Source organism: Anolis carolinensis, chromosome 5 (genome assembly GCF_035594765.1).
Source record: "Anolis carolinensis isolate JA03-04 chromosome 5, rAnoCar3.1.pri, whole genome shotgun sequence".
Lineage (NCBI taxonomy): Eukaryota > Metazoa > Chordata > Lepidosauria > Squamata > Dactyloidae > Anolis > Anolis carolinensis.
Window position 1 is genome coordinate 76,700,919 of NC_085845.1, and position 57,574 is coordinate 76,758,492.

The 57,574-nt window shown below is 37.8% G+C and overlaps 1 protein-coding gene and 1 pseudogene across 3 annotated transcripts; one reads left to right on the forward strand and one right to left on the reverse strand.

Moving 5' to 3' along the window:
* Positions 1-450: 450 nt before the first annotated feature.
* On the reverse strand, positions 451-41,941 carry slain2 (SLAIN motif family member 2). Of its 3 annotated transcripts, XM_008117611.3 has the most exons (9): positions 41,268-41,941; positions 31,113-31,261; positions 29,317-29,481; positions 27,262-27,423; positions 24,742-25,101; positions 19,172-19,309; positions 13,555-13,632; positions 8,131-8,446; positions 451-3,415 (listed from the first exon to the last, which is right to left on the reverse strand). In XM_008117611.3, the coding sequence occupies exons 1-9, from the start codon at positions 41,924-41,926 to the stop codon at positions 3,349-3,351; spliced, it is 2,094 nt and encodes a 697-aa protein (XP_008115818.2). In that variant the 5' UTR covers positions 41,927-41,941; the 3' UTR covers positions 451-3,348. The 3 variants fall into 3 exon arrangements, with proteins under 3 accessions (XP_008115818.2, XP_008115819.2, XP_008115820.2); XM_008117612.3 differs by lacking the exon at positions 13,555-13,632; XM_008117613.3 differs by lacking the exons at positions 13,555-13,632; positions 19,172-19,309.
* A 4,147-nt stretch (positions 41,942-46,088) lies between these two features.
* LOC134299822 (U6 spliceosomal RNA) lies at positions 46,089-46,186 on the forward strand (annotated as a pseudogene).
* The last annotated feature ends 11,388 nt before the right edge of the window (positions 46,187-57,574 follow it).

The following is a 57,574-nucleotide window of genomic DNA, read 5'->3' on the forward strand; positions in this document are numbered from 1 at the left end:
AAACATCTGATATTGCTTTTCGTAGAGCTTCAAAGTACGGTAGATGTGAAGGCGGTAATATTTTTAAATGAAGTAGTACCCCAATCCTGCCCTGGACTAGGCCTTCCTGCAACTGTATTTATGGGATTGGATACTGGGGTGTACTTGTAAAAGCAATAAGCCTGTATTTTAAAATATATGTTAAAAGGGCAATATGGGTGAAGATGCTCAACACTCCCAGTTTCCACAGTTTATCTCCAGCATTTACTATCCACAGCTGGGGTCATCTCTGGTATTAGTTCTGAATTAAATAAGCATCTTCTCAGTCATGTATTTCTTTTTCAAATTAGATCATCCATCTCCATATGTCTAAAGCAGAACCACATTTTAGAAAATTACTCATACTCTGTCCATTTTGAAGGAAGAGAAGTGACAAAAACAATCTGGTTTTACCTCAAGAAACTTAAAATATTAAATTTTAGATAATATTTAATTTTATTTTTTTAAAAAGGAGTCAAAGAATGTTGCAGTAAGAATATTTATATCTTTGCTGTTTTTACACTTTTTTATTAACACTTACAAAAACATTCAAACACTGAGGAAAAATTAAATAACTTTGGAAGCAGAACTCCTTTCTCTTCTGCCTACATACATACAACAATTCTGAGCTGTTGGCACGAAAAATAATCCACATTCATAAAACCCTTACAACTAGTATCAAACATAAATTAAGTAAATCATAGGCACTAGTTTATCAAATTCGCTTCCACACTTTCCCCCCCCAATATATCCAAACCTCTAAACACAGAAAGTCCTAGGATGTCCTTGTAATCAAACTGGTAATGCACAGAGTCTTCTCTAGTAAACTGGCAGTTTTTCTTCTTTGAGGAATCCATATTCGTTGGATGTTTATTTTGATGTAGCAGCAGAATGTTTCCACAACTTAATACATCTTCGAAATGATTAAATATCCGAGCTTTATAAAAACAGTAGTACTTTACAAAATATGGTAATGCATTTGGTTAAAAAGGCAACATCTGTATTTTTTAATGAAATAAAACCAAGTGAAGTATTTTTCCAATAAAAGCACAAATGAGAATGCCTTGAAAACTGAAACATCAACTTTGTTAGAGCTAAGCTTTGAAAGTGAGGCAGGTAGATTCATGTCAAAATGTTGGGGAACCTCATGGTTTGTGCTCTAGAAAACGTGGCTGTCAATCCTGACCTTTGTTTTCCTATAGGTTAATTTTGGAAGACACACCAGATACATTTTGATCTAACTGGATGTGAGAACTGGGGAAATGTTATGTAGCTGCGTCTACAATCAGAAGGGACACTGCTTCTCATACTGAGCTTGTGTTTCATACAGCAAAACATTATTCCACTATGAAGTGGATTTATACTACTTCTAAAATCTACTTATGCTGAATCAAACACACTGCATCTGCATGATAAATCCTATGCATAGCAAATCCTGTATTCTGTCATTATAAATTGGCAACCTAATGATGATCACAGTTGGGTTATACTTGGACATAGGAAAGGCCCTGCTTTAATCAGGAAAATGTTACCTGCAGCCAACATCTGGTTCTTCTCTTCTCTTGTTCACTTTTCCAATTCAAGTAAAAGTTGCATGGCTTTTAATTCACTAATCTACAAAGACTAGCTAAGAATTTGAGGAGTGAGATTCTAAAAATCAGTCGCTCTTTGTTGAAAGGTTTCAAAGCACATTTCAAGAGGCAGGCACAAATGAAGTTAAAAGGCTACCTACCCTGTACTCCCACACAGGGCATGTTGGATTCTGCGGTCCTATCCTGACTAGCTTCTTGTTTCATTTGCAAGTGCTACATATTCACAGCCAAATGCCATAAAAGAGAAACTGCCCACTCCTCCCATATAACAAAAGGCATATTATTCTCTGGTGATCGGGCCTCCCTTTTTGTTACCTTCACACAACACATTTTCAGTCTTCCAATGCTATACAAAAACAACTAAAGAAGTGGGAGGGGGCTTGGGGTTTTAATAGTAGCAGGTTTTTCCCCTGCTGGGTACAATAAGCCTGCCCACAAGGAAAGGCAAAAACATCATTAAGTATTGGTTAGTATACAGCCACTAGAGGAACTAAATACCTTGTAAACGTATGTGGCAGGTTTCTTAAAAAGAAAACTTTTACCAACAATGTAAAAATACAGGTGTAAGGCAAAGTTACATCATTAAAACATTGACATGGGCAATAACTTCAGCAGAAGTATTTACAAGTAAAAACAAATTATTATGAAGTTAATTGTTGGTTTGTTTTTTTTGGAAAAAATAAAGACTCAGTCATACCATGAAACATTACCCACATGAATATATATCATTTGGTATCAACAGTACAACTCATTTCCTTAAATCTCTAGGTTGCAAGTGCATAGTTGGCTTCATGATGTCTAGAGGTGTGTTCGCTAGAGCTCCAGGCGATAAGCACTGAGGTGTAATTTCTGAACGGAGGCTTCCTCCCTCCATTTCAAGGAAATGTGCTCTAAAAAAGGACATCTCAAAAAAGTGTATTGTGTTAAAAATGTGGCGGTGATAGCAAAGGCCATCTCTTCCTGAGCCAGGAACTGCTAGGTTTTTAGAAAGATTGTACAACTGATACTGAGCCCTTTTGGCAATCAAAATAGCATAACATAAATCAGATATGTTTACGTCAACATAAAAAAGATGAGGTTTATCCCACTCACATTTGGGATGTCTACTGAATCAAGTGTTTGAAAAATAATGGTGATGTGGCCTCCCTGCCACTTTTTGTGAGACTCCAGAAACAACTGTTCTGTTTTATCTCAACAACTCCTCCATTCAAATCTTCCACAATTGTTTTAAATAATCTCAAAAAGTACGCTAGTACTTTGCAATCCAAGGTTTGCTTTGATTAACATGTTAACCTTTATCTATATCTCAAAATTGCTCATTTTTCTTGAAAGCGAATCAAGTATTGTGTATGAAGATTTAGCAAAATTGCTTACTATTTGACATGCTGCTTTTTCAAAATGGATATTTCTTTGGCATTTTCAAGGTGTTTGCCCAGATGTTGGCTACTGTATCCATATGAGCAGTTCTAATAATATTTATAACAATTTAGGAAGCAGGGGCTGGGGGAAAGCTCCAGAGGTGAAAAGTGATTCATGTAAAAGTGATTTGAGTGATCACCAAGTATCTGATGTTAATGTCATTAAAGTGCTGTTTTATCATCTCTGCCAGTTTGTGCTAATTAAGGACAGAGAGGTTTGGGGATTACCAACCCCCCAAAGTCTTAGCTGATCAGTCTGCATATTGATCTGTCATTTAGCCTGGTGAAGAAGTACCTGCTGAATAGTCCAGCTCTGCAGCTTAGTAGCAGCCGTCCTTCCAACTCTCGTCTTTCACGCTGCTATAGGTTTTGGGAGCTGGCAATGATCTGGAATGAAACATAGCAACATGGAAGTCTTTAACCACAACAGAATATACAGGTATGAATGTTCCTTTGAAATCACAATTATTTCATTGAATACATTAGCCTCTATTATAACTCAACTATAGAAAAAGGTTTTAACCAATTTTCATTACACCCAGATTTAGCCCTAGTTAGAAAGACTACTGAAATCAATAGGAGTCAAACAGCTTTATTTTTAAATAGGATTAAAACTGGATCTAGGTATTTAAATCATTAATAAACAATAGTAACATTTAAGTCATTTTTAATATTTTAGATACATTTGTTGAAAACAGCTTAATTAGAGTGGGTCTTCATTCATGCAGATGATAGTTTCTATGAATATCACTTGGCCTTCTTGACATTCTCCACCTCCATTCATTCATCCATCATCCATTCATTCACTCAGCTCCTTACTAAAAGTACTGCCTCCACTCTTCTCCAAAAATCAATCCTAACAATGTAATGCACTCTCCCACAAAAGACACATGCTACTGGCTCATCTGTGGTATGCAAGCTAAATGAACAAGAACTGCATAAACTATGGGCTTTGCTTCTGGTGAATTGTACTTCATTAAAATGATGGAAGTTTTTTAAATAGTTTGTTGTACCTTTAATCTATTAAGAATTAATCATGATAACAGCAGTGCTTTTTACTCCAAAGTCACTTGTAGTCAACCAAATAGAAAATACAAACTTTAATCCAATCTTCTCCCCGTGACCTATCCATCATGCTGACAGAGACACCCAAATAGGTAGGAAAGGTAAGAGGTTTAATGACAGATAGCCAATACTGTGCCAGACACTAGATGTTCTTAGAAGCAATTTGTGCCCTATGAGGAAGAATAATTTTAAAACGATAATTGAGGCAGATTATCTTTGAGATATTTCTCACTTTAATTATCACATTAGTTATTTCACCAAAAGTAATGTTGCATCTACAAAAATGTTACACAGTTCTTCAGTAGTCTGGAAAAAACAATGTGTCTTTTTTCATAGATGACCAACAGATATCAGGTAACATTAAATACTGACTATGGCTTAGATGGGCAAAGGCAGTGGATATCATTCTGGATACAAAGTCCACATTCAGGATCTCTTGGGGCGATTCTATCATTGTAAGGAGGGGTTGCCTTAGAACAATATTACAGATAGTGTTGCCCTTTGGTGAGCCATTATGCAGAGTAAACTACCACATAGACATTTCCCAGTACACATATAGGCACGGTCAAATGTAAATATCTCAGAGGTGACATGGTGACAAAGCATTTTTCCTGACAACTGTCAAATGATAAATCTCTTGCTCCGATGAGGCAACCATCCCGGAAAGCTATTTGTGCACTGCTGCTCCAAATCTCTTTCTGTTCTCTGCTGTCCTGCAATATCCAGGACATCTGTACACTCAAGTCCAAGCCAAAACGCCAATTAGATTCCTATTTGTATAATTGGGAGGGGGGGATAAACTCTTGGTAGCTAGCTACTTATGGCATTTATACATTACATCTGATAGGAGGATGTCACTCATGGTATCAGATGTAAAGGACTGGCAATAGTCTATTGTTATGTAGTACTACTATATTGTTAGAGCAATTGCGGCATATTAATAACTTCCCTAAACTGTGTGATCCAAAAAATATCTTGGTATTTGTCACATCTGTCACTCAAATGTTTATCCGAACTATGAAGCCCATGAAGTAACTGTGTTTATTCAGAGTGACTTCAATCTACACTGAACTTTTAGTTTGCTTCAATTGTTAATTGTGCCGTGTGCATTGATGGTGCTATATAAATAAACTATTACTATGGGGTTATTTGGTCAGTTTCCCCTTCAACATTCCATCCCTCCACAGTGAAGAAAAGTGCATGCAAAATAGGGAGCAGCTTTCTTTTCTATAGTTCAAGCAAATTTTAAATTTAGATAATTTTTAACAGGGAGTCTGAGGCAATTTATCACACAGAGTTTTGCATTTCCAAATTGAAGCTATTAGGACTTGTTTTACGCCAAAAATCAATACGCCAGCCCACACAGAAATGACAAAAGGCAGCATTGTGCAGTGCTTCTTTTTACTATTTCAATCAGTCATCGATGTTCTCCTTAAAAGTATATTCATTCAATTTCCTCTCCCACTTAAGTTATCTTCTCCCACTCTCACCAATCAATATGAAAAGATTATTGTGTACACGCAGGACAAGGTATACACCACTTGGAGTAATAGAAATTATTTTGAGCCACCTGTATGTATGGACACATGAGGCCGTAGTGATGTTTTGGCTCCATAAGGACTAATTCAGGATGCCTCGACATTACAAAGAGAGAGAAGAAACAGGGCCATGAAACTGCAGAATATGTAATTCCTGTGTTTATCTGCACTTGTAGCAGAGAGGGGCTGGGAAAAGAAAATAATACTAGGAATGTTTCTTTTGTTCCCAACTTTGATGTTAACAATGCGCCAATAGGATTTATTTATTGCGTTTCAAGAAGTGAACCTCATCAGCATACAAATCAATGGAACACAAGCCTCCGGATGTGCTTCCTTTGCCCTAGGAGATTTCTTTGGCCCAGTCCATGTTTGCCTTGTTCCAAATACCTAAACTCACATCCAATCACCCTGAAAGAAATCAAATCTTGAACTTTATTCTACAACTTAGGCACTCTTTTAAAACTGAGATCAATACTTAATGGACAAAGAAGGAAATGACAGGTAGGAGGAGGTAGAAGGGAGATGAGAAGCTCAGTTCCCTATCTCAATCTCAGACTGAAAGATTTGCCAGATTTGAAAAACAAACCAAGCTTCATCAGCTGCTAACGTATTTGCACAAAGAATGCCAAAAAGTTGTAATTGCAAACTTCTAACTAATACACAAATGGAGCAGAACAAGGATGCCAGAAAGTCATTTTAAGTTGACTGCCTTTTTTTACAGCCTGAGACATTTGGGGGATTTCTGAGAATATAAACTAGATTTGACCCCCACCTCTAACCTGCCATGTCATAATATTTTATGTTGCATATGTCTTTGGAAGACCCCTGCCTTGATAGATGACCAATATACATACATAGTAATAAATACATTGATGGATTGTTTTAAACACCTTAATCCTGACTTGAAACAAATGTGAATTATAGGACATCAGCCACTCTCCCAACTGACATCATGCCCTTCCAACTATAGATTGAGTATTCCTTATCTGGAATTCCAAAATCCCAAATAATCTAAATTTCAAAACTGTCAACAGCTGATGAGATTGTGACACCTTGGTCTCTGATGGTCCACACACAAATTATTAAACATATTATGTATAAAATAATCTTCTGGTTATATGAGTAAGGCCATCAGTGAATTTCATGTTTAGACTCCCTTCTACAAGATACCTCATTAAGGTAAAGGTAAAGGTTTTCCCTGACGTTAAGCCCAGTTGTGTCCGACTCTGGGGGTTGGTGCTCATCTCCATCTCTAGGCCCAAGAGCTGGCGTTGTCCATAGACATCTCCAAGGTCATGTGGCCGGCATGACTGCATGGAGCACCGTTACCTTCCCGCCAGAGCAGTACTTATTGATCTACTCACATTTTGCATGTTTTCGAACTGCTAGGTCGGCAGGAGAGATACCTCATTATGGGGCCGGGCTGTGGCGCAGCTGCTGAGCAGCTGCCTTAAATCACTCTGACCATGAGGTCATGAGTTCGAGGCCAGCCCGTGGCGGGGTGAGCACCCGTCAATTAAAAATAAAAAATAGCCCCTGCTCGTTGCTGACCTAGCAACCCGAAAGATAGTTGCATCTATCAAGTAGGAGATAAGGTACCACTTATAAAGTGGGGAGGCAAGATTAACTAATTTACGACTTGGAATGAGGAAGTGCCGTCAGTGTGGATGATGAAGCAGCTGCTCCCCCCTGTGGCCAGAATCGAACATCCCCTCAGAAGAACGTTAACTTGCCTCTGCGTGTGTCTCTCAGTCTCTGTTTGATGTGTTTATGGGCATTGAATGTTTGCCCTATGTGTGTTATAATGTGATCCGCCCTGAGTCCCCTTCGGGGTGAGAAGGGCGGAATATAAATACTGCAAATAAATAAATAAATAAATATATTTAAATAGTAAAAAATTTCCCAGTGGCGCAGTGGGTTAAACCTGAGTTGCTGAACTTGCTGACCGAAAGGTCAATGGTTCAAATCCAGGAAGCAGGGTGAACTCCTGCTGTTAGCTTCAGCTTCTGCCAATCTAGCATGCAAATGTGAATAGACTGGTACAGCTCTGGCGGGAAGGTAATGGCGCTTCATGCATTCATGCCGGCAACATGACCTTGGAGAGGGCTCTTCAGCTTAGAAATGAAGATGAGCACCAATCCCCAGAATTGGAAACGACTAGACTTAATGTCAAGGGGAAACATTTACCTTTTAAAAAATCCAAACAAAGGAACACTGCCAGTCCCGTATCAACAGGGATACTAAACTACACTTGCTTTAGAATTAACATAAGCAGATTTTTAAAAACAATAATTCACAGTAAAATCCTCTTTATATGACTTGCTCAATATAAATTCATACTCTTACAGGTCTTCCCAATTATACCAGTATTCACTCTGCTCTTACGTTTGCAAATAGAAAAGAAATATCATGCTAATGTTCATGGTATGCAAACCATTTTTTTCCTGTAAGGGAATGCTTCTGCAATAGTAAAGCATTAAATCAAAGCCACAGACTCACCTACGAACAGGCTGTGCAAGTTTGCTGCGAGGCACTGGTATGCTCCCAGCAGAGGGGGCACTAGGTCTTGGCAAGCCACTCCTCAACCCTGTTGTCCCTGCAGGCCTTGTAAGTGTAGCACTGTTGATGTTGCTGGCTGGGCTTGGAGAGGCTGAGTTGGGAGCCGCTAACTGCACCGGTGAAGAGTTGCTGTGTGGAAGCTGGCTGGCTTCTGGAACAGCAGAGCTAGGTCCATGATTACTAAATGCTTTAACAGGCTGCCTTAGAGCCAGTGGAGATGGTGCTGCTGGGGATCGGAATTTACTGGGAGAAGGAACTGGAAAACGAAAGTAGAACAGTCAAATTCAACAGCAGAGGAACAAAATATTTACAACTCAAAAATAGTTAGAGGTACAGTATGTGCAAAATACTGCAGATTTACACAGAACACAGGATATGCTGATCTTTGGAGAGAAGCTGTATCTTCTGAGAAAGAAGATGATTAACGTATTACCCAATTACAACATTTTACTCAAAATGATTAGCAATTTGGTGTGCGATAGTACATTTTTTATCATCACATTAAATAGTTTTGCTGTGCTTTTTCTGGCTTCATCATTCCAACAGGTTGCCTGTTCCCATTCCTTGCTTTCATAACAAACCATGATGAACATGTGCTCCCCTGTCCCATTTAGATAAGCTAATTACTGCATAGATCTATATCTGGACCTAGTTGATTTGCCTAACAACCTCTACTGCAGGTAAGCACAGTGCTCATTTTAAGTCATTTGATTCTTACATACCATAGCCTAAAACTACAACACAGTGTTTCATGTCAGAAAATCTTGAGTGGTGTTTTCAATAGAAATTAAAGAGCCTAGTCCCTTGACTCAGACCTACAAAAATGTTATTCTGCCATTTATTAAGATATTATGTGGGACCAACCCACAGTCTGACACGACTAGACTTAATGTCAGGGGAAACCTTTACCTTGACTGGAAGAAACAAATATTAAGGAACTAACACTTTTTACATTTCTTCATATGATAAAGTAGTGCCAAGACTGTTTATAGTATAATATGGTACTTCTTTAATATGCACCTTAACTGGAGGTGACAATCAACCCTGAATTCAAAATGGAAACTATACAAACATGCATGTTAGGACACGGCAGAAGGTAGACTAGGGTCTACTGGTAGATCTCTGAGTTGTTTGCAGTACATTAACAACTGCTTTTGATTTCCAACTACTTAACAGAGATGTCAACAAAATTATTATTCCACTAAATGAGGCAAGGATGTGGTAATTATGACTAGGCTCTTGTGGGAAGAAAATAATGAACTCAATTCAGTTTTAGTATTAAAAACAAATCCTAGGTATCAGAATATAAATGGTTCCGGCCCAGCTTACCTGTCCAAACGTATCTCCCCCTATGAACCACCTTGAAGACTATGATCATCTGGGGAGGTCCTGCTGTCAGTCCCACCTGTTTCACAAGCTCGACAGGTGGGGACAAGAGATAGGGCTTTCTCAGTGGTGGCCCCTTGGCTGTGGAACTCCCTCACTAGTGACATTAGATCAGCCCCCTCCCTCCTAGCCTTCAGAAAGATAGTAAAAACCTGGCTCTGGGTTCAGGCTTTGGAGAATAATGCAGTGCAACAATAGATTTGAACATGTGCAATGCCTACAGAATGGCCTTAGACTATGATTTCTAGACGGTATGATTTTAATATTCAATGTAAAGTTTTTAAAATGTTTAATATGTATTAATTTTAATTCAATTTGTTTTAAGTTTAATATTTTGTATGTGTTTAAGGCATTGAATAATTGCCATATGTAAGCCGCTTTGAGTCCCCTTTGGGGCAAATAAATAAATAAAATACTTAGAAGCATCACACTTTAAAAATTATAAAGCTCTTTAGATAATAGCTCTTATTTGTGGATTTCTGAATTCTTGTGAGTCTACTGAACGAATTATATACTAAAATATAAGTTCTCTAACTGTAAGGCAATATTTCACAATCAAAATCACTCAATGGAAAAAAATTATAGAAAGGGTACAAGACATCAACTCTTTAAAACACTCAAAAATACAGATACAGTGAAAAGAGAATGGCTGGGCTCAATGTTTCACAGAAATGAGTGACACACTAAGACTCTTTTACTGGAAATTCCTGAAATATAATGTAACTGAATATATCACAAGAAAGTATGAACTGAATGTTCAAGGTTTTTGACCTTCAAGGCAAAAATGACAACGAGAAAACAGAACAGAGTTGCAAGACATCTCGTAGGTGGTAATTCTTGGAATATTTATTGAAATATTCCATGGTATGGGATAAAACTAGCGGACGAGGCGGCAATGGATACATGGAAAAGCAAACACTGAACTGATTTTAGAAAATGTCAATACCATGAAATGAAAGAAGGGCTAAATAAAGGAAATATAAGCTCTCTGATATTTCTATAAATTCATGCAAGCTCCTAAAACAGAGCTATTGCATTCCCTTGTCCTTTCCTTTCAAATGGTCCAAAATAGAAAAAAACAAGGGTTCATAACAAAAATGACTTAGCACAATACTTCGGTTTTAACCACCACACACTGCCCACTTATTGCACACAGCTGTGAATTTCTCTGTAACAAAAAAGTCTTTACAAGAGGATCCATGTGACTGAAAAAAGGAATTCTTTGTTTAAGCTACAAACTATGCCCAGCCTGATGTAATTATTAAGACTGCCCAGTTAATTCAAATCCACACAGAAGCCTTTTGCTCAGGGAGTATCTCCAAAATATCAATAGCTTCCAGAGAGAACATCTGCATATTTGCACATCCTCTTTGCAGCTCCAACAACATTCCAACAGATGGTGCCCCTTACTGGGAGCATTGTAGCCCTTTTTCCCGAAGGAAGCATTATCTAAAGGACATAAAGTAAAGAAGTAACACATTTGCAAAAAATCCTGGGCACTGCTAAAACAACAGGCAAAATTTGTGACTACATGTATGGAGTGAAGACATCAGGAAGCAATGTATGGTAGACAGGAGATTAGAAAACCTTGTAGAGAAATGCAAAGTGAGCAGAACAAGGAATCCAAACATAGAATTTCCATTTGACAGAATATTAATATTCAGATGCTGGGATACTGCATTTTTTTCTGGCAAAATACAAGTAATATGTTAACTGTCCATTAAAGATACTAATTTCTAAGGATTCAACAGATTCAAATAAAGATTCTGGGACTAATGTAGGACCAAGAGTTTAGGGCAAAGCTAGACTCATTTAGTGACCAACTGACTGCTTAATTCTCATGGGCAGAGAACTATTTAAAATGACCACAAAGTTTAAATATATAAAATGATACTGGTACTGCCTTTCTGTCTAAATGGTTTCACTGGAGAGGTTTTGATTGCTGACATCAAATTTCTAAAGCGTACAATTACTTTAATAATTTGAAACAAATGTTTTCATTGTTGTTTGGACTGTTTTAATGAGTTTTACATTTTTTTCTTGATAAACTGATTTTTAATGTAAAAAATTAAACATTTGCAAACAAAATAAAAGGATTAAGGAGAATGCACAAATGTGAAAAAGAAAAGAAAAGCTAGAATCTAGAGGAATAGCCCTCAAGAAATCCTGTAACATTTTAATCCAATGCTATATAATCTGAAGAAGGCAACAGCTACTGAAATTTGAGAAACAATATTAGTGGGCCAGGAGTCTTGCACATTCTGGTTAATTTCCTTTTTCTAAAGCCAGATACACCGTTGAAACTTGCAAGATATCCTGCTAATAATCTGGAAAAATATCTAAGCTATCTTCAGCTATACTTTCATGATGGAATTGTCATAGATTATCATAGTGTTTATAAAGGATAAACACATCCCACATTGGAAATGTTCCCTCATGTAGTGAAAAGTAAATAAAATACCCTCATGAAACTAAAAGCCTAGCGAAGAATGAGTCACTTTTTAATGCTGAATACGTTCTACAGGAATAGAAGCCCGAAAACTACTTTAGCTGGGTTGTATCTTCCATAACTGAACCCGCTTAACCAACAAACATGATGAATGCATGCTTGATAATTTCTACTTGTAATGCTGATAATTTCATTGCATTATTGTTCATATTGTATGTAGATAATACCATCTGGTAAATCTTTTCAGTGCTTATTCTGTGCCTTTTAATAAAGGAGATAGCCTCTCTCCTATCAAATATTCCTTCATGCAAAAACAATGCAACATGTAGTTATGGGGTGATAGATATTACACTCTGGAACCTAGATTTTTAATCCTTAAAATATGCCTCATAGCTCTGCCTTTGAAGATTAAAGATTATGAGATAACATGGCATGTAAGCACACACCAGTGAGAAAAAGAAACTTAGTTGAAGGAAAAAAATAAGACTATTCCTGAAGCATGAATCTGCAGATAATGTCATATTTTACTTAAGCCTGTACTAGTACTCTGAAAAGATGTTACAGTGATAATGTATACCGCAATGCTAAATGAGGTATTTTGAAAAAAACTTTGTTTTTGCAAGTAAGTATCTGAAAGATATATAATTACATGATGACTTGGCTATTATAAAAGTGAGTCCAAAATAAGTTTTATATCCATATTTTATTCAACAATCCCCCTAAATTAGCAGCTCTATTCTCAAGGTAGAGGAAATGTTTGTTTTTAGTAAATGTGTGAGATCTCTAGATGTCCTAAAATTGAGCAGACTGAATGGAAATGCTAAGTAAGGAAACAAGGAAAGATTCTATCTTGAAATTGATGGGTATTAAGAAATCTTAGAACTGTACCAAATATGCATAATTGGTTACATTCAAATAGAGGGAAGATCATTATCTTCACCGAATTCTTCAGAATGGAACAGATGTATTTGGCTCAGTACTATACTAACGGTTTTATTTCAAGGAGAAGGAACTGATCATTTTTGATGTCTTCAAATCATATCCAAATATTCAAGACAAGTGACTACTGTATTGTTCTGAAGTGAAAATGTAAGTAGCATTCACTAAGCAAACCTAGAAACATGAAACTTTGGAATAGAGGCAGCTAAAGAATTGTGATTATTAGTTCAAAGCATAACCTAGATCTGTTCATAAAGCAGAATAAAAAAATGCTAAAATTATAATGTGATTTCTAAATTAACACATTAAAAAGGAACTTTTATTTGATCCCACAGTAATGTTTTCAATGGATGTCAAGATCAGAACTGGTTAATCTCCCAAAGAAATGTAACATACGAAGGAAGACCTTAGTAGCCATTATCTTTAAAATGTAGCAATGTTTGGCACAGAAGAACTTCTGACATGACATCTACCAATAAATCCAGTTCTTCATAGTCCATAGATTCATCATTTCAACTGTGGATGTTCAAGCACAAGGGAACAATTTTCTAGGTTAACTAGAGCTTGGTAAGAGGCTATAAGCGAATTACCTCCTTTGGCAGCAGGAGTAGGAAGGAGCTGTTTGGTTTTGAAGGCAACACGAGGCAAATTTTTCTGCCTTTGCAGAGCTGTTGAAACAAAGACATGTTATATCCGTCTAAAGAGAGAAGATAATAGATTTCTAACTACAATGCTAAATTCACATAAGATTTTAGGATATGCCTAAGAAGCACCAGGAAGCAAAAAAGGCTAATGAAAAGCAGGAAGTTTTCAAAAGCTGTTATGGCTCCAGCCATAGAAGCAGTAGCAGTGATGTGTTTCCTTTTAAAGAGGGTGATGTTCATTGGGCTAAGAAGGATTGCAAAGGGAAGTGTCAAGAGATTTGTAGTACAAACATGTTTAGTGTTTTAGCAGGCAAACAGCTTCTGCAGGCCAAAGCCTAGGAAGGCAAAAGTATACGCACCCTGAAGTGAAAACAAACCACTAGCCAAACATGCTACAGCCATATCCGTGCAAGGGTTCAACTCAAGCGCAGCGGTCACATTTAATTCTCAAGACACAATGTTTCACTACGTAAGGTCAAAAGCTAAAGCAAACCGTGTTGCTAAACAGTTTATAAAACCCACACCACAGTGCTAACTTTTCACTTTCCTACTTTACCCCAAATTGTTGTAGAAACTAATCCAGCATTGTCATACACCAAGCTATAAAATTCAATACTACCTCTTCTTACACTGAATAGGCAGGCTCAAACTTCAAGGACAAAATTAATCTCAAGCAAACTATAGTGCCTTGAGGGGCGCTGAAATCTAATTTGTTTGAGAATCAATGAATTAGGCTCATACTAATATTTCAAAACTTAAATAGTATTAATGTTTAGCTGATAATTCAACACAGTTTAATCTACAGCAATTATGAATCTCAGATGCCGTTCAAGTATCAATGAGTCCTAAATAAGTACCATAGCCCTGAAACTGAGAAAAACATTTCTTACGGTACTCTCTAACTGGCATAGCATACGATCACTGTTAACTAAGTAAAATCAGACACACTCCAAAAATGACTTTAAGAATTCTGATTAAAAATAATGTTTTCAGTTGCATTTAGCAGTATAATATGTTTATTTTAATCTACATTGCCAAGAATAACACAATTTCTAAAACTCAAGCAAAAGGCAGCAAGGTGGATATATTCAAAAGTGGATATATCTATCTAGGGAGCCTACGCCTTAAACTTGGATTTAGTTTTTAGAGTCTGAACCATGTTTCAAAGAAAGAATCTGTCCCTCACTTCTCTAGATATATGGCTTTGCCTAGGAATACTTTATTGAAAGTACTGTTGGAATGAGAATACCTAGATAAAACTGTAACTTCTGCAACTGTGACATTTTAGAAACAGCAAAACTATTAATATACACAAAGTAGCTATTATTTGCCCTTGATCCTTCTACATTTCCCTTCAACAAAGGGAGATAGATACACATTTATTTGAAAAAAAAAAACAATTATTTTTGGTTAAATGGGAATGAACACTATTCCTGAAAAAGCAATCCTAATCATATATTTGAAAGCAAATCCCACTGAATTTGGGGTGCAATATTATACATATTTACATCAGATTAATTATTGACTTAGATATGATTTCCTTCTGAGTAACGTGTACCATACTTTTATCCCTGAATGTTTTATTAGTTTGCTTGTTTTAAAGTTCCCAGATTTATGTTTGAATGTTTCAGAAAATTTGGCAGAAGGATTTTTTGAGATAGCCAAAACAGTTATGTCAGAGAGAGGATTCTGGGGGATATGCCCCAAAATCAATTGCAATGATTACAGTAATGTATGTCATTTCCAAATATTTTTTCCAAAGGGTATGATAGGGAAAGGGGAACGGAGAGGGTACTCATATTCTACTGATTGTCAAAAAATCAAGAGAACATGCATATCTACACCAAAATTGATTAAAAACAAGACAGCAAATTGAATGTAACACATGAAATTAACTGTCGATAAATGGCTACAGGAGAGTAAGGAAAGCGTAGCTCATGAGCTACAGGAAGATCCTTTGGAAAAAACCCTGGATTTCCTACAAATTGCTCTTTAGAAAGGATGGCGATTATTTTCACCAGGATTCCTGTTTTAAGACCCCTAAACATGATACAATTGCCCTCCCATCCTGTAGAAACATTTTGGTGTAATTTAAGAATCCATTTCCATAAGGTTTGGAAGGGGAGGGAGGCTTCAAGGTCCAATGCAGCCCCTTAATCTCAACGACTGCCCATCTAAGATTCAATGAACAGGCAGTCCCCTAGTTCCAAACATTTGACTTACAAACGGCTCATAATTAAGAACGGGAGTAAGACAACAGGAAATGAGAGAAATCTACCCCTCACAAGGGAAATTCACTCTTGGAAGAGTTATCACGGGGGAAAAGTATCTCCACTGAAGCTTTATTACCAATCCTTGTTTCCATAACCAGCCAAAAATTTCAAAATCCAATAATCACGGTGACAGAAAGTGAAGTGAAATCTCCTGAAAAGGGCACAGACACCATAACAAACACTACAGGGGTATCAATTATTCCCTATGCTTTCCAAAGCTTATATATATCTGTATATGTGTGTATGTGACACACATATATTTGTGGTTGGAGTTACACTTAAAAATGTACCTGTTCTGACTTAGAACAAACCTACAGAACCCTTTTCGTTTGTAATTTGGAGACTGCCTGTACATACAAAGTACATCAACTAATGCCCTATTGCAAACATTATGCTATGAATGATCACAATCCAACATTCAGCCAAATTAAGAATTACCTTGTTTTGGTAGACCAAACATTTATTGGGTGCTTGGCTCCAATAATGAGTTTGGTTAATTCACTTTGAAAATCAGCATGGTTTAAATAACCGCATCTTTTTCATCCCCATGCATTAGTTGTATATAGGTTCATTGCCTATACATAAGCTCTGTTTTCAGCCACTATAAATAACAAATCAATATGTCTGCTAGCCACTGGTAATAATAATAATAATAATAATAATAATAATAATAATAATAATAATAAAACTTTATTTATATCCCACCACCATCTCCCCAACGGGGACTCGGGGCGCCTTACATGGGGCCATGCCCAGGACAATACAATATAGCAAAATATAAAAACAACAGTACAGTACAGTATTTTGTGTAATTCTAAAGTGCAGTAATGTACATTTTTCTCTTTTTTTTGCTCTTATCAAATAATTTTCATTGGATAATTCATCTCTGAGATACAATGTTTTCCTTTTCATATGCTCCTCAGTTTTTGCTGTGGACCTTCATCACTACTCCCTTTCTCAATAGATACACCTGTCTGGAAACTCAGTGAGCAGAACACAGTGCCTTTATTTGGGTTATCAAATCCAGCTTTAATAAGCCATTATATTTTATGTACCTATAGGCAACAACTATGCAGTTATGTTCCATCTTCTTACTTGAATGAGAAGCAAAACAAATCAGGAAACCACCACGGACAACAACTTCTTGATATTTCTAAGTTGAGAACTACTTAGAACTACAAGCCAAGATTAAACATCAAATTTAAGCTATACTTGGCTTTTAAATTCTGGCTTGTTTAAAATCTATCTACCAGAGTATTTCCATGTTTGGATATAATAAAAATGTATGGTTTTGACCACAGGAACTGCTTGTTTTGTTTTTGCTGATTGTGGAATGGGAAGAACTAATGACCTACCAAAGCAACTGCATGTGCAAGTGCATGATGTTTATTCACGTTTTTAATGCCATAGTGTAAATTCATGAAACTGGGCCAGTCTTACAAATATGATTGCACAACAGAGTTATTGGAATTGCATTGCTTGCATTTTATTTTTAATCCCCTTATAATTCCTAACACTGACTTTGCCATTTAATTTCAACAAGTCACTGAGCTTTCTATTTGAAATTCAAAATATGCTTCAGCGGTAATGCAGCTGATTGAGATCCCATGAAAGCATATGTCAAGTTAATCCTGTCTCTTACATTATCTCAAATGGTCAGGCATAATCTGTAAAATTGGCTATGTCATTGCATCTAGATAGTTTATAATTAAGTGAAATACCACTGGCTCCAGAATACAAGCCTTTCATGTTGACTACTTTCCAATCCTTTGACTGAACATTATTTTAGTACCATGTTATATATTACACCCGCTCCATTTTTGCAGGAGGCTAATGTTAAGTCAATGAACAACTGATAGATTACTGGTTTAGGAGTGCCAGAAATAAACCACAACTTTGCTGGCAAAGAAGTTGGAGATATATCAAACCAAAAATGGACAAAGCTAACCTACAATGTCTTTACTCTTCTGACTAGCTTGACAAACAATGGTTGAAATGTATCACAATTCAACATTTTGTGTTAAAATAGCCACTGAATTTAAGCAATTATACATAAAATTGAAGCACAAAATGATATAAGTATATGTACCAGTACATTAATTTAAACTATGTACCGCGGAAGAGTCCCCATTCCTTTTTATTACTAGTAGCGTATGTTAGGTTATTGCAGCCTCCTAAACTTCACTGAGTGAACAAAACACAAAAGTGACTTAGGCAGAAATCAAAGCAACCTTGCCAAGTTGAACTCATGCAAAGCAGTGGTCTGAGGAAAGGATAAGAACATCACTACACAAGAACAGTAGGATTTTACAAAAGACAAACAAGCAAAACCCCAAAAGCTTGAAACACATATATAGGGAAAGTTGAAAAGGCTGGATTTCTATACATCAGTCCTTATGGACACTAACAGCCAATTTGTCAATGACATTAAATATGCTATTTAGCACTACATGACCAAACAGTGGCTGATGGGGTCCGAGTCAGGAATGGGACAATGATAAGGAATTTTCCTATTCTTCAATCCTGACTAAAATCTTACCTCTAATTCAGATGACAAGCATATAGTTATAAACAGTATGGCTTTCTGACTATATGTCTACCCCTTTCCTGCTTTCTGTCTCTCAGGACTCAATAAATTCCAGTTGTAATTACTAAAAAGTGGTATCAAATACATGAACTTCCCATTTCTTTTGTTTTGACTTTTTAGTCCATTTTTAAGTTTGACAGATCTTTTAAAAAACTAAAGTTGATAATTCAATTTTCTTATGAATTGTCTGGGGATTTTGAAAAATTCTGTCTCTCTTAATATTCTTTTCAGCAGTTAATGTAAACAATGAAATAACTGACATGCTTGCAAAATATGGAAATGCAACATTAGCAGATTTTTGCATTATATTAAGTAAACCAAAGATGTGCAGCTGCACATTGCAGGGATGAGGAATACTATATGACAATCGTATATGATGTTGATATTAAAAATGGCTTATACTTATTTAGCAAATTGGGTGTTTAAAGAATGATTAAAAACACAGAGATATATAAATAACATCTCACTTAAGTCTACGTCACGATATTCAGACAGTAAGAATATTTCTGAAACATAAACTACATCATTAAGCACTGTTTTCAAAAGCGAGTTCAATCACTTAATATATATGAGGTCTGGCCAAGTTCATATTATCCACGTGAAATGGGTAATCCCTTTACTATGAAACTGTAAACACACCGCTTCCATCTTTGCAGCCAACTTTCAAAAGCAGTGTTTACAGAATCACCGTAAAGATACTTACTGGATGAAGGCTGAGGTTGAATACGAGATATTCCTCCATTTGGCACTTGAAAGTTTGAGTCACTTCTACTGTTTTTCACAGACTCAACTTGGATGTTAGATGTCCTGGACAGGTTTGGAAGACTACGCCTTAGTTTTTCTGCATTAAAGAAAGATAAGAACACCACAACATACCAGCTGATGCAGGAGACTGAACTGCAGTACCAACCATGATAACCTGAAGCCCAAAAGACCTGGGGGAAAAAGAGTTTCCTACAAATTTGTACAATTTTTTCTAACAAAAATTCCATTTAAAAATATGTAATATGGAGAGCGACATGTACTGGCTCTTATCCAGATATAAACTAAATTTACAATTTTCTATCTAGTACGACAAATTAGACGATTTAGGAAACAGAAATAAAAAGAAAAGTCTATTCTCTCAATATAACCATGGTTGTGTATGGTGCAAGGAGTATCTTTATTTGCTGACCTACTACCTGCATAGACTAGCAGGACTTACAGCTGGAAAGCAATGGCCTCCAACAAGCCAAATGAGTATTACATACATACAACAGTATGCTTATCAGCATACAAACTGAGTATGTAGAAACAAGAGCCTACCCTTATAATTCTTTCTCCCACAATCCCATATTACACACAACAGAGTTATGTCAGAAAAATATGAGTCATAATATGAAGGACAGACAGGAATTTGTCCACTATCTTTCAGGACAGCCCATCTTCTCAAGGTGACTTTCCACAAATGAATAAGTTTCAAAAAACATGGCCTTAAAATGAACAATATTAAATGTTGAAGAGACTAAAATCCAATGCACATCACAAAAATTATAGCTAGTAACTCAACAAAATCCTTTCTGAAAAACAAATGAGTCATCAGCACTCTTTTAGAGGCTTGCAGTAATGAGGCCAGATATAGCATCATCTTTTAATATATTTTGTGGTTGTATTTTTCCTTTTTAAAAAAACGAAAGGCTCAATATATCATACAATTAAATATGCAACAGTTGCAATCAATATGTAGTATAAAACATTCCCCCTCTGCATGAATAAGACTGAGATAATCAATTAACCTAAGGCCAATCTCATTCACAGAGAAATAATAAACTCAACTAGTTTACAATTTCATAAGGGTGCAGTCACTGCTGAAAATGCCCTCTTGCTCATGACTGCACAGCACACAGTTCTTAGTTGTATAAATAGTTTTTAAAAAATGCAGATCTGACCTGTGGGTAAACTGATATCTATTTAAATATAAAATCCTTTTATTTGGAAATTACGTGATATGGTATTTCACTGCAGGATGTTGGTGATAGCCATAGGAGATAGTTATTTATTCAATGCAATGAAATACCACAAGAGAAGTTATTGAATACTGCCCCTTACTGAATGCAGAGACAAGATTTTAGAAGAATTCAATGGAATAAAATGCAGTCTGATTTAATATTTGTTTGACAAAAATATGTTATTGGGGCTGACTGTGGCCTGGACTTGTATCATTGCTTGTACTTGATAAGAACAAGCAGTTATGCTATCGTCTAACTGACTAGGAAACACTTTCAGTTTATTTGTACTCCAGTGCCTTCTGAAAGAACATATGTTAGTTGCCAAAAGGTCTCCCTGATCATTTTTTTACACTGAACTCAGCCACTGCTAATGTTCAGTGGATTTCCATAAGATTAATACTTCTGTGAATAGCTTAGGAATAATTGTTAGGGCATTTGAATTATTTTTGGAAATTAGGTTGAGCTTCAAAGTAAGATGTAGAGTAACAGTTTTGGAATGTTTTAAATCATTCATCAACCCTGAAGGATTCTAATTCCACAGAACGTTTTAAAGTCAAGTACTTGAACACAGGTGCCTATGGGTAAAAACAGAATTCAGCAACTTCCTTCTGTAAAACATGGCAAAGTAAACCAAATTCCATCCCCAATATCACATTAAAATGATCAGGACTTGTCACCAGTAGCATCAATTCCACCTTCACTGGTTCTAGTCCAGTTGAGACTAAAATTGAATGGGGCCTCATAGCATGAGTTCCAATCAGCTTAAATAGGACATAACATAGCAACAGATCAATTTTGTTTCTTCAAGATGAATAGCTGCTGTGAGATCAGCTAATCCAGATCCATATTTTCTTAAATTTAACAGACTTGCAAATAAAGGAGCCACGTTTCCTTGACTGCTTGTAATGTAGCTCTAACAATTAAAGATGATTCACATTTTTCTTGCATTTAACACTGTTTTACATATCACAATGCACCAATTTTATATCTACGGCATTTCTGTGAGATTTGGGAGATTTCTTGTGGTTGTTGGCATGTCCCTGCCTTTTAGGGCAGCAAAGAAGGTAGCAAAAAAGAAAAAGTTTAAAAGTAAGAAAAATAATGCAAGCAAGGTGCAGGAGCTGAGCAGGAATGTCCAAAGAAGCATGTTTCATTCTATTCAAGGAAAGATTTCAAGGTTTTATTTCAGAACCTAAAAACGTTCATGCACATATAAAATTTACTCCTGTCATGACCCTTTTGCTCCATGCGATTGTACTACAACTGTAGGAAAGAACTGTGATAGGAAATATACCCACATAAAAGCTCTGGTTCTTCATACTACTTGTGTAATATGAGAGGGATGTGTAGACACATAATTATAGAAGTCCTACAACCTCTACAGCCTGATACTAGAACCAGCAGCTGCCAGCCTTTCTTTAATTCCACTTTGTGTAGAAGGAAGGTATAGTCGTGTTGGTCCTTGGCCTGAGCCTCTCATGTCTTAATATTTTTTTTAAAAAAACAACAACATTATCCAGTATTCAGCATACTAGACACTTCTTGAATCAATGTTTTCAAATTCGGCTGCTACATTTTTTTTTTCATTTGTGCCATGCACACAACTATCTACTCAACTTGGGAAAGAGAAACAATGCAATCCACAGCTAAGTTTAAAGAATTTCAAGCAATTTCCAAAGCAGTATTTTTCCTCTATTCTCTTAAGTGCCTGCTTATCCCTGGTGCATGGCTATAGGTGCATGCAAGAAAAAATACTAGCATAACTTTATATGAGTTTTCTCTTTTGGCAGGACTGTAAGGAACCATAAAGTGAACAAGCAAAAGTGCTAACAATCACATGCTCTGATACCCTTTTTGTAGAAAATGAGTAACATGATGCCCCTTGGTCTGGTAGTCCAGTACTTTTTGATTTTTTTTCCTAAGGGCTCATAGCAATTTCCTTTCTTGCTCCCTTTTCCACCCATCCCAGCAACTTTTTTCTACCAGCATTGTATTACGTGGCAGGCAAGATATCTGAGAAGGATGACAGAAAGCAGAGTGCAGGTGGATGGGGAAGCAAGACAGTGCAGAAACCTAACCAATAGACCCTGGACAGATTAACGTTTTTCACACACTATCAGTGGATGGATTGAAAACAATAGGCACAATTTGAGCAGAAAAAGGTTACTATGGTGCCAGCATCAAACTTTCAGACTTCTTCACACTTGCTTACTCTGGAAAGTGTACATTTCCAGAGTAGTAAGGGGAGGGTCTGTTACCTATGAAATTTTCCCATTCTAGACGTAGATCATGCACAAGAGTTGTTAGAGACATAACCCTTGCTTAATGTTTTGTAAATATATAAAGAAATGGCAATATCTGTTACAGAGATACAGAAGAAACAGGAAATATAATATGAATAATATTCTACATAATGTTATTTTCAAGTCTCTCAAGAAAGCATCCTCTGAATATAGCCCATGTTTTGTAACCAGTATATCAAAGAATATTTTACTGTTATATATAAAGAGGAAGCAAAAGGAAGGTACGGATAAGTGGTACAGTGGAGGACTACTATTGTATTCTACTCACTTTCATCAGGTTTTAGTTCCTAAAACAATATTATACATAAGCGGAGCCTCATATGCATGCAAATCAAGTATGTCAACATTGGGTATCTCTTATCGAACTAAAAGGTTTTGAACAAGGAATTTAAAGGAGCAAACAGGAACACGAGAACTTTATGGACTTAAGTAAACGTTGCCAATTGTAGCCACCCTTACTGTGCAGCACAACTGAGCCCAACCCATTCTGCAAACCAGGATTAGCAACGCAAGATGTTTGAAAACATGCCTCAGATTTAAGCTGGTGAAGTACTGAGAAGGAACAGGAACATCCAACAACAACAGAAGAACAGTGCCAAACAATGTTTGTGAAATTTCCTAACAGTTGATTTCCATATGTTCTCCATAACATGTGAGGCATCACATTTTTAGTGGTTACCATGCAAATGTTGTTTTTACATACCTCATTAAGCTCCATACAAGATGATAACATCCTTCAAATGAAAAGGTTTGAGGAACATATATACAGGTTATTTTTATATTCTGCAATGACCTTGTGGTTTGGAAAATGCAAAGATAGTTCTAACTTGAACACTTACTACAAACCCAAGAGAAACCATTTAGCAAAATCTAGTATTTTGCATCATTCGATTTTTGTGTCGATGTTTGATCTTATACTGTTCTTTACAAATCAATACCATGTCCCCCCACAATGACTGAGGTTTACTGACTTAATATCAAGTGAAATGTCTTTATTAGTCATAATACCGAATCTGTGGAATCCCTTCCTCAGGCAAAGCTGCCTGGCCTAAAACCGTGCCTTATTATTTTCAGTTAAAAAACCAGTATTTTAGACAAGCATTTGAGTTACCCAGTTTGGTTTTGCTGAGATCCCTGAACTAGTATCAGTACCTATCTGCTACATTTTTGCTTGCTATTTTCCTATGTCATTTAGCACTGTATGAGCAGCAATTTTTTTGCATATTTTTTGAAAATAGTGTTGCATTTTATTCCCATTTATTTTTCTTCTGATTTTGTTACAGCACATTAGTTTTCCCCCCCTCAAAACGTATGTCTGTCTGTGTGTGGATAGATAGATTATAAATGTGTAACACCGAAAAATAATGTATTCAGTCAATCTCTACCTACCTACCTACCTAGACTGAAGGGATGTTCAATCCAATGAAACATTGTAATAGTGTACCAATTAATAGGTATCACTTTTAAACAATAACAATTTTCATTGCCAACTATGTTCCCAACAATTCACAAGCAAAAATTACAAAAGGAATATATATTGTTTCTCAGGTAAGTTATTTGACATTGTTGTTGTTATGACTATTTGTACCCCGTTTTTATCTCTAAAAAGAGATACACAAAGCAGCTCACAGTAAAACCAATAGAATCCTTATTCTGACCAAACTGGCCTTGACCCTCTTCAAGTTAATATTTTGCTAATAGTAATTGAGTAGTTTGAAAATGATGCAGCTACAGAATGGGAATAAAATATATTTTCCTAGATCAAATCAGCACAACTGTATTCTCAGCATATTTATTTCAAGTCGTCCTAATGATTAGCAAAGATGCTTATTCTACTTTTTCTTTTATGTTTTTCAGGAAATCAGCAGTAACATACTATGAAGCTGGTTTTAAATACAAGCACGTAAGCAATATACTTACTTAGGAGTCCACTACGGCTACTTTAATGCTCATTGCACAAAATGTGAGATGAAGTTTTTTACCTTCATTTTTGACACTGCTAGTCTGTATATCAGTGGGATGGCCCTGAAGCGAAAGACGAGGCTGCTGTAAGCGGCTGATCATAGGCTGGGGCGATACTCTACTATACTCTATTCCTCTGGCAGGAGATCGAGATCTAGGAGAATTGCGCGGGGACTGCTTTGGTGAAGGCCGTGGTGAATTGCGTGGGGATGGAGAGAACCGGTTAACTGCTGGGTGCATCGCATGATGGCAGCTGTCATCTTCATCCTCTAAGCTCTGTGCATCAAGTTCCTGGTCACTAAAGGTACCTCGCCTCATAGAACTGCATGAAGAACCAGAGCTACGTCGAGAAGCAGTAGCGGCATATTCCTGCCGGAGACCTAATGGTAGTAAGAATACTACTGAAACTTCAATTCTGTTTGCAAGCTTACGTGCAACTGATTGACACTAAATTAGAACAAACAAGAATTTCTGCCTTACCTTTTAATCTAATCTCCTAAGTAAGGAGGGGATCTAGTTGACATTTTTTTAAAAAAAAATTCTTAATTCTTTTTGTAAAATAAACTCAAAGCAACTTACAAAAATCATAAACACAATAAACAGTTCAAATTATACTTTTTTTAAAAAATCACAAAAATAAATTTTATTAGTATACTAAAACCCATACTCTGTATTTTGGCTGGAACCCGGCACACATGAGTCTCTTAAATGTGTAGGTGTGGTTTTGGGTTTTTTTTGACATTTCAGGGGTTGGCATTCCCTCTTCTCCAAAGGCCTCCTACCACTTTGCTTTAAAGCCCAAAGCTGCCTCACACTGAAATTTGATGATTTGACATGACTAGACAGGATCAAAGAAACAACTCTCCTCCCATCCCACACTGGATGTACAATGATCTCAACACTGATATCATTACTCTGCACCTGGTATTGGTAATGGTGTGTGTGTGTAATCAAACCTACTCTTATTCTGCTTGCTTTCCTTGAAGCATGGAATGCCTGTGTAATGCAGTTTCAGAGCTTTAAAGTCAGTCGGGGGTGATATACCGATTAGTGTAGTGTAAGGTCCATATGTGGCTTTTTATGCTGCGCTCAGGGGATGCTGTATTGATAACACACAAAAGAGGGGAGTACAAAGAATATGTACCTGGCAGCCATGCCCCACAAAGCCCCCCCCCCCCCCCCCCAAGTTTGTTGCCTCAATATGCACATTCACAATGGTCCTATTCTTTGGAAGGATGAACAGGTGCAGTTACCAGCCACCTCCTGAAGCCTGGGCCACTGTGTGAATACTGTATGCATATTCACACAGAAGCCCCACATTCCAGGAGGAAGCTTCCCAAAGCCAGCTGCTGTGTGGGCTTTGGGCAAGGGTTGGAAAGGGCGATCACTCATGCTTTGTGTTCCTGATGCCAAACACATTGCTGCTGCTCTGTCTTCACCAACCACCTCCAGAGGCCCACACATCAGCCGGCTTTGGGAGGTGGTTGACAAGGGAGATAGTTGGCACTCCACTTTCCTGAAACCCAATACATTTGTATGAGGCATTGGGAAGGCAAATGCCATTGAGAAGCAATCCCCCCCCCCCCCATATGAATGCCTCCAGAAACCTATGCAGGAACTGGATTTGGGAAGAGGTTGATGAGTGAGATCTTTGATGTTTTGCCTTTCTAAAGCCCAACACTGAGTGGGACGGGGAGAGCAGTGACAGTCCTGGCCAACTGCTTCTCCAAGCCACATAATTGTCATATTTGGGAAGGAAGACTCCTGGTACTCCACCCACTCCAAACCTCAGGCTGCTCTGTGAACAACCACACATCAGCCTTCAGCTTCAGGAGGGGAGTTGGTGGCCATTGTGGTGATCGCTAGCATTCCCCTCTCCCAAAGCAGTTGTGTGAATGGTGCCGTCATTGCACTTCAAGTGCAGGGGGGCAGCTTCTGAGAGCAGGTGGCAAACTCACATATCAAATCAATAGCTGCTGCACTCATGAATGTGCTGAACTTATATGTATTTTCATATACAAATCTGGGAAGATGGTTTGTTGCAAGACTTCCTAAGAGGGAATATTGAAGACTGGCCCTAAGAGAAGCATCACCTGTTATGTAATGAATTCATCCCATAAATGAAGTATGCAGGGTAGGGAAATATAATACCTGCACCTAGGAACTGAAGCTCTAGTTTCTGTTTCCAGTATTCAGTTTATAGGAGAAAATTGCAGGAAAGCATTCTATTTCAATATGTGAATTTTCACTTTCTTTCTAAAAATCTGCAGCACTTGGCCATCTATACCTCTCCTTTCTTGCTTTGTTCTATATTTCCGCTTCCCTGCCCAACTCACTTGGTTTATTGTCTTAACAGGCCACTGCATCCTCCTGTGCTAGGCCTTTTGAGTCTTCCATTCATCTTCCCATTAGAAAAATCAAGCCAATCTGCATTACTACGTAATTTTTTTGATATTTCATCTCCAAAATGTAATAAGAATTAGTTTTCCAAAGACAACTGTGATGAAATAGGGCTTACTTTTACTATGAAAAACACTTACTTTCCTCTTGCATCCGAGCTAAAATTTGAACATCTGTTAAATCATTTAGTTTGTAATTTGATCCAATTGAGTCTTCATCCATTTCTGAAGCACTTAATTCACTGTCAATTGATGACTGTGGACTTAGTGGAGGATTTCTTTCTGCTGAACTTTTAAAATGACCTATAACAAGGGGAAACAGGAAGAGGGGAGAGCCAGGTCAGACATCTATTACTTTGTATGTGCAAATAATTTAATATGGGGAAGAGAAAGCGGATGTCAAGAAAGCTGACACAAAAACTTACTTTCCTTTAGTTTAGGTACAGATCAATTTACTGCCAGATAACAATAACCTTGATTAGCATAGATTAAGAAGATTTAAGGGTCACCAAAAAAACAAAGTAACTGAGATGTAATCCTGGAACATTTAATTTGTTGTTGAGAATGAACATTTCAAAATCATAAACTCTCTTCAGAATAATTCTGTTTTTATTTCCAAACTTCTATGCCACTACCCTCACAGTAAGTTTAAGTGTTATTAATTCACATTACGTTTTTGATATTCTACAAAAAGAAAACTAGAACACAAAATTGTGCCTTCACAAACTACAAAAAGCTGAAAATAGCAGGCAACCTTTATTTCAATATAAAACAAACATTAGCAACTATTTTATATATGACTTTTAACAAGTTGGTGGAGAAGAAAAGAAGTTTGATTATGCTGAAATTCACAGGGCTTACTTCAGCAAATCACTAGAGTTATTTATTTCTAAAGAACATTGAAAGACAAGAATTATACAGTACTTTGGATTCCAAAAGGGCTACAGAAATTAACAAAACATTGTTCATAGTCTTATTTGTACAGAACAGTATCCATAAAGTTAGTGATACTAATTCTCAAATTATGAAACTATGAAATTACTTGGAAAAGTATTTTTTTAAGATGAGAACACAACTCTAATCCGCAACAACAGATATAGTGAGAACGCATTACAAATTGCCTTAAAGTTCATCTGCAGCATAAAATACATAGCCACGGACGTTTTGTCCATTTTGGTTACATCATACAAAACATTGGGGGCAACTGAAGCTTGCAAGAACTTGTAAGCAATCCCAGGAATATTGGAGATGGGCTCTGCCAACAGGTTCACCTACTGCATAAATGGGCAAAGTGGTATTCAAGGGCAATATGCAACACTAAGCTGTTTTTGTTGCCCCAAGTGTCTTCATGTCCCACAAATGATGTATATGATTTAATTATTATCCTCCCCCCCAAAAAAATGGTTGATAGCACCGGGCCTCTAGGAACTACTAAACATTTTGAAACATTTTCCTATACTGGATGGTGTTCCTTTTTTTTAGGCCACTAGAGACCTCCTGAATTTCTTCAATCTAGGAAAATATCAGACTTCCTTTTATGGGCACTTTCTGTTTTGAAGAAAGGCTTGTATATTGTGAAGGCTGGCTTCCAGAAGGTGAGGGGTTCCAAAATATGATGAAATGGCCTAGTACAGGAGTCTACTATAGGAGCTTCATCCTTTACATCTTTTGTTACATGCCCTAAGTTTTACCTTCAACTTATCCATAGGTCATATCAAAATCCTTATTTTTTCCTTCCAAACCTGCCCTTGATATACATTCGGTTGAATTACACATGAGTACATTCAATAGACACTTCCCCCATAAAATGTAGGGAAAGTGTATAGGTACATTGCAGACAGTGTTGAATTGGCCAATGCCTCAACATTTAGAGTGTAGCACTAATTTGCTTTTACAGAAGTCATTTCTTCTATGTTATTAATGCTACCCCTAAGCAATATTAGCCCAATTATAATCTTTAGACTCTGCTATATTAATTATAACCAAACACAATCAGGCTGACTATAATAGGAAAATTACATTGGGATTATTAAAAGGAAACACTTTATTATATGTAACTATATAAAAATGCTCATTTTTCTTTCTAAAAAGCCATGCAACATACAACTCTCTTAAGGAATGAACCCATTCAGAATGTACAGTACATGTTTTTCTTCATGATTATCACTTTGCAACCTTTACTTTTACAGTCCTTACCTGAGTTGCCAGGAAGAATGAGCTGTTTTACTAAAGGAGGTTTCACTGGTGTGGAAGAAGGAGAATTGAAGCTACTGTTGTAGGGACTGCCTGTATTTGGACTACAGGAGTTTGCATAATTGACAGTGCTGAAAGGATTACTATAGAGGCTGTGTCTCTTGAGGGCTGCATTTAACAAGGAGAAAAATGAATTCAAGCAAAGTTTACTTTAGAATCAGACCCAGTTTTATAGCATTTAATCACATATATTCCTTTATTGAAGAATTCTGGACTGTTGGCCCAAAATAACGTAAGGATTGTTTCTTTCTTTTTTTAAGGTCTACTACTTCCAGACTAATAGTATAATTTGGAGTACATGTGAAAATTGTGTGCATGGAAGATGCAATGAAAGTGGACAAACTGAGCCAAAGGCAAAAGAATCCTTCACTGCCTCAAGACTGGAAGCATTACTACCAGCTTAACTAGAATTTTGTAGTCTAGGGATCATGAACAACCTATTCAGAGCGACCAAATGTATTCTGAGCTCCCAAATCCCATTTCACTGCATTAGCTCATTAGTTCTTGAGTGACTCAAGAACACATTGCAACATGATAAATTTATTTTACTACAACGTCTTATGCTAAGACTTATGCTTTCTATTTTTTCATCATCTTACTGCAACTTAATACTGCCATATATTTAAACCTCTTGCACTAAATCATGATGTATCATACAGAAATGCTGCTGTTCTAGTTGAAAAGTTGTGAGCTAGAGTGATTACGTCATGAAATGGACTTTACACATTCCATGAAGGGGCTTAATGCAACCGCCTGCCTCAAATAGTAAGTTTACGAGCTGTTTTTCAATTGTCTTCATGCTCACAATTTGCTGAAGGGACTCTTATCTATCTGGAGATACATTTGTACATAAACCCTCAGCTAGTGAAGGGAATTCTGTGGTGCTCTGCTGTCAACTAGCTTGTTGAAAAAGACTTCAAAAGCAACAAAATCAAAAGCAAGAACCTATGTTAGGACCATCATCAGTGCAGCAGCTATGTCAAGACAAAGCAAAATGATGAATGTCAGATTCTATCCACTATACACACACACACACACACACACACACACACACATATATATATATATATATATACACACACACATAGCACCCATAGATGAACACTGGAGGACATACACTGCCACTGTATCCGGAAACATCAGTGTTTGAATCCCTGCCTGACAAGACCACCACTATGCCAAATTAGTCATGCTCTGAGTTCAACCTGTCCTGAGTTCAGCAGACCAATGCAGTGAAAGAAATAAAATGTAGTAAGCTCAATGCTTCAAATATAAATAGTTGTGGCATTAAAGAAAGACAGTTAAATTTCACAACGTGCCAACATGATTACATACGTGGACAGAAATAATTAGCTCACTTTCACTAATGTATTCTATTTTGACACTTTGTCTTCGTTGAACAGGAAGAACTTTTTATTAAAAACTTATGACTTATTTCACAGAATGTGAACAAAGACTAATCTAAGAAGGCAGCTGCCTCATCTGTGTACTTCTGACTGAATAAAAGGATCACTGACATCACTGTTGTTTTACTATGAAATGATGGTTCCATAGGGCTATCCTATAAATCGGACAACTCAAAATCCTTCTTACAGTTTAGAGATGTAGTATGTATAATACAGACATAGTTAAGCACGTATATTCCTCAATGTAAAACTAGGGTCGATTTAAAATCATCAAGTATTCTATGCATTGCTTTTGTGTAATATATGGATGTAAACACTGATTCACATACTCACCTGACATAGTCTGTTCAAGCCTGTGAATCAATGACTTTTTAGCACATTCAATATCTGGTGTTGGGTAATCCAGTATTTGCCTGCACCAAACTAGAGGATTGATAGATTTTTGCACTGGAGTCGCTTTCTTCTTTGGCGATGTATACAACCTAATGGAAATCAGAATATGGCAATATCAAAGGCAGATAGATAATTAAGATAAAGATGATTAAGATTCCTGGAGTTAATAGTGATATTTTCTTTAAAAACACAACCCAGGTCAAGATTTGCTATTCCTAAAGTGTGCTCTCTTTGACATTGTTGTAAATAAGTTTACAGTTGAATATTATAATGAGAGCAAGTAGTTTATCATGTTATGGCAGATTGTTCCTGCTCCCCTGAAACAATTGGCTTCAGGTGGCTATATAGTAAGGAAAAAACTCATTCCAAAACCCTGATCTGGAAGGATGAAAAAGTTAGAACCCATTTTGAATCTCAAGTGGCTTTCATTAGCTACACAATACTTTCACACAATTCAGAATCATGAGATTTTATAAATCCTTAACATAAAAGCCTGGCACATGTCTCTGTTGTGGAGATAGACATACGCACTTTCCAAAATTGAACTATTACAAGCCTGAAAGTTTTTGCATCCCTTCTCTAAACTTCAATCAAAACAATTATCATGAGTATTGAGTAACCTTCATAGTTTCTGCCCAATTTTAAGATTCTCCTTTTCTTGAAGTCCCAACTCACATCCCCTGGCTTTCCTGAGGATCTCCTGGGCCACAGAAGCTTTTAGGGTATGCAGAAATCAGATGTTAGATGAAAGGGTTGGAAACATTCTATTAATAAGACACCCTAGTTGTACAAATTTGAAAACAGGCCTATGTACAGGAACCCAAATAAGTCCATCTGCGAGTTTGTAACCACAACAAACAAAAAACAAAAAACAAGCTGTGAAACTAAACACGACTTGCAATAAATCTGTATAATAACTTTAAAATAAATCCCACTGATTCATTGTATCTATTTTAACTGGAAGTACCAAGAGGATTCAGGCCAAAGTTTTTAATACAGTGCTTAAAGAAAAGTTAAGCAGAATAACTTTGAATTACTGTTAGCAGGAAACACTAATACCTACTTTCAATCTTTATAGTTTAGACTCAAACTAGGTGTTATACCAGTTGCCTGAAATATTGTTTTGATAACTTTTCCTTTATATTGCATACCTTGAAAAGGAGCATGAAAATGCTGTTGTAAAGAAATGATTGCTAAATTCTTCCTTTGGACGCTATTTTTTTCCTGAAATCTATGCCTTACAAGCCACAGTTTCCCTGTCTTGCTTCCAGATCCCTCTTTTTAAGATAAACACAGGGCTGGATCCAACAGTCAGAAAGGCATGTAAGGAAGAACAAGTTTTTGGTGGAACGTACTTGTGTGAGAGAAAATACAACTCAGCACCAGTTCTTGTGTATAGCTCTTCTATGCTCAAAATCACCTCTGAATGTGAAGATTTCTTCATGACAAGGAGTGAAAAATATAGTCTGATTAGTGTTACTTAGAGCTGCTGTAACATTTATTTTTTATACATAATAGTGCAAAGTATGTTAATTTAAAGGTCATTCTCACCTCAACGTATTTCAGTACCACCAAAAGAAAAAAGGCTTTATTCATATGTATAAAAAGTACCTGCGATTCTAAGATGCATCCTATTTTTATGGGGAAAAGTGCATCTCAGAATCGAAAAAATACAGTACTATCATCTGTAAAAGGTCCTTCCAAAAATGAATATTAAAGATTTCAAACGGTTTTTTTCTTTTACTAGAAATATTTTTAGCCCATTGTTTTGTTAGCATGATTCCTGAAAGTCAGTGAAAATACCTTCATGAGTGAAAATAGCCTTGAACAAAAGCTATTATATGCAGTATTTGAATATTAATGCTAGGTACAAGCACCTTAGAAGTATTTACACACACCCAACTGTTGTGTTAAAACCTGGGATTGAAATGGATTTCATAGAAACTGTTGCTACCTGAAGCATACAACATAATCAACTCTGAAGCTGCAAACTAGTTTTATTGCAGAACCAAAATTAAATAAAAGCAACATATATAAGTTGCAAAAGAATTCACTGCCTTTGTTGTGGCATGTCTAAACAAGTTCTGGTGCAACCCACTGCTTCCAGAAGTCACACAACCAGTCGATTGGAGACTGTTGTGTGTAAATCCAATGCTACGTGAACTCAAAACTAAATGCTCAAGTTTCTAGAAGGCCACAAAGAACAGCATCAAATTTAAGAAGCTATCAAAATAACTCCAGGATAAAGCTGAACAAAACATTAATCGGGATTGGGTTATTTAAAGAAATTTCAAAAGATGAACATTTTCCAGAAAACTGTTAAACCCATTCAACTGAAACACAACCTTGATAAAGTTGACTGCTAATACATAACTGGGTGGGGAGTATAGAGAAATATCCACAAGGTTTATGGTAAATTTAAAAGACTGGGTGTAAGCAGCTGAGATGGGAGAACCCATTCATATGACAGCTCTCACCTATATGCTCCATCAAGCTAGATATCATGGAAGAACAGTTAGAAGAAAACCATTGCTTAAATAAACCCATTGCTGAATTAAACTCATGTCAAATCCTCTTTGGAATTTGCTAATAAGAATGAAGGACACAGTAGACATGTAAAACACAACCTTTTGCCATTACTGCAAATGCTATATGTGGAACAAAATCAACAATGCTTGTTGTCCTAAGAACACCATCACCTTGGTGAAACACTGCAATGATAACATCTTGTTGTGGGAATCCTTGTGGGAATGGGAGGACTGGTTAGGATTGAGGGCAAATTGGATGGGTTCAAATACAGAGCAATTATATTGAAAAATCTGTTTTATTTCTGCAAGATGACTGTGGTAGAGGTTTACCTTCCAACATGGCAATGACCCTATGCACACAGCCTAAGTAACACTGGAGAGATTTAAGAAGAAGCAATTTCTTAGAATCACCCTGTCAAAAGACAGACCACAGTGGAATTGAAAATGCAAAGACTTAAATGTTGCTATTCACCAGTGGTTTCTATCCAACCTATAATGCTGACAAAACTTTAACAGGGAAAATGGACAAAATATACAGGAATCAGATGTGTAAAGCTGATAAAAACTCATTCTTTTATGCAGTAACAATGCCAATTAAATCCATTTCAGTTTCTAGTTGTACCACAACAAAATGTGGGAAAACCTAAAGATGGCTAATACTTCTTTAAGGAACTGTAGGAAACAAAGGAGGCCCATGCCAAGAGCAGAATAGAGCCTACTCCAGAAAGTATCTTAAAATAATGATTGTAAAGCCTCATGATACAATCAAAAATTGTTTTAAGATATAAGTATATGAATTCCAGTTTCTAATGTGATTCTTCCAAAGGCTCAGGGGAGAGTGAACATTCTTAGCAAAAAACAAAAAACAAAAACTGAAACATAAAATGGTATGACTCAATGATATCTCTCAATATGCTTAATTTGCAGTCAATGAAAATCTAATGTTGCTTGTAAGAACATCTAACTAATATCACCAATGTATCAAAGTCACTACAATTCCATATTAACATTATGCCATAATATCTGGAGTGTTTCACTGTTTAGATAGAAGGATAGTATTCTGGTGATGTAAAATCCAAGCCATTAACAAGTGGATGTGCATGGGCCCATATACATTTTGTGCTACATACTGAAGGTATTTATCTACAGTGGTAAGCTATTAACGGAAGATTTTACGTACCATTTGCAAAATGTCACTTCTCTACCATGATTTATCTAGAAAACATTAATACAGAATTCCAAAAAATACAAACAGAAATTTCAAACAGCATTCAAACTGTCAAATACAGTAGTCTCACTTATCCAACATAAACGGGCCGGCAAAACGTTGGATAGCCGAATATGTTGGATAATAAGGAGAGATTAAGAAAAAGCCTATTAAACATCAAAATAGGTTATGATTTTACAAATTAAGCACCAAAACATCATGTTATACAACAAATTTGACAGAAAAAGTAGTTCAATACGCAGTAATATCATGTTGTAATTACTGTATTTACAAATTTAGCACCAAAATATCATGATATATTAAAAACATTGACTACAAAAATGCGTTGGATAATCCAGAATGTTGGATAAGCGAGTGTTGGATAAGTGAGACTCTACTGTATATGCAAAGCCTGGAGGCTAAAAATGTTAGTGTAGACACAAAATGATCCCCCCTTATAAGAGAATTCCAAATGTAAACATTCCAAGAGCTTTCCAACCATCTCAGGTTGGTGGTACACCTTTTAGACATGGAGCATTTCACAACACAGTAATTCAGTTTTACTAGCAAAATGGAGTTTAAACCAACCCCTTATAAGAGATACATGCACATACATATATTACAATAACAAAATGTATGAAGACACAACATATCTTATGAAAACCTTTCTATTATAAATTTTTAAAACATGATTGCTTATTTTACATAGACTCAGAGGTTTCTCATTACATTTGTATACCACACCTACACACCGTAGCTGACACACAAATGTATCACAACACACAGTTTGGAAACTTCTGCTCTAGACACAAAACATTGATGCACAACAGAAAACTAATCTAGACGTAACAGGCCCAACAGCAACCATGTTGACAAATGGCACCTAAGGCCCTTGGTATTTGCTGTGGTTTGGTTCCAGAGTGCAGTGGGAATAAAAATTCATTGATGCTAAAATCCTATTATAAACAATAGTGATGTAAAATGGTGTCCCTTTGCTTGGTTGGAATTTTTTTAAGGGGGGATTTTCAAGCACTGTATAGTTGAATCCATGAATATGAAGGGCCGAATGTACATTAAAAGAATTAATTAACAACACTGCATCAGTTTACTCAATATATCTCACTGCACAGGTCAGCCTCTCTACTTGAGAACCAGCTTCCAAAATTTCATTAGATATGTTCTACTGACTTTCAGGTTTATTGCTATGGTCTCTATGAATCATCTTTTCACAAAGAAGCTATATTCAAAACCAGTCTATTTCTATGCTGAATCACTGATATGCAAGGGTTGTAAAATGAGTAGTAACACATCACCACGTGCATTTTTCTCTCAAATCATTACCTAGCCCTGACAGCTTATCTATCCAAATTTACCTAATCCAAATCATAGAATCATAGACTTGGAAGAGACCCCCCAATGGCCATCTAGTTCAACTGCCTTTTGCCAAGCAAACACACTCGACACATTCTCGACAGATGGCCATCCAGACTCTGTTTAAAACTAATCTAGAAACATAAACTGTTTCACAGGAGAATTCCAGACAGGAAACAATCAGGACCAGACAACACTTCCCCACAAAGGATTTCCCAGGCAGTGAGCAGTCAGACCTTAAAGCTGCAAGGCTATTCAATGCTAATCAAGGTGACCAATTGCAACATTCACAGTTGCCTCAAACAGACAAAGAGTTCTTTCTCCCACATTCCACAGATATATAACTCTCACTTGCCTAATTTCCAAGAGACCTCACAACCCCTGAGGATGCCTTCTATAGATGTGGGCGAAACATCAGGAAAAACTACTCCTGGAACATGGCCATACAGCCCGGAAAACTCACAGCAATCCAGTGATTCTGGCCATGAAAGCCTTCAACACCACATTCAACAACAGGCTGTGATATAGTTTGCCTTCTGAATGTAGGTTCCAAAACTTCTGTTGGATAATGTGCATTAAAATGTGTACATTTTTAAAACCTTTTAAAAACCTACACCCAGGTGATTTTAAAAAAATGAGCACAGCAGTATTTTATTCATTAAAAATACTTCAAAAGCATGCAACAGTGATTGCATTAATTCTTAAATAAACAGAAAGTGTGCATTTAAAAATGTGCACAAACTATATGCAGACTAAAAAAGTTTGCAACTGTGACAGGATAGCACTGGAGAAATAAAGACGAATGCAGAATTGACCCTGACCAACTAATCCACTTCCACCTGGGAATTTAACATGGTGAGATATACCTCTAAATGGATAACAATTTTCTGTGCTGGCAGATAATCAGAAAATGAAGTTTAAGTGTATTCACATTTCATAACAGTTACATCGCTTAGCAAATGACATTGCAGGTGAGTAAAAAGCAGTCGTTGCTTCCATATGGCAACTATATGTACTGTATAAACAACTGGGAGGATGTTTCAATTTTACAATAAATGTGAGTTACACAGCATGCCACAATAAATACAAAGCATTTTCACAAGTGAGGTTGGGAACTGTTAGACATGCCGATTTAAAAGATCAATACTTATAATTCACATGAGACCTATGCCAAATAAATTACTATCACTAAAGATTATTCAGCAACCATATCACACTTTGGAGGGGATATCTTACTTTTACACTGTCACAATCACTCATGGAAGATTACATTTTTTGAGGCTCTAAAAATATATCTAAGAGCAGGAACAACAAGCCAGTCTACATAAAATAGTTATATGAAGGTTCTTTTGATCAGGCGCCTATATAATTTTAATCAAAAGAAAGGTGAAAACTCAGAATCACTCATGCCAAACAAAAGACATTCAGGAGAGAGGATTACTGTCAACTAAAAGGAATCTCACTGGCTTGTTGAATTTGAGGAAAGGTAGCATTTCTAGAGTCAATATTTAAGTGGGAAGGGCTAGGAAAGGACCTCATATTGAATGTCCAAAAATCCTGCTAAATTTCCATGGGGAAAAACTGCAGCCCTGTGGGAGATGACATGTTTTGTATGCTGATAATCTAAGGTTCAACCTGCTAATCCCTCCAAGGAGCTCTAGAAACACAACTGTTGGACACTCTGGAGAATCGCTACAGTCTATTAGCTAAATAGACCAATGATCTCATTTGGTACAAGGAATTTCCTTTGCTTCATTTCTAGGCACTATAGAGAAATTATTCATGCTCTCTCGGCTGCTCATAAGTAGACATTACTGAACACACACTAACCACATTACTTCAGTTATAATTTTGCTTCATTTCCACAACTGCAATCCTACTTATCTTTCCCAGTTGTCCTACTTTTGGGGTCACACAGTATATAATTCCACATAATTATGTATGGGGCAGAATATGTTTTTGTTTTACAAAAGCAAGGAACCAAACTTGTGCCAGCAGCAGCGCACATCCTCTTGAACTGCATCTATCACCCACACAGACTACTTTATATGGTACTTCCTACTTCAAAATACAAGCATACCATATGAGTTATGAAGGATTCAAAAGTGTGTGTGTGTACACACACACACACACACATATTACAGCTTCTCTCTTAAAATTTGGACAAGCAATAAATGAGAAAGGTGTGTTTTGTCTCTTACATCTGTTTTAAAGTAAAAAGCCAAGGTTTTGGGTGTTGCCTACTTTTCACATGACAGTATTTTGGAATCAGGTATGAGTGCCACAGCAGAAAGCATAAGATAAACACTGCTTTGATTATCTTTCAATAAGGTTAATTTCAAATATTTTCCAGTCCTGAACTGCCATTTGAGAAGAGTTTTATTATTATTACTGGAGCTTTGGGTGGGTTTGGCCAGGGTTCAGGAATTCTTTTAAAATACTGATCCATTTGCTATGGTATCGTGCAGATTCTTTACAGACACATTTGCAGTTTCTTTTAGGAACTCTTCACGCTAAAATCTAAAATTGTGCTTAACATGTTCTGATGGAGAATTCAGATTCAAAATAAGTTCAAATGATTAGAGGCTTGTGAAGAGAAGAAACTGAGGATCAAGGAAAGAAACACAAAAATTCACTATGCATCGAGAATATATAATCACAGTAAAGCATTTCAGGACACAAAATTAAACATTTTCTTCTAGAATATATTTTAAAAAATAAGTTAGAGATTACGGAATTCATATTACCCTAACAACCATGAATGAACTTTAAATGAGCCATGTGCATTATTTTAGACTACAAAAATAGGTTCCAATGCACTTTTTTTTAAAAAAAATCTAAGATCTCAAGATGTAGTATCCCGAACAGCAACAAAGCTCCGCCCTGCAAAAAACAACAAAATAGCTTAACTGCTATGACTCTGGGTTGCTATAACAAAAAAAAAAAAAAAGGGGGGGGGGTATATGGAAGCTACCACTTAGTAGAGAAAGGACAAAGGGAGTCTCCATTGGTAGAACCCTTTCCCTAAGGATGACATAATTTGTTCAACAACAACGAAAAAGGCTTCCCCACCCAAAGAAAGGGAAGGGCTAGAACAGAGATTTGCAAATAAGACTGAAAGACTGAAAAAGCCCTAAACGAAAGCTTGGTTAGTTGGCCTGGGAAGAATTGATCCTATAGGAAAATGCAGCCAATGTCTTGAGCTCATATCTGGGCAAAAAATAGGGGCAGGATTAACCCTAACCCTTCAGGATTACTTACACACAGAGAACACCTTTGTGGTACAGATACATAGAGCTCTATACATGTGTGTGTATAACACAGGGAGAGAAAGAGGCTATACAGATCTCTATAGGCATAATTAGAGTTTTAACTACTTGGCCTAGGAGCAACTGATTTTATACGAACGTGCAACCAAGATCTTCAGCTCATTGATTCCTGGGAAATCATATGAGGGGCAGGGTTGATCCTAACCCTTCAGGATTATTTACACACACATACAAATATGTATACCGAGAAAGCAGAGAGAGAGCCTTTTGTGGTATAGCTACATGGATGTCTATGGGCATTACATGTAAATAATGTGGTTTTTAATCACTTGGTCTAGAAACAATTGATCCTACATGTAGCCAATGTCTTGAGTTCATTAATTCCTGGGCAACTAATGAGAGGCAGGGTTAACCGTAATCCTTCAGGATTAATTACACACACAGCGCCTTCATGGTATAGCTACATGGATCTCCCTGGGTATTGCATGTAAATAGTTCAGGTTTTACCTATGTGGACTAGGAATAATTGGTTCTTATAGGAAGATGAAGCCAATGTCTTGAATTCTCCCCTCCCTGGAGACCCAAATGAGGGGTAGGTTGATCCTAACCATTCCGGATTATGTGTGTGTGTGTGTTAGGGCCCTTCCAGACAGGCCCTATATCCCAGAAGCTGATCCCAGGTTTTCTGATTATCCCAGATTATCTGGCAGTGTGGACTCATATAATTAAGGCCCCTTTCACACAGCTGTATAAAATCCACATTGAACTGAATTATATGGCAGTGCAGACGCAGGACCCTTCCACACAGCCATATAACCCAGAATATCAAGGCAGATAATCCACACATTTGCTTTGAACTGGGCTATCAGAAGCGCCTTCAGCCCCTTTCACACAGCAAATGATCTGCCTTGGTATTTAGATAATCCACAACATTTACTTTGAACTGGGTTATATGGTCTCTGATAATCCAGTTCAAAGCAAATATTGTGAATTATCTGCCTTGATATTCTGAGTTATGAGTTCAAGACAGGCCCTGAGTCCACACTGCCATATAACCCAATTCAAAGCAGGTAATGTCGGATATTATACAGCGGTGTGGAAAGGGCCTCAGATAATTTGGTTTATCAGTTGGGCCCTCAGTTTAAAGCAGAAAACCTGGAATCAGATCCTGGGATACAGGACCTATCTGGGGGCCTTTCCACACAACCATATAATCCAGAGTATCAAGGCAGAAAATCCCACAAGATCTGCTTTGAACTGGGCTATCAGAGGCACCTTCAGCCCCTTTCACACAGCAAATTAACTGCCTTGATATTCTGGGTTATATGAGTGTGTGGAAGGGTCCTTCCAGATAATCCCAAATTATCTGGTTTGAACTGGAACATATGGCAGTGTGGTCTCAGATAACCCAGTTCAAAGCAGACATTGTGGGATTTTCTGCCTTGATATTCTGGTTTATATGGCTGTGTGGAAGGGCCCTTACACATACAAATAAATACAGACACACACACACACACACACAGGGCCCTTCCAAACAGCCATATAACCCTAACTCTTCAGGATTACTAACACATACAATGGCTTGAACCCCTCTCTCCCTCCCTGGACACCCAAATGAGGGGCAGAGTTGAACCTATATATATATACACACACAGCGGGAGAGAGAGACTTTGTGGCACAGTCAGCCTGTCACCCCTTCCCGCTCCCTCGGCCTGCTCACCATCCCGTCTCATCCTCCTCACTGCCGGCCAGGCGCTCCAGTTCGTCGGGCCTCAGCGGCTCCACCTCGTCGAAGAGGCTGGCGTTTTCCCCGGCGCCCCCGAAGCCCGCCAGGCCGCCGCTTCCCTCGTGGGCCCTCCTGGGCCCGGCCTTGGGGCTGAGGCAGCGGCTCTCTAATCCGAGAAGCAAGGCGCCGCTCCTGGGCGAGGCGGAGGAGGGCGGCGACGGCGGGGCGGCGAGGGGCACCGAGGGCGGCGTGCAGGCCCCCGACCCCCCGCCTCCGCTTCCTCCGAGGAGCCGTTTGGGGCTGCCTCCTCCTCCTCCTCCTCCGGGCGCCCCGGAGGCGCTGCGAATGCGGAGCTGCTCGTTCTGCTTCTCCAGCTTCTTGACCAGTTCCTGCAGCTTCCTCACTTCGGCGTCGGCGTTCACGTTGGAGTTGATGTCCTCCATGGCGGCGGCGGCGGCAGCTGCTGCCTCTGAGGCCTCCGCCGCCTCCTTCCCGCTTCTGTCAGGCGGCGCTTTCTTCTTCTTCTTCTTCCTTCCCTTCCTCTTTTCCTCAGGCGCCTTGACACGACGAGCGCCCTCTGCATGGCCGGGCGGGGAACCGCAGCCCCGCCTCTTCTTCCAATCACTATTACTACTTCTAATGAGGCCTCCCATTGCTACTATGGGCCCTTCCTCACAGCCCCATATCCAGAATATCAAGTAAGAAAATCCCACAATACATGCTTTGAACTGGTTTAACTCAGATAATGTGGGATTTTCTGCCTTGCTATTCTGGGATATAGGGCTGTTTGGAAGGGCCCACAGTCATATAACCCAGAATATCAAGGCAGATAATTCCCAATATCTGCGTTGCTCTGGATTATGTGAGGGCCCTTCCACACAGCCATATCACCCAGAATATCAAGGCAGATAATCCACAATATCTGCTTTGAACTAGGTTATCCGAGGGACCTTTCACACAGCCATCTAACCCAGAATATCAAGGCAGAAAATCCCACAAAATCTGCTTTGAACTGTGTTATCTGAGGCCCCTTTGACATAGCTGAATAAAATCCCACATTATCTGCTTTGAACTGGGATATATGGCAGTGTGGACTCAGATAATCCAGTGCAGAGCAGATATTGTGGATTACTCTGATATTCTTGTTATATGGCTGTGTGGAAGGGCCCACAGACCTGTTGGTCTCGGGATTTCTGCCTCCGTCATTCAGGGCCCTTCCACACAGCCCTATATCCCAGAATATCAAGGTAGGAACTCCCACAATATCTGCTTTTAACTGGGTTATCTGAGTTCACACTCAGATAATGTGGGATTTTCTGCCATGATATTCTGGGACATAGGGCTGTGTGGAAGGGATTTAGAGGCTCCCAAGATGGCCACTGCAGGATGTCTGCAGGAAACTTTGGCGGTTTTTTAAAAATCAAAATGCAGATATGCTAATTGCTGCAAAAGTTCCGTTCTTAGTCTTGGCCAGAGAAACTTTGCCCTCGACATATTTAATAAAGTTTGGCACACAAACAGAATTTGCGGGGTAGGACTGTTTAAGTCAGCACTACACAATCAAACAGGAACAAACACTTTCAGGAACAGAACTTTGTCATTATTGACACTTTTTAGAGCTTGCCTGCCTGGCCATCTGTCCAGATGGGTTTTGTCGTGTACTTATAGCATGGAACAACTGGTGGATGTTCCTGGGTTAAATGTATCTGTTCCTGTTTCATTATGTACTATTTACTGGGAAAATACTTGTTCTACCCCAGGAACTTCGCTTTTCTGCCACAAACTTCATTAAACAGGTGAAGGATGAAGTTCCTCTTCCCAGGATAAAGTTTTTGCCTTCTACTCAAGTGTCACCTTTTAGGGAACTGACCAATCAGGAACAAACATCTAAAACCCAGGAAGAAACCCAGATAAACAATCCCATGTTTTCTGATTGCAGAGACATACAGACATACAGATTTTCAGCTCAGTACCGAGATATTCCCGCAACTGAAAATCTCATGGTTTTTACCATTTGTAGCACTTCCTCTCACAATTTAAAAGAACAGTGGCTACCCTCCATTTTAGCTGCAGAAGCTCCTGGGACACAGGTACTGTCTGGACGACGGGCCTTGTGTGTGCTTTGTAGGCCCCTTCCACACATCTGTATAAAATCCACATTGAATTGTTTTATATCACAATGTGGACTCAGGACCCTTCCACACAGACATATACTCCAGAATATCAAGGCAGAAAATCTCAAATATCTGCTTTGAACTGGGTTATCTTGAGTCCACACTGCCACATATTGAGTCCACACTGCCACAGGCAGGCAACGTGGGATTTTATTCAGCTGTGTGGAAAGGGCCTCAGTAACACAGTTTTTATTCCTGGGTTATAAATGCCATTTCCTAATTGATTCTATCATAAAAACATGGGAAAAGTTCATTAAACCTCAATAACTTTGTTTTTGCAGGACATCCTGTGGTACATTTTGCTCTGGTTTTTCAATGAATATCTAATTGAGTCTCAACCAATTCAACAGCCACAAAACAAGATTTTAGGAGTAGAACACCAACTTTCAAAATAAGTCCCGCACAATTAAACAGGAAACAACACTTTCAAACCAGGAACAGAATTATTTTTCACGTTTTGTTACATAGTATAATAAATGCATTGCCTGCCTCTATTTGTGGCTCAAAGCTGGGTACAACAGAGAGATAAAACATATTACTATTAAAATACATATAACAACATATCAATAAAATGCAGGTTAAAAAATTCATAAGTTAAAACTGAGTGAGCCTGCTGGAAGAAATCAGTTTTTAATTGTGTTTTACATTCTGACTGTTCATTTAGCTGTCAGAGCTCTTCCAGGAGGTCATTCCACATCATGGAACACTACAGTCAATGAAAAGGTTATCTCAGTGACAGTTGCCAGTTGCCAGTTGGGTTCTGACTGGCTGAAATAAATGTCTTCTAAAGGATCTATACAGGAGAAGGTGATCCTGTAGGTGACCCTAGGGCCCTTCCACACATCCATATAACCCAGAATATCAAAGTAGAAAATCCCACAATATCTGCTTTGAACTGAAACATCTGAGTCCACACTGCTATATATTCCAGTTCAAAGCAGAAAATGTGGGATTTTATTCAGCTGTGTGGAAGGGGCTCTAGATCCAAACCATGTAGGGCTTTAAAGTTCAAAACCAACACTTTGTACTTTCAGTTTGACACCCCTGCTTTACTGTATTTAGGCTCTTACCGGCTTGGAAAATTTAAGTGTTTTTTTGTACACATGCCCCCAGATGTTAAATAACTGAATGCACTACGGTACTTTCCCTGGAAGATCCTTAGTCCACCCAGCCAGAACACTACTAATGACCATCATCCAGAAGTTTGGTGAAAGTTTTTTTGTGTGTGTTTTCATCTATGTAATGTACTGTATATATTTTTCTGTTCATATGTTTTTGACTTTGTTGTATCCCACCTCAAGCCATTATTATTGTATGGCACAGCAAACAAGATAGATATGCTGGATTTTGTATCACAGAATCACAAGTCGAACACTTCCCAAGTGTCTAGGACTGTGTGATGTATTTTCGGATGATGCGCGCAGATCCCAGCAGGGTGGCCTTTTGCAGTTGGCAGATCGTAATTTTGTCAATGTCTATTGTTTCCAAATGCCGGCTGAGATCTTTTGGTACGGCACCCAATGTGCCCATCGCCACCGGGACCACCTGCACTGGTTTCTGCCAGAGTCTTTGAAGTTCAATCTTGAGGTCCTGATAGCGGCTGAGTTTTTCCTGTTGTTTTTCGTCAATGCGACTTTCACCTGGGATGGCGACATCAATGATCCAAACCTTTTTCTTTTCCACAACTGTGATGTCTGGTGTGTTGTGTTCCAGAACTATGTCAGTCTGGATTCGGAAGTCCCACAGTATCTTTGCGTGCTCATTTTCCAAGACTTTTGCAGGTTTGTAATCCCACCAGTTCTTTCCTGCTGGGAGGTGGTACTTGAGAATCAAACCAAAACGAAGTCTATACTGGCTCGGTCGTCGCCCAGGATAAAAAGGACCGCGGTGGATGCTGCTGATTCTGGACATCCGTCGACAAGTGAGCTACGGAATCATCAAAACCCAAATGAACAGTCACAGAAGCGCCAAAAATATACAAAGCCATTATTATTATTATTACTACTTTTTTGGAGGCTTTTATTTGTGGGTATTACTGGAGGCATGAGGCAGCATGGTTTGAGCATTCGACTACAACTCTAGCAATCAGGGTTCAATTGGCCATGGAAACCCACTAGGAGACCTTGTGCAAGTCACATACTCTCAGTCCCAGAAATACTTAGCGTCACAATGAGTCAGATATATTGTGAAAGCGCACAACAATAGGAGATGAGGCTGTCTGAGGATGTGCAGAGTATTTCATCTTGGAGCGTCTGGAATTACAAACTTGGGACTGCTAGGTATAGGGCATGTCCTCACTACAAGCCATCTGAAGTCTCAACACTCCTTGTTGCTTTCTTTTTAAAAAATTGAAACATTTTAATTGCAGGTAAAAATTATTTTCTTCTCTTGGTACAGATCCCTGAGGGTATCTTGCCCATTAAGATTGCAACCTGATGCACAGTTCCTTAGAAGCAAGGCCCCTGAGAATGTCACACACACTAGAGCTGTTGCTATTCAGTATTTCTTTTTTTTAATGATAATTTTTATTATGTTATAAGTGAGGTTACAGTGAAAGCTAGGAAAGGATAATAAGTATAGGATAGTGAGGGAAAAGTGCTAGAGAATAAACAAAACAAAAAACAAACAAGAGAAGAGAAAAATAAAAAATGGAAAAATATATATACTAAAATTGGAAAGATACAGAGAAGATTAGCATGGCCCCTGCGCTATACAGTATTTCTATATCAACTCCTTTCTCAGAGCAATATAATATAGTTGTTAAAAATTGGATTTGAGAGGAAAACATGTTGAGATCATCATATGTGCCTATTATGATGAAGCCAGTAATTTAGATAAGCTTGGCAACATCAGCCCATTCAGGAAAATCAGCTTCACCCTTTTAAAATCTTGCACTCAGCAAAACTAAAGATGTCAGAGACATTTCTAAACTAGAGGAAATAGCCCTATGAAAAACATACCTAATTCCCCAATGCTTAATTGGTTTGCTTTCTGTTTAACATATTCCTTTGGTTTATTTAGGTCATAATCCACCCAGAGCATATGGGCATGAATACTTTCTTTAATTTTTGTAGAGTTCCTTGAGGCAAATGATTCAAGATTGAACAAGAAGGCAGCCTATTGTCTTATACTAGTTTATATGTCAGTCTAATTTGGTGGTACTTTTTCAACAAAATAATTAATAGAATGTATATTTAATTCATTCATTCATATGTGGTCCTTGTCTTGATAGCTGTATAAAAATGATGTAGAGCCCCTCCATTTAATTTGAAGTACACCCCATCATGTTTAGTAGGGTTTATACCCTACAAAGTGTGGTTAGGTTGCATTTTTTAAAATTTATTGTGTCAGAAGCTAACTGAAGGTACAGATAATGTATTTAAACACACACAAACAAAGTCAAAAACTTGACATCATACTAGATTTCCCTTTACCAGAATCTGGCCATTTGGAGTGCCTTTGGTGTTGTTGCGAGAAGGTCCTCCATTGTGCATGTGGCAGGGCTCAGGCTGCACTGTAGCAAGTGGTCTGTGGTCTGCTCATCTCCACACACACATGTCGTGGATTCCTCTTTGTAGCCCTATTTCTTAAGGTTACCTCTGCATCTGTGGTCTGTTCAGCCCCTTCCACGTCTCCCAGACTTTTGTGCGCCCAGGAGGGAATTTCTCATCTGGTATCAGCCATGGATTGAGGTTCCAGGTTTTAACCTGCCACTTTTGGACTCTCACTTGTTGAGGTTTCCTGCGTGGTGAGATGTATTCCACACTGGGCATGCATATTCATTAGCAGAGTAGCAAAGTGCAAAGATCACTGTGTCTGGTTGTGATCCTCAAATTGTGCCAGGCTAAGCTGCAGACTTGGCTTGATATTATAAATATACTTTCAAAATTTGTGTGTGTTTATATAATAGTTATTTTATTTTCTGATCAGAATTGCAGATTTCCTGTCTCTGTCATATTTTCTTATATTTTTGGTTTGTTCCATTGTTCCTTAAATTTATTTTGGGTGGGTGGGGAAGAAATCAAATAAAATAATTACTGCTAAAGCAAAGCCACAAAAATGTACAACTTTCAGCATTGCTGTGATCTGCTTGGATGAAGGTTGAAAACTGGCCCATACTTGATCTAATCCACTTTGAGATGTGGAGGATAATAGCCTGTGCCTTTTGTCACAGTATCTGGGATTCAGACACACACATTTTTTGTAAGTGATAAAAGTAGAACCCCATGTAGGGAATATGATAGGAAATTAGGGTTCAAATTCCTCTTCAGACATGAAATCCACCAGGTGTCCATGGCCAAATCATGCCAAAGAAAGGCAATGGCAAACCGCTTATGAAAAAATCTTGCAAGAACATCTTCTGATAATTTTGCCTTAGAACAAACAACAATGCATGCACTGGTGCGACTTACATACCAGACATTTAGAAATAAGTGACAAATTTTATTTGTTGCTTTTATTTATATCCTACATTTTCCCAGCATGGGACCCAGTGTTCTTTCATCGAGCCCATTACTAACACTGCTTCCACCTTTCAATCTTCTTAGTATTTTTTTTTAAGTATACCTCTTTTTTCATGTCAACTTGAGAAACTGGAAGCTGCTTCTGGTTTGAGAGAATTGGCTGTCTGCAAGGACATTGCCCAGGGACACCCAGATGTTTTACCATCTGGTGGGAGGCTTCTCTCATGTCCCTGCATGGGAAGCTGGAGCTGACAGAAGGGAATTCACCCCGCTCTCCGCTAACCCATTGTGCTACTGGGGGCTCTTGACAAGTGTGTTTTTTGCACTTTTTTCCTGTTAGAGAATTTCAACATGAGCAGCCAGAGATTTGGCAGGAGCCTCTGGTGGTGCAATGGGTTAAACCCTTATGCCGGCAGGACTGCTGACTTGAAGATTGGGTTGCTGACCTGAAGGCTGCTGGTTCAAATCTGGGGAGAGTGCAGATGAGCTCCCTCTATTCCCAGCTCCCTATGCGGGGACATGAGTGAAGCCTCCCACAAGCATGGTAAAAACATCATACATCCGGGTGTCCCCTGGGCAATGTCCTTGCAGACGGCCAATTCTCTCACATCAGAAGTGACTTGCAGTTTTTCAAGTTGCTCCTGACATGAAAAGAAAAATATCCTGGTACAATCTTCCTTGGTATAATATTTTTTGTTCTATTTATTAGGAGCTTATAATACAGTATTATTGAAGTTCATTCACATTTGCATGTAATCCTTCATTGTTTTTCTTTTCCTTTTCTTTCAGTTAAAACAACCCTCTACTGTACTGTAGAAGGTTTTAGAAAGAAAGGAAAGAAAACTGTCTAGAACAGATTGGAGTTTAGCAATTTACAATAGTCCTCTGGCTGTATATGAGAGCATACTAGAATATAGAACGGAAAGGTATTATTTTCTTCCCTTCCTCCCCCAAGACTCACTACCAAGAGAAAACAATGCTGAATGCAGTCTAAGGGCATTTCCAGACAGCCCAATAACCCAGGAACATTCGAATTTAAAAAGTTTAAAAAGTTTACACTCTCATATAATCATGTTCAAAGTAGATACTGTAGACATTATGTCAGTTTAGAAGGGGCCTAAGTTTACTAGGGATTGACATTGGCAAGCAGATTATTATTAACTTTGCTTATTTCCAGGGGGGGGGGGACAAATTAATTTTCCCTTATCATTCAAAGCACAGTATGAATTTAGAAGTTTAAAACTAAACAAATCACCAGGACCCGATGGGTATTCTGCAAACTTTTATAAGGTAATAAAAGAAGAAACTGTCCAGATTTTGAAAAGAATAATGAATGCGGCCCTGAATGACAAAGAAATCCCGGAGTCATGGAAGAAAGCAGAAATTGTGATGTTGAAAAAAGAAGGAGGGAATCTAGAAGATGTGGCAAACTATCGACCAATATCCCTATTGAACATAGATTACAAAATATTTTCAAACATTTTAGCAGGTAGATTAAGAAACTTTTTGGTGGAATGGATTGGTGAAGACCAAACTGGATTTCTCCCTAATAGAAATATTAAAGATAATGTAAGAATTATAATTGATATTATAGAATACTATGAAAGTTGTCATCAAAAAGAACTGGCTTTATTATCATTAGACGCTGAAAAAGCTTTTGACAACATAAATTGGGACTTTTTCAAATTATTATTTAGAGAACTGGACATCGGTCATCAATTTCAAAATGCTATTGAAGCAATATATAATCAGCAATGGGCGAGAATAATAATAAATGGGCAACATTCAGAAGAATTTTCTATATCAAAAGGTACTCGACAAGGCTGCCCTTTATCACCGTTAATTTTTATTTTTTCCTTGGAAATTTTGATGAGAAATATCAGAGAGAATAAAGAATTAAAAGGACTAAAGATCGATAAATATGAATATAAAGCAAGAGCATTTGCGGATGACATAATTTGCATTATTGAAGACCCAAGGGCAACTATCAACAAATGGATTGAATGTATAGAGGAATTTGGGAGTGTGGCAGGTCTTAAGATTAACAAGAAGAAGTCAACAATTTTAACAAAAAATTTGTCAACCCAAAATCAGAGTAAACTAGAACAACTAGCAGGCCTAAAAATATCCCCGAAAATAAAGTATTTGGGAATATGGCTGATGGCAAAGAATAACCAACTACTCCAAAATAACTACTTAAATAAATGGAAGGAAATTCAAAAAGAAATGGATAGTTGGAAGAATTTAAACCTGTCATTGTTAGGCCGAATTAGTGCGATAAAAATGAATATTCTACCTAAGATTATATATTTGTTTCAAAATCTCCCCATTATTCGAAACATGAAAATACTTATGGACTGGAATAAGGACATAATGAAATTTATCTGGAAGGGGAAAAAGCCAAGAATAAAATATGCAGTAATGAAAAATTCTAAATCTAGAGGAGGATTTGGAGTACCGGATCTGAAACTATATTTTGAAGCGAGCTCCCTGGTCTGGATAAGAGATTGGATAAACTTTAAAAAAGCCAAAAATACTAACAATAGAAGGATTTGACTTAAGAAGAGGCTGGCATGCCTACATTTGGTATGGGAAAACGAGAATAGAAAAAAACTTCGGCAACCATTTCATCAGGTCAGCCTTAATGAGGGTATGGGAAAGATATAAAAGAAATTTCTACACAAAGACGCCAAAATGGGTATCACCGTTGGAAGCTAATCAAAGGAGATTACTTGGATGGACTAACTGGCCTTCATATAAAGATTTAGTAAAGGGGAAAGCTCCTAACTTTCAATTGAAATCACAAACCGAAATACAAGAAAAGTATAAAGAAGTAACGTGGTTGCAATACCATCAGATTAAAGAGCATTTTAATACGGACAGCAAGCTAGGCTTCTCTGAGGAAGATTTTTGGGAAATACTGAGTAAATTCGAGAAAAAACTAATTACTGTGATATACAACAAACTTCTTGAATGGTCTACCGAAACAGAACAAATCACAAATTCAATGATAACATGGGCAAGAAATGTTGGAAGACCAATACAAATTCATGAATGGGAAGAAATTTGGAAGAGAAAGTTAAAGTACACATATGCATCTGACCTACAAGAAAACTACTTGAAAATGCTGCACCGCTGGTACATGACACCAGCAAAATTGGGAAGAATGTACCATAACATGGACAATATATGTTGGAAATGTAAGAGAAATGAAGGAACATTCTACCATCTATGATGGTCATGCAAAAAAACAACAGATTTCTGGAAAAATATTCACGTCGAATGCCAAAAAATTCTTAACAAATCCTTCCTTATGAAACCTGAATACTACTTACTGGGCATTTTTGACTCAGACCTATTTGCAGACAGAAATTTGGATAAAATATTTACTTTCCTGACAACAGCAGTGAGAATTATTTTTGCTAAAAGATGGAAATTGGACACTATTCCGGAAACGAAGGAATGGATTATCAAGATTATGGACTTAAAAGACATGGATAAACTAACATTTTTATTGAAAGAAAATTGTGGCAGCGGTTTGAAGAAAACAGACTGGTCACCATTAGAGAATTACCTCAAGAAACAATAGAGGTGCAAGGGGAGAGACCTTATATTTTGCTTATATAATCATAAATTGTGGTCTTACAGGAGGAGTAAGAGCGGAAGTCAACGAACACCCTTATACCCATCTTTTTTTTTCTCTTCTTCTTTCTATACAGCATTTCCTACTTTCCTATATCCAAGTATTGTTCCCCCACTTTTTATGTAATTGATAAAATCTTTTTGTGTTTAATAAAAATCATATATATATATATATATATATATATATATATATATATATATATATATAAGTTCATTTCATTTGTTTAGGCATTTTAGGGCCCTTCTATACAGCCATATAACCCAGAATATCAAGGCAGAAAATCCCACAATATCTGTTTTGAACTGGAATATCTGAGTCCTCACTGCTATATATCCCAGTTCAAAGCAGATAATATGGGATTTTATTCTGCTGTGTGGAAGTACCAAAACATTTGCCTAGACTAGATTGCAGGAAAACTTTGTTACTCTGCAAATCTTAACAACAATCACTATCTTAAAATTTCGAAATTCTTAATTATTTAGTATGTTTCTGACAGATAATGCCTAGGGGGTCAAAACTTCACAGCTTTTTTATTGGTTTGATTTTGCTAGATAATTTCATAGAGGGATTCAGCTGCTGTAGCCTTGATTTAGTAGGGACTCAAGCCCACCCCTATTCTGAGAGCTGTAGTCCAAAAGCGAATTCTTCCATGCTCTCCTTGATTTAAAACTGTCTAGAATCCTGCAGCAGAAGGAAGATGGGATATAAATAATAGAAATAAATATAATACAGCTGGAGGTAACTGTAAACAACAAATCTTGACAGCACATCTGAAGATCTGGGTTTGGAAGGTCCAGAGAGCAAGCAGCTATTTCATGAATCAGGTTGATACAGAACTTGAAAAGCCTACCTTCTTTAGGAAGGCTGAACTCAATGGATGGTTTGCGCAGGTATTCATCTATTCAGCTTTTAGAATATGAATCATACAGCCTAATGCACTGTGTGAGAGATTTGTAACTTCTGTAAACGACTATAGATTTTTATCTTACTCCAGGTTACAGGAGAGACTCTGGAAATGTTATTGTCTGCTTGCTTCTACAAGTTGATGTAGCCTAGATGGAAGGGAGGGAGTGAAATATGACAGAATTAGAGTTCTTAAATGTTATACATCATTGCAAAACATGGGTGTGGAAAATGTGCACATTAGGCAAATAGTCTGTGAAAGATAATCCATCATTCATTGTGATTTCTTTTACTTAAACAGATACTTTGTCTTGGATAATATTTCTGTATTCCAAAACAGTGACATAAGAAAAGAAAAACCACACAGTGCCTGAATATTTTACTTGATCCATTATCTGAGACCCCTTCTACACTGCCATATAATCCAGTTCAAAGCAGACTATCCGGATTTGATATGGCAATGTGGAAGAGGCCTTAGGTAAAGGTAAGTTTCTAGTATGGTCACACATGCTCCATTAGGTCTCTTCTGAGTTTCAACAAAATTTGGTATGTAAACTCACAAAAGAACCAAAATCGAAGCTGACTTTTCAAAAAGTTAGACCTGTTGTCAGCCCGATTTCTGAGCCAAGAAAGGAATAATGTCTCCTTTGGAATTTCTAAAGATAAACACAAGTGTCTCCATTCAAAAACACATCTACACAAGCATCCTGGTCCATTGTGGGTGTGCTGCATGGTTTTTTTTATCATATTCCTATGGGTTTTTTTCTATCTTGGTAAATGTTGCAGGATTGTGCTGCAGTTTTAGATTTAAGCAGTTTAAAATTAGTTTGTAAAAATACTTTCAAACCATGGCTGATGGAATTCATGGAAGTGGAATCTGTAGATATGCAGAACCAATTGTAAAAGAACGCGATACAATCGTTTGTAAACTTTCTCATCCACTGAGCAGATAGCAGCTAGTTTCTTAGGTTCCTTCTATACTGTCATATAAAATCCAGATTATCTGCTTCGAACTGGATTATATGGCAGTGTAGACTCATATAATCCAATTCAAAGCAGATAATGTGGATTATCTAATAATATCTGCCTCTATCATCCATCTCGGAGACAAAAATTGTCAGAGGAGGCCTTACTCTTGATCCCACCTTCTTCTCAGGTGAGGTTGGTGGGGAAGAGAGACAGGGCCTTCTCAGTGGTGGCCCCTCGTCTATGGGGCCACCATTTCCTCCTGACCTTCAGGAAAAAGCTAAAATGTGGCTTTGGGACCAAGCCCTTGGTCAGTAAATTTGAACAATGCAATAAGAAATTACGAAATAACACAATGACGTATGGAACGGCCCTAGAGTATTACTTGGATTGCATGATTTTAACTGATGTTTTAATGTTGTTATCTTTTTAACTGTTAGGTTTTTAATGTGTTGTTTATTTACCGATATGTATATGTGTGGCATCGAATCGTTGCCTTTGTAAGGCCGCTCTGATTCTCCTTCAGGTTGAGAAGGGCGAGGTATAAGTGTGGTAAATAAATAATAAATAAATAAGATCTAATTTGCAATTTTGTCACATTACCTATGGGATTCGCCACGCATCGCATCAAACCTGTCAGGGCCCGACGTGGGGGACTTGCCTTCCCCCTTACCCCATCCCAGTGGGTGGGGGAGGTCCACCACCCGGCTTCCACCCATTGATCCTAATGCAACATGGGAAGCTTCCTGTATTACTGCAGCAGCTGCATATGCTGGTCCTACCTCATTTGCACCACGGAACCCTGCTAGAAGTAGTTTAATGTCATGGGATGGGAGCCAGTAGGCTCTGTGGTGCAAATGAAGTAGGACCGTCGTATGACAATTTAGACAATCTGATGACGTCCTTGTATGTATCTGCAGCTAAGATCTGGATGTACGTAATCTGATATTGTGACATTATGTTTAAAACACGACATATATCAATCGTGATAACTTATGAATAGAAATGTTTTAAAAGAAGCAATAAGCAAAGACTCCATAGGGGTAGAAGATTTCTGAAAGTGTGAGCCTTCCATCCAGGCAGGGTTAACCTATATCTATCTGCAGCTGAGATCTGGATGTGATTCAGGCACTCAGCTAAAAAAAGCATCAGAGCTGACTCTATAAAGATACTGAGAACAATGTGGATTCATTGATCTCTGGGACCTGTCTATTCCTGGTGTTTGCTGATATTCCTTGTTTTTAATGAGGCTGGATTTTTTCATGTTTGGCTGTTTTGACTTTGTCTCTGGAAATACCGCTACCTACTTGATGTTTTGGATTCTTATCTTATATTGTATTCTCCTAAATTTCTATACTAGACTCTGTGAAAAAATTATTTTTTTTAAAAAAAAATGGTTTGCTCAGGTTACAGTCTCAAACTGCCCTTCAACAATTTTTGACTGCTGGCTAAACTGCTTGACTGGTTATGGAGGGTTGCTTCTGTGGAAACAGGATATTATCTATCTCTAGTTCACTCAGGATTTTGGGCTTATTTGTGCACAAAATATGCTCTGACTGCTCTGGTACATTATACACATTTTAGCAAGTGTAGTTGGTTTTCCCCTGACATTAGGTCCTGTCATGTCTGACTCTGGGGGTTGGTGCTCATTTCCATTTCTAAGCCAAAGAGCTGGCGTTGTTCGTAGACACCTCCAAAGTCATGTGGCCAGCATGACTGCATGGAGCTCCATTATCTTCCCACCAGAGTGGTACCTATTGATCTACTCACATTTGCATGTTTTTGAACTGCTAGGTTGGCAGAAACTGGGGTTAACAGCGGGAGCTCACCCTGCTCCCCAGATTCAAACCAGTGACCTTTCAGCAGCGCAGTGGTTTGACCTTAGCAAGTGAAGTGCTTCTATATGTATTCTAGGATGTGAAGAAAAGTCATCAGCATTAACATTTTCACATTAAAAAGGGCATCTTAACTCTCACAGCATCCCACCAAGAACAAGGAAACCAGTTGTGATGTTGTACCGTGGGACTTCGCTCAATAAAAAAACAATTTTTGCAAAACTTCATATGGTGTTTCTGCAAGTGAAATGTGTTTTGGGTATATTTTGTGAAAAATATCTGACTCATAACAAAGACAAGGCATTTTATTGTCAGAAAACACATGTAGGAAAACTGTTTTTTTCTGCATAGGAATCCATGCATTTGTGCAGATCATTTTAATGTTATGCAGTTTGTACAACTTTGTATTTTCTTAGTTGCAGAGATCCTACAGACAAACTAAGGATTTTTCCTATGCAAAAATAGTTTCTGACATCACAAATCAGTGAATTTTGAACAAAATGCATGTTTTCTGCCACTATAAAATTGTAAATGAAAACCACATCTTTTTTGCACAAATGCATTTTACTCAGTTAAGTTCCACAGTAAGAACAATGCTAAAATTGCCCAAAAAATCTCATATTTTTGCAGGATGGGGAATAAAATGAGATTATTCAATATTGCATATGGGAATGGAATAAGTACAGATTTCCATTTAGCATCCATTCTCCTAGAATTCCCACTGCTGCTACTGTTGGCTATGATACGTTACTGGATACTACCTTGGGTCACCAGTTGGTAGCATTATCCAGCGTCCTTTTTCAGTCTTGACTTGAGTACAGCCACTGAATCTGTTGGATCTATGTATTTGCTGATTCACCACCATTCAACACGTTTTTGATGAGTTTATTCCACCTAGGAGAAACCAATAGGATTCCAGCATTGCAATTATTATGCTTCTGCCTGGAGGACTTTGGGTTGGGCTTGTACATTGATGCTAAAGAATCCTGCAATGTTCCAGCTTGCCTTCCCACCCTTTTCCCCCTGCCAACAGGAAGCCTAGCCTCTGAGAATGTTGTTGTCTCACTTAGTTTCAGATATAACCATATTTTTGAAAAAAACAAAACAAAACAAAACAATTTCTAGGTAAAAACAAAAATTTAGCAAGATTTAAGTGTCTGTTATGATGATCTCCAGCTGTGTTTCTCTTTTTACATCTGAATCAGGTGAGGTAGTGAAAGTGCTGAATGGGTTTCTACAACTGGTAATGGATTTGATTAGTGTCAGTAGACTGAAACTCGGTCCAAACAAGACTGAGGGTTGGTTTAAATTAGCATCTTAAATTCAAAGTGTTCTGGATATCAGTGTACTCAGAGGGTGTGTTGTGATCCTGGTTTATCACTGGAGTCCCAATTTTTAATTTGAAGTTCTTAGAGCAGTAGTTCTCAAAACTTTTCAGCCATGGAGCCTGTTTTGAAGCAAATGTTTCTTGTGGAGCCCCAAGAAATGTTTATATATTATATTATATTATACATTATATTATCTATAATGTGTGTGCATGTGTGTGTATGGCATGGGCTGGGATGAAGAATGTCTGTGTGAACTAATTCACACAGTGCACAAAAAAGGAAACAAAGAACAATGCAGTATTTAAAATGAAGAACAATTTTAACCAACATAAACTTAATATTTCAGTGGAAGATCCCCGGGGCTATCCTGTCCAACCCCCTTCTGCCGTGCAGGAAAGGCACAATCAAAGCACCCCCAACAGATGGCCATCCAGCCATAATAATAATAATAATAATAATAATAATAATAATAATAATAATAATAACAAAAGCAGAAACCCCAGAGGCCATCCAGTGCAACTCCCTTCTGCCAACACAAAAGAAAAACACAATCTTTGTCATTGGTGGCAATGGCTCCCTTGTGCTTCAGTGGTTGCTTTGGCACGTATGTCACATAGAATCATAGAATCATAGAATAGTAGAGTTGGAAGAGACCTCATGGGCCATCCAGTCCAACCCCCTGCTAAGAAGCAGGAAATCGCATTCAAAGCACCCCCGACAGATGGCCATCCAGCCTCTGCTTAAAAGCCTCCAAAGAAGGAGCCTCCACCACAGTCCGGGGGAGAGAGTTCCACTGTCGAACAGCTCTCACAGTGAGGAAGTTCTTCCTGATGTTCAGGTGGAATCTCCTGTCCTGTAGTTTGAAGCCATTGTTCCGTGTCCTAGTCTGCAGGGCCGCAGAAAACAAGCTTGCTCCCTCCTCCCTATGACTTCCCCTCACATATTTGTACATGGCTATCATGTCTCCTCTCAGCCTTCTCTTCTGCAGG

Bases quoted from the DNA above. Each gene is read 5' to 3' on its own strand.
- slain2 (XM_008117611.3), bottom strand. From the start codon at position 41,926: ATGGGAGGCCTCATTAGAAGTAGTAATAGTGATTGGAAGAAGAGGCGG. The intron at 25,102-27,261 runs GTAAGTGTTTTT...TACTACCATTAG, and splicing joins AGCTCGGATGCAAGAGGAAA to GTCTCCGGCAGGAATATGCC. The intron at 19,310-24,741 runs GTAAAAAACTTC...TCTTTAATGCAG, and splicing joins TAGCAGTGTCAAAAATGAAG to AAAAACTAAGGCGTAGTCTT.